General features: G+C 47.8%; 1 protein-coding gene across 3 annotated transcripts; it reads left to right on the top strand.

The window, feature by feature from the left end:
- The first annotated feature begins 19,302 nt into the window (after positions 1-19,302).
- Positions 19,303-69,061, top strand: PODXL (podocalyxin like). 3 transcript variants are annotated; one of them, XM_065049319.1, is made up of 9 exons: positions 19,303-19,458; positions 51,057-51,908; positions 54,126-54,280; positions 55,258-55,323; positions 61,134-61,290; positions 62,623-62,684; positions 62,785-62,949; positions 64,360-64,416; positions 65,704-69,061. In XM_065049319.1, exons 1-9 carry the CDS (start codon positions 19,422-19,424, stop codon positions 65,893-65,895), a joined length of 1,743 nt encoding a protein of 580 aa, XP_064905391.1. In that variant the 5' UTR covers positions 19,303-19,421; the 3' UTR covers positions 65,896-69,061. The 3 variants fall into 3 exon arrangements, with proteins under 3 accessions (XP_064905391.1, XP_064905389.1, XP_064905390.1); XM_065049317.1 differs by lacking the exon at positions 64,360-64,416 and having other exon boundaries at positions 65,701-69,061; XM_065049318.1 differs by lacking the exon at positions 64,360-64,416 and having other exon boundaries at positions 19,304-19,458.
- The last annotated feature ends 2,122 nt before the right edge of the window (positions 69,062-71,183 follow it).

Genomic DNA, 71,183 nt, shown 5'->3' with positions numbered 1-71,183 from the left:
ATAGTGTTTTCCATTCCAGTAGCACGTCCCTTTGGAGTCACTGTCCAGCCTCAAAGTGTAGTTACCATAGCAAGAGTCATCCCATCCACCAGCAGCAGGCTGCCTGCAGACTCCTAACACTGCTCATCATAGCAGGCTCTGCAGATGACCTCTCTCATGGGGGACTTGGAGAAAGTGAGCAAAAAAGATGGTGTCTACCTGCCAGCCCTTTGTCTTCCACTGGCCAAGATTACTCTTGCAGGGAACAGTGATGGTTTGCAAAGGATGATTCCCCATCCCGCTGTCCTCACCATCACCCAACAAGTCGTGGTTGCCTCTTCTCCTTTCCCAGCCTCCAGCTCAAGCCATCTCCTCCATCCACAGCCTTGTCTCATCAAAGGGCTCTGTGTTGTGTCTTCAGCCCCTATTGAGGTCAGAGCTACAAATTATCCTTTCATTCTTGCTGTCATCCCCTCGGCACAACACAGCAGTCCCTATCCCCTCTACGCACTCCCAAGTTCAACACTGAAAAATATAACGTTTTTCCCCGAGAAAAACAGTCCACCTGCTCTGACTTTCTTCTCCGTCCCCTTTTCTGCCCTTCCTTGGTGTTTTGCCTGTTCTTAGAGGAAAACATTCACAATGAAAGAGATCGGTGGTGGTGGGGAGGGTAACACAGGAGCCAGCATCCCTCCAGACAGCTGCTCCTGCTCCACAAGTGACCAATAAAGATTTTGTGTTCCCCTCTCCCTTCACATGCTAATCACCCAGCAGCCATTGAAGTTGCAGCTTGATTCCAAGGGAAAGAAACAGAGGCAAGGGACTGAGAGGAATATTTTCAGTGCCAAGTGGCAAGGGTTGGGGGGGGAGAAACTGGGGAAGGAAAAAAGCAAAAACAAAACAAAACCAAAAACAAACAAAACAAAGCAGCAAAAACAAGAAACACAAGGATTTGAAGAAGCCTCATTCCTTATGGTTGGTCACGTCCATCCCTTTCAGCATTCAATCTCAAAGTGATCAGGCAAGGGGCCTATTAAAAAACTCTGTTTTCTTATTAGTATTCCTCCTTCCCAGCAGGAGGAGGTGGCGAAGGGGGGGAAAGTGAGATTGGAGCAGGTTTGGGGAGGGTGCTGGGAAATTCCTGGCATTTTTCTGCCTTTGTGTCTGGGGGCTGAACTGAAAGGGAGGGATGCAGATCTGCATTAAGCCTCCTGCCCCCTCCAGCAGCAAAGGGATTGTGCTGGCAGAACTGAGAGCCTTTTTATACCCTTCCCTAGTCAGCTTCCAAGAACAGAAAAAAAACCCAAATCACTAGACATTTGGTGTTTTTTTGAGGGAGACACAGCTGTCAAGGGAACTCTGAGGTCTCCCCGCCATCTCCCTTGATAACACTGATTCCTATTGATCCCCAAGGGGGATCAAAACTCTGATTCCTATTGATCCCCTGTTCACATCTTCTCCCTACATCCCTGAGGGCTCAATCCTTTTGGGTTTTAGTCTGGTTCCATTGTATAATTGACTTCTGATGGGGCTCCCCTGGCTCCTCTTTTGACGTGATGTTACACTGCCTCATTTCACTGTCAGATCTCAGCTACTGTCACATTCCCCAGGACATGACAACAACCACTGTGAGTCTGAGCAAAGCCTGGCCTAAGCCATCACCTTGTACCCATACTAATTGGACATGGATAAAGAGGGAGAGCAGGCAGGGAGCCATATTTCTAGGGAGAGGTATGAGAAACGCAGCAACAAGTGACCTCCCCAGGAGCTCTGGCATGAGAGTATCTGTCCAGAGCATTCGTATCTACTGGTAGACCTGTCCTTCACAAATTTTTCTAATAATTTGAAACTATATTATAGAATCATAGAATCGTTTGGGTTGGAAGGGACATTCAAAGCTCATATAGTCCAAGCCCCCTACAATGAGCAGGGACGACTTCAACTAAATCATGTTGCTCGGAGCCCCATCCAGCCTGGCTTTGAATGCTTCCAAGGATGGGGTGTATTCAAGCTTCTGGTCTCCAAAACATCCTGAGTCAGAAAGAGCCACACCTGAGTTCTGCCCATTTTTTTTTGGTTGAGGGATGCCACCCAGCTGCCAGAGTTATGGGAAAGAGCAAAAGCTCCTACCTCCTCCTCCTTGCCACCATATCACTGCAGATGTTGTGACCCAGGGGTTGTTCTCCTGCTTGGCTTTCTCTTCTGCAGACAATGGAGTCCCAGTCTATTCCCTCGGTAGTGCTTACACAGAAGTCATTCAGGTCCTACAATTGTTCCTGGTGCTTTTACCTTTTCCACTCCTATTGTATTGCATTAAGGTGGGGGATCAGCATTGTATACACCATGCAAGAGGTCAATGCCCCAGAGATTTACTCAATGCCATGGGTGGGTTTCTTTAAAACATTATTCCTTTCTTAAAAACTCGCAGCTTCTATTTGACCTTTTTGACTCTGGCTGAGTGCAGTGATGACATTTCACTCAGCTCTTTCCAGGGGCACAAAAGTGTCACCCTGGGAATGGCTAATTTGGGGCCCATGTATGGTTAGGCTGTTTTTTTTTTACATGTGCAGTCTTTTACACTTTTCAACATCAAATATGGACTGTCCCTTTTCCAGCTCACTTCCTGCAGACTAGAAAATCCTTCTGCACTTTTTCATGCTGAGCTTTCAGTTGCATAAATCTCTATTGGTTTTGTTATTCACCCTCCTTTGCCAGATTACCCCTGAAAAGTCTGAGCAGAACAAGACCAGAAGAGGCTGGGATCTACTAGCATCACTGGGAAAATCAACCATAAATTGCTGCTCTTTGTTCCCCTGCTTTAAACATTTAATTAATCCACTGCAGCTTGTGAATAATGATAGGATAGTCTTCCCAATAATTGTATCAGTACAGCCAAATTGGATCTGACCCACGTAGCATCTCACCCATATTTTTGAAAGATCCCGGTAAAAGAGGTCAGAAAGCCCACGGTGGCAGGATTGCCTCATTCTTGATATTCAGCCTCCGTCTTTCTGGTGTCCATGAGGAATCACTCCCCCAAGAGGCCTTCCTGTAATCCACATGATCCCATGAGAAGATGAATGTGCCTAACGGCATACGATCTGAACATTGAGGTCACAGAATCATGGAATCATGGAACATTCTGAGTTGGAAGGGATCAACAACGATCATCAAGTCCAACTCTTGTCCCTGCGTGGGACAACCCCAAAATTCATACACAGAATCACTGAATCACAGAATCAATCACAAAATCACAGAATGTCAGGGATTAGAAGGGACCTCAAAAGATCATCTAGTCCAACCCTCCTGTCAGAGCAGGAACACCCAGATGAGGTTACACGGGAAACCCATGTGTCTGAGGGTGTTGTCCAATTGATTCTTCAATACTGCCAGGCTTGGGGCTGTGACACCTCCCTGGGGAGCCTGTTCCAGTGCTCCAGCATGCTCTGGGTGAAGAACTTTTTCCTAATGTCCAACCTAAACCTTCCCTAGTGCATTTTCCTGCCATTCCCTTGAATCCTATCTATCATTGGTCATTAGAGAGAAGAAGTCAGCACCCTGAGCTCTCCCCACATTAATTCTCCTTGATGGAGTCATCTCACCTTATCCCACTCAACCTATGTGAAGGACACAGCTCCCAGTCCTTCTCCCCTCCTTCATCCACCTGGCACCAAAAGGGAAAAATATGCAGGGTTTTGCATCATGGAGAGCTATAAACTGTTTCCAAATCTGTCACATGGAAAGAATAACGATGAGCCGCCACATCCACACGCCATCTGATAGCTAAAAATAGGGAGCATCCATCTGAAATCACCAAGCCCCACCTCGGCACGCCCATGAAGCGCCTGGCAGGACATGTGTTTCCAGCAACACAATGGAAAACGGTGAATGCTAAATATAGGGAGAGCTGCTCTTAAGCACGGGTAGGTGGGGTGGGATATGTGCTGTGCCAATAGGTCAGCTTTTGGCTAGTAAATAAGAGATGACAACAACCAAGGATCTGAGGCAGGAAGAACTTCATTTATCCCTGAATATTTGCCATCTTGTGCTTTTCTCTCCTGCCAAGAGTATTCTCAAGGAAACAGGATGCTCCTCACCACCTCCTGCACCTCTCCTGCCCTAATATTCTTTTTGCTTTTGACTGGTTTGCAAGGGCCAGCTGGCTCTTCTGTTGTCCATGCTGAGAAGTTGGGCAAGCATTGTGAGATCCACAGAAAATGTCTCTCATTCACTGGCAAATTAATGTTTCATATCAAAATCAGAGCTTACTGGAGAGGAAAAATTCTCTGGGGCTAATGCAGAAGCTTCAGGCTTCCATTTTCTTCCTCAGTATTTCCTGTGATTATGCCTTGTGCAATTTGATGTGGAATGGTTGGTTCTACCCTGTCTGGCACTGTAGAAGCCATAGAAGTAGATGATTTGGACCCAGCGATGTCACATTGAAATAGGTAAAGAGAGATCTCTGCTTGGTCTAGTCTTCGTGATGGCTTGGTTATCTGGTTCTCACTCATCTGAGGTTAATCACTCAGAAAAGAAAACTAAGTTGGGAACCCACTTGTCTAAGTTTGAGGCTGAGTTCAGGCCTCTCATATTTTGTTTCGCCATCTGTAGAAAGCAGTTAATAATGTTTCCTAGTCTGTTTTCCTCACTTGCCTTCCAGGACTACATGCACTCTGGGCACTTTGCAGGACTAAATGCTGTTCTGCAATGCCATCACATGCAGACATGTCAAAGACAAAGAAAGCAGAGTTTGAAGAGGGCAAACAGATTCTTTTCCATGATAACAGAGGAAACAGCTTTCTTTGATGCAGCATGAGGACTATAAAGATACAGCATCAACCTCTTCTTTCATCTGGCATCTTGAAATGTGAGATTAAGAATCAACCTTGAGCTTTGTCATCTACCCTGTGACTGTACTTTCTATGAAAGAACTGAGGCTCTTCCTTCAGGGAAGATTCTTGCAAGACAGTAGTTGTTTTCACATTGCTTGTTTCTGAGAGGTATTTCCCCATTATACAGCAGGCAGCTTGCATTGATCCAAACGAAGTTTTATATCAGGGTTGTCAAACTTATTTTCACCAGAGGCCACATCAGCCTCATGGTTGCCTTCAGAGGCCCAAATGTAATTTTAGGACTGTATAAATGTAACTACTCCTACGTTTATACAGTCCAAAAATTACAGCGGGGACTTGGTAGGCAACCACGAGGCTGATGTGGCCCCTGGTGAAAATTAGTTTGACTCTCCTGCTTTATGTATTAACTTAAGATGATCCTGGAGTCTAGGTAGGAATTCATTTTGTTCTCAGGACCTTCAAGCCAAAAGGGATGCAAGTTCTTGCAACGTTACCTGACTCTTCCCAGTGCTGCAGCGCACTTCCCACCTTTGTGAACCCATTCTGCGCTTCCCACCCTTTCTACCAGGTGCTTGAGAGTATCAATATCATCAGCATGGACAGTACACATGGATGGACAGCCCTGTCTACACCAAAGTGATTATCTGATTCTTTCAGTGCTTGAGTCCATTGCCCAGGGGCTTAGAAATACAGAAATAGAGCAGACTTCTATTTTTTGTTGACTTAGGATCCCAAATAACTCCAAATACCAAGAGGGTTAGTATGCCAGTACCTTCTGGATCATAAGAGGAGAACTATGTCTCATTTAACATCAGCCACAGAAAAAAATAAACATCCATGTTAATATCTCTCTGTTCATTCTACACAGGGCAATGTAGACTTTAAAGTCTGGTAGTGTGAGTCATTTACAGAGGAGCCTCTTCACCTCCACTAACTGGAGAGACCCTGAATGGGGGTTGGACTAGATGACCTTTGAAGGTCCCTTCCAACCCAAACTGTTCTATGATTCTATTAATGGAGAGACCCATTTGAAAAAGGCCAGCTGCTGGTGAACTAAGACCTATATGGACTTTCCAGTGGGACACACAGCACTTTCAAGTTGGGTGTTGACCCAACTTGTCTTTCTTTGATTGAGGCCAAAAGAGTGCAATAGAGTTTGCAGCTTCACTCTGCTTTTGGCAAGATCGGATTTTAGTTCAAATTATGGAGCAGGTCAATCAGGCAAAGCACAGAAAGCACCCCCTTTTTCTCTCCTGCTGCCTGATTTGCCAAACCCATAAACTTGAGCAATCATCAGAGCCATGGGATCTCTCCAGCATAGCCACTGCTGGTGGTGGGTTTAGCTCTGGTTGTTTGCAAGCCTGTTGGGAAGGAATTGCAGGTATTTGAGTGGATTTGTCATTTGTTAGCAGGGGAATCAATCATGCTTGACCAGCTAAAGAGTGGCCAAGGTCTTGCATGTCCTCTTGCACTTTTTGCAGATGTTCTCTTAAGTGGACTGTAGCTCACTGACATACAGGATGTAGCGACATAATGAGAACTTCCTTTGGTCCCAGAAATTTCAGCAAAGTGCTCCCCACGACAGGGGCATTCCCACCATGTTTGTTACAGAGCTAGCAAACATGCTGGAGCAGGTCCAGCCCAGCCCCCTGTTCTTCCCGGAATTTCCTTTTATTGTTAATCTCAACAGTGTGAAACATATAGACCTCAGCTGGAGTGTTCTTTTGGACACTCAGCTTTCTAACCAGCAACCATTTTTCCTGATGTTTATTCCATTCCCTGGAAGGAGAGTTTCAAACTGCCTCCTTGGCTAACTGTTATTTTATTATAACTGACTCAGGGAAAATAACTCTGCTTTGCTATGCCCTACTTGCACTTGGCAAAAAGCTGAATCCTGCAAAACCTTCTGTATCTCTCTGCAGTGCCTTCATGTCTTCTGCCCTTCTCCATGCATGCACAGGTTGCTCTGTGTAAATATACCTCTCAAAAGCAGAAATACCAAAAAAGCAGCCACATCTTTTACCTCCAGGAAAATGGGATGTCTTTTTGGTCCCTTCAAAAAACAGAGTGCCCATTTGGGATGTCCTAGAGAATCCCCCATGGCTGCTGCAAAAGGACACGTCTCCTCTGTTTACTGGGGGACATCTGCCACTGTGGGTGGATGTCCAGAAAAACTAGTGACTTGAATCGCACTCCACTTGTAAATTCTGCCCCAGAAGCAGTTGAATTTCCAGAGGACAAAGTGCAGGTGGTGTTGGATGTGATGTGTCCCTTTCCAGGCTACTGGATCCAGCCTGTAATCCTTATGCAACTGCAAGGACTCTGCTGCAAGTGGACAACACGTTCTCTCCCAGAGAGAAGAGGTCGGGCCACATGTCACAGATTATTGGACATTTGTTGCCTTATTTGTTCGTTTTCTTATTTTTCTCTCCACCCTGGCTGTTAACTCTCCTCTTATTTTCTTACCACAGCTGTGGTTCATTGCACTGCAGAGTAGTTGGCTGTGGTTGGTACAAGTGTAGGGGTGCATTTGCAGAGCTCCCTCCTTCAGGCTTCTCAACCTCAGAGGAAAAACTGACATTTTTAGGACAAAGCAATTCCCATGACACCTCAGCCTGCATCTGTGAGCTCAGTCCTTCCTCTTGCAGGCAGCAGAGAGCTTAGAGGTACCTGCTGTAAAAAACAGGGTTGTATCTGATGTGAAATACTGAGGTGAAGTACTGTGAATGCTGCTGATTCTCATTTGCAGGGCCTGTGAACAAGCACAAAATGCCAGCTCCCCAGGTACCTAATTAGAATCTTTAACCCAGCCAAGAGGATGTGGCTTAATCCTGTGTTAGGACAGGGATACTCTCCAATGCTTGTTTGCACAGCATCTAGCAAAAGGCAGCTTTGAATTCATTTGAGCTCTCTTAGATCAATCCAAAACACAAGTATGAATAGTAATACCCCTTAGCTTTAATATGTCCAATTTCATTGCCAATGTCCCAGTCTGAAACAAGAATTTCTTTTCACTGGTACAAGGTTGTAGGCGGACTCCCTCCGGGTTGGCTTGATTCTCAAGTAGGTGAACTGTTTGCACAAGGTTTTGTGGCAATAATTTCACAGTGTCTGGGTGGTAAATTTGGAAGTGGCTTAAGCTGAATCCTGCCTAATCTGTCCTAGACCTGAGCACCAGAGAGAAAGTTAAGCCCAACACAGGTTGCCAGCACCCATCTGCAGCAGAGAAACATATCATAAACACTTTCCAGGGTGCACCCACGTCAGCCCTTCGCTGGGTGTCCGGGCACTGTGCAGAGGAGACATGATGATGATGGGGTCTCACATCCTCAAGTTCTTTTCTTTCCCAGCTGCTTGGAAGGCTCTGAGATGTCTTTCATTTGCAAACACCATGCAAAAGTGTCACCCTGGAATTGGGCTGATGTTGCTGGTACGTTCTGTGCTGGAGGTGGCCACCTGCACAGAGCCGGAGGGTAAGGGACTGGCTGGACTGAGATTTCCCCTGTTGTCCTCACCCCGTTTTTCCTTTTCCCCACCACACACCTTCTTGCAAATGCACTTGGCAAAGTACGCAGCTGCCCGGCTCTGTGCAGGGCAACCATTAGAGGTGAGGGTAGGGAAGTGAGGCTGTACTGCCTGTAGTTCCGCTCTGCCCCTATTTGTCACCAGCAGAGGGAAAGGGACACAGAGAGGTACAGAATAATTGAATCCTAGAATAATTTGGGCTGGAAGGGACCTTCAAATCTCATCTAGTCCAACTCCCTGCCATGAGCAGGGACATCTTCACCAGCTCAGGTTGCTCAGAGCCCCATCCAGCCTGGCCTGGGATGTCTCCAGGGATGGTTCATCCACCACCTCTCTGGGCAACCTGGGCCAGGCTCTCACCACCCTCAGTGTAAAAAATGTCTTCTTTGTGTCTACAGTTACACTGAGTTGTACTACAATGAAGAAGTGAAGGAGAACAAGCCAAAAATCTCACGGTTAACTCTGTTAGTCTTCCTTGGCAGCCCCTGGGAGTGGTGCTGGGCACATGGATGGTGAGTGGTGGCATGGGTCTGGAGGACAGTACACCTGAAGAAGATGCTCCCAAAAGGTGATGCCTGGGTGCGAGTAGTCTTCAAAGGATTTGCACGTCACACAGTCTGGTCTCAGCAGAAGAAATCCTGATTACACCAGTATCAAGGTATAATTAGTCCCTATTTTCTACATTTCATAGAATCATATAATGTCCTGAGTTGGAAGGGACCCACAAGACTCATCGAGTCCAGCTCCTGTCCATGCATATGACAACTCCAAAATGCACACCATGTGCCTGAGGTCTTTGCAGAAGCAGCCTAAATTCAATGAACCTCTGGCTGTTTATCATAGTGGCGCCTGTTGCAACCAATACACATGCTAGAGAGCATCAGCTCTCTTCTACCACAGAGCTAAGTATTGTGGCCATATGTTGTGCGAACAGGAGATTTCCTGTCTCCTCTGCACCTGTCCAGCAGGAAAATACAGGACTTGTATCTCCACTATTATTAACATTTTGGTGATACTGTTTGGATCTAAGACAGACTTAATTTCTTCTCCTGTCTCTCTGCCCCAGCCAGGAGTCACCAGCTACTGTTAAAATCCATGCCAAGGAGTGAGCCAGTATGTCTGACTGATGCAGTTTAGATTTGTTGTCCATTAAATATGCCAAATAAACTGAAACATGTTGTGATTTGTACTTTTCTTTCTCAGGCTGCAGGGATTTAAGGGGGTTCTTTGTGCAACCAATGTCCTTCTGTAATTCCCATTACTGCTGATGAGAATGACGCATTTCCACTAACTGGATGAGTGTCCTTTAAATTAATCTTCACTATAACATGGGAGTAGGGAAATAAAAGGGAGGCAGTGTTTCAATTAGTTTCCAGGTTTTTTTTCTTTTCCCCAAATACAGGAGAGCTCCTGTATATTAAAAGAAAAAGAAAAGAAACACTATTAAGCAAGCAGAAGAGCAAATGAGATTATCTGTAAAACATTTCAGTTCCTGGAAATAATAATATTTATTGTAACTACTGCATGTTCTTTCTGTAGGTCTCAAAACCTTTCAAAGAGCAAAGCCACTATTGTCTTGTTAATGTTGTTGAGGTGCAGGGTGCAATTTACAGCTTGCATTGGGAAAGTGAGGCAATGGAAGAGAAATATGCATGTTAAAAACTGAACTGACATCAGTATTAGAAATGAGACTTGGGATTCACCTCATCTGGCTGCAATAAGTGACTCATCTGGCCTAGCTTGGGTTGCCACTGAAGAAGTTAATTCCACTTACAAAAACATGTTTCTTCCCTTAGTTTGCTGCAAGGAAAGGTCAGTGTAAAGATGGGATGTTCTGGGGGATGAAGGATTTACACCAGCTCTGCCACATTTTTGTTCCAGAGAGGAGGTTTTGGGGAAAAAGGAAGTAAACTGTGGCCATTCATATCTCAGCAACCTGCAGTTTATAGCTGGCATAAGGGGAACTGCTCAGAAGATGAGCTGGGAACATCATCCCATAGTCAACGTTGGAGCATGAGATTTTTCATGACACTGAAAGGAAGTGGATGGGTTAACAATTATTCTGGGACATGAGGTTTCCATTTGACTCCCTCTTTAGTCTTTATTTTTCCATCACATCTAAAAAAGCACAAGGGAAGCAGGTGGACATGCCCTAAAATGCTTACAATCAAGGGCAGGACCAGAGAGGGGAGCAAATAGGACTTGCCCAAGGCTACTTACTTACTACCCGACCATTAACCCTCCCATCCTGAGTCCCAGCTCACTGCAACACTCAACATCCTTCACTGTCCACCATGCACCCCCACAAAGCCCTAACCACATCCTAAATCATAGAATCATAGAATCATTTTAGTTGGAAAAGACCCTCAAGATCATGGAGCCCAACTGTTAACCCAACACTGCCACTAAACCATGTCCCTAAGAACCTCGTCTACACATCTTTTAAACCCCTCCAGGGGTGGTGACTCCACCACTGCCCTGGGAAGCCTGTTTCAATGCCTGACATCCCTTTCTGTGAAGAATTTTTTCCTAATATCCAACATGCTACAGGAGGGGAGCCCACAAAGAAAAATCACGTATAACCAGTTCTCCCCCATCCCTTTCCTCTCTCCAGGCTTCAAACCATTTGCCTCATCTCTAATAATTCAATGAGCTTTGTTATGACAGGATGATGCATTTAATGGAGAGTGAAACTGAAGAAGAATGTGTGGAAGTTGCAGCTTTTATCTCTAAAACAAATAGTGAATTCCTTGGGTCTGCTGCAGCCCCAAACAACGATCCAGGCTGCCGGACCTTTGCAGGTTGCCCTGGTAACTTCCAGGCTGTTTTTGGGGCAAATCCTTGTCAAAGAGGGAAGAGAGGGAGGCAAAGCCTATGGGAAGAGATGTGGAGTTGGTGCTTGGAGAAGAGCATGTACCCAAGTGGGAGGCCTGGGAAATATTTGGGTTGGAGGGACACGCTGCATCCAACACCAAGGCCCAAAGGATCACCTTGGGAAATTCTCACCCAATCCAGGAGACTGGGACCCCAAAGACTTCCCCTGCTCCATCTGGAAGGAAATAATGCTGGTTCATTTACCAGCAAAAGAGAGAAATCCATGCCAAATCCAGCTTAGAGGTCTCCTACCGGTCCTTTAAAGCCTACAGACCTCTGCAGGAGTTTGTGAGGAGGATGAACAGAAGGGAGTTTGGGACAGGAGTGATATCACTCTGGGCTTGAAAAAAGAGATGTCTATTTAGCTGGAGACATATAGAATGACGTGTTTCCACCAGTGCCTATTTCTAGCAGCAGAAATTGCATCTATCTGCTTGCCTATGCCTCCTAGAGGGCTTTGTTTCCCTTTCCTGCATCCCTTCTCCTTCCCTTTAAATACAAACCATTAGGTGAGCTCTGTGTAAAGTACAATGCAAGACAGAAGAAATATGAACCCTCCAGATGTATCTATGAACGTTCCTTAGCCCCAGTGAGGAGAGCTTTCCCTCTCCACATTGTCCTTTCCAATGTGCCTGCCATACAACAGCCATTAGTATTCAATATTGAAGCTCCACGCCACCTCTCTGGCAACATGCTTCATGCCATGAAGACATCTCCACTTGCCATGAAGACATCTCCAGTGCCTGAGATGCGTCTAGGCACCTATGTCTACTCCATCCCAAGTGCACCACGTCAACAGTTGAACTAGGGCTGAATTGTTTGTAAAGTATTCAAGGAGGAGGCACTAAGCCAATGCTGTTACGTGATCTGGTGTGCAACATGGGCTTCTGTTGAGATTACATTGGTTGTTGAGCAATCTAAAAGCAATGCTTCCCCGTGTACTGTATGTAGAGCTCAGTCACAAATTCAGGTGCCTGATAAAGCCTTCTGCAGCCACCTGAGGTGCCCTAGGTTGTCCAAGACATCCTCCCAGGCCTGGCAGTTGTGAAAAGGGACATGTGAGATAACTATGCATCCCTGGATTGGCAGGTGAAGGCTTGGTAGGACCCTCTACCAAGCAAAATATCTCTTTTTATGCAATTGAATTGAACCCCAAGTCAATGCAATGAGTAGGGTTTAGATAGTGATTGAGACCACTTGATGTCTTTGTGTCCTTCAGGCTGGTAATTTCTCTCCAGGCTCTTCAGAGCAGGGACAGGATTTGGTTGCTTAGGCAGAGGCTGTGTGATGTGATTTTGCCCACTGTGGTGTGATGCCAGCTGGACCAAAACTGCTGCCCCATAGGGCTTGGGATTCACAGAAGTCTTGTGCATCCACATGAAGATATCTCCAGCACCTCAGATGCCTCCAGGCACTGATGTTTAAGCAACGGCACTGTCTTCTCCTTTTCCAGTGATGATAATGGCAGCTCCAACACCCCCGCAAATGGAGACAGAATCATAGAATACCAGGTTGGAAGGGACCACAAAGATTATCTGGTCCAACCTGGACTCAATGATCTTTGTAGGTGACTTCCAACTTGATACATTCTATGAACCTTTCTTGGCAAAAGCACAGTGTAGACAAGCTGGCCCGACACCCTGTCCAGCTGAATCTGGGGGAGATTATTCCAATGGCTGATTGTCCTCATGGTGAAAAACTTCCCTCTTGTGTCCAAGATACCTACAGCTACCCTGGACACATGGATGCTCTAATGTAGGTGCCTTGATCCAGACCTGAATCCACTCACAGATGGGTACGTGTGTGCATCTGTGTGTGGCTGAGATGGTGAGCAGCCTCCTGGAGCATGTGAATTGCAGGCGGGTTGGCAACCTGCCAAAAATGAGGTTTCTCACTTCTCTTAAAAAATTAAACCCAAGAGAATCAGCAATTATACCTGCCTGAGCGGCCAAGTCTAAAGCAAAGGGGAGGAACAGATGTGCTTCAAAACAGGATCATAGTTGAGATCAGGAGCTTATTTCAGAGCTGAAGGCTGAAGCCAGATTTTAGAAGTCTTTGTCTGATATCTCAGTTCCAAAAGGATTTTTGCCTCTTCACTGGCAGGAGATTGGGAAACTGCAGCTGCATTGTGAGCTGCATCCCAGACTGTTCTTAGCTTTCTCGAGACAATTCCTGCCCCTGGGGCAAGCTGCATTTCAATTCCTCCTGCTGGGTCAGGTGCAAGGCTAAGAAATAGACCCCCACATGACATTTTGGATGCCCCATCTTCTGAAATACATGGAAATTGCCTCCATTCCCCATCCCATGCACACCACAGGCTTTCTCCCTCTTCTCACGAGCAGTCTTTTTGCTTTGCATCTAGCTGCAAGTTTCTCTCCATCCGTGGTCCCATTTCCTATCTATCAGGAAGGCGGACATCAGACCATGGGTATTTTTGTCTCTTGCTGAAGGAAGGGTAGTTTGTGTTTGCTTTTTGGTTTTGTTTTGGTTGGCTGGTTGGTTTCTTTTTTTAATTTCCTTACTGAAACAGCCACTTATGATCATGACCCCAGGAGCCCATGTGCTGTTGTTCATGCTGGAGGTATCAGCTCTGTGAGCTGCCATTCATCTTCCCACCCTAACCCCTAATCTGAATTCCAAGCACTATGACTTTGTGCCCCATTGCACAAGGAAGATAGCTGATGACTTTCAATAAAATCGGATTACTGGCAAGTTAAATGATCCCAAGCTGGATCTCAGCCCGAGGATTTTCATACTGCATAGGCTTTTCTCGGTCATTTTTCTGTGAAAAGAGGTAAATATTGCAAGGATGCCTGGAGATGTCAGTCAAATGTTATGATGGATCTGAACACAGCTAAGAAGGTATTACATAGCATAGAAAATAAAAAGTTTTCTTTGGGAATTTATCCCAGCGCTGTGAAGTACAAGAGCATCTCATACTTTATGTTTGCTTCTCCTTCATCTAGTTTACTTTAAAATTGCAGAATAAATGGGGTTTCCGTAGCCTTTGGGGCAACCATGAAAGCATCTTAGTATTTCCCCAACAAAGAACTCTTGTTTCATGTGAATTCTTCCTCCTCCTGAGACAGTTTCGTCCCAGCTGACTTACATACCTTAAAACCACAGGCTCCCTGTCCTGCTCTTTCACAATCTTAAGTAAATATTCAACTGAGACATAAGGAACCAGGTGTGTGTGAATCTGTGCACATTATCACACCAATATAGGTTAAAAAGTCATCTGACTGACTGAAGCCCATGAGATCTTTAATAATAATAAAGTTAATAATAAATTTTACTGTAAATTCTTTTATTTTTGTTTCTGTTTTTCAGGCAGATGTGCAGACCAATCTCCAAAGGGTTTCTCTACACCTCTAAGTCATTCCTTTTCACGTTTGGAGTTAAAAGCTGAAGTCTTTACATAATTTCCTGACCCCAAGGTGCTGGTATTTAGGAAAACCTGCAGAGCTGGGACACTTGTGATAAAGCTCCCAGATACATACGCTGAATGTTTTGGGGTATAAAAGACTGTTTACCAGTTACTATGGAATGCCAATGCCTGTTTGACAGCCCAAGAAGTGCACGGTTTCCCAAGTTTGGGCTTTTTCTGACTTTTTCCCCCAGCTGATGGTTAGGCATCGGAGCAGGATATGCTTTACAGACAACCAGTTTTTGAAGCAGTCACGCTAAATGTCCCTTTCTTTCTACCTTCAGCTGCTCATGATTCATAGTCTCTATCTGACACCCTCTTAGTAATTATCCCCTTTGTGGCAGAGACGCGAGGCAGATTTGGAGTTGATGCAAGTGGGCAGGAGCCTGCACCCTGCAAAGCAGCAGAAATAGTGTGAGTCCTTTCTGCTTCCCCCTTGGAAAATGAAGTTTAACAGCATGTTTCTGGATGAATCGTTTTTCCCAATAAGTGGAGGCTGTGCTGTTATTTTAGCCACCATGGCAATCACCAGCACCCAGGATTGCATCAATGGAGGAGCTGCATGGCCATACAGTGGGAGAGGGGGTTGGACACCCTCTGGAGATATCCCTGCTGAGTGCGAAGCAATAACCAGCACAGATGGCAGAGCTGTTATCATTTGAGTATCCACTGTTAACAACAAAAACCCCAAAGAAAGATTTCTGCACAGCATCCGTCCTCCCCTTGAGGTGGCTGCACTTTTCTCCTTGTCTCTTAAGGCAAAAGGAGGTTCACCAGGCACACTAAGAGATGACAAAACTCCCTGTAAGTGGCAGCGTGCCTGTTCTGATAATTTAAAGAAAGTCCTACAGCCTAGATCAGCAATCTAAGCATCAAGTGCCCATGGGGTGAGGTTTCCTCTTCCCTACACAAGGCCAAAGGAGCACGGCCCAGATCTCTTGATGAGACCAACCAGATGAATTTGTTCTCCTCCTAAATCTCAGTGCAATAATTGCAGAGGAAACCCAATGGCTATTGAAGCCCACCTGATTTCTAAGTGGGTTTCATGCCATTCTGTTTTCCTTAGGTCTATTTTTTGGCCTCAGCACAAGACACATGGACACACATGGACCTGTTGGAGAGAGGCCAGAGGAGCCACAGAAATGATCCAAGGCTGGAACAGCTCTGCTGGGTGTACAGGCTGAGAGAGTTGGGCTGTTCAGCTGGAGACTAGAAGCTCCAGGGAGACCCTAGTGCAGCCTTTCTGGACTTAAAATGGGCCAATAAGAAAGATGGGGACAGACTTTTGAGCAGGGCCCGTTGCGATAAGACAAGGGGTGATGGTTTTAAACTAAAGGAGGAGAGATTCAGGCCAGACATGAGGAAGAAATTGCTGCCCCTGAAGGTGGTGAGAGCCTGGCCCAGGTTGCCCAGAGAGGTGGTGGATGAACCATCCCTGGAGACATCCCAGGCCAGGCTGGATGGGGCTCTGAGCAACCTGAGCTGGTGAAGATGTCCCTGCTCATGGCAGGGGTGGCACTGGATGAGCTTTGAAGGTCCCTTGTAACACAAAATATTCTGTGCTTCTATGATTCTGTGATTTTAGTTTCTGCCAAGGCATCTCTGCTCTTGTCTATTCTCCCCACAGCCTTTGCCCAGCATGGAGACTCAACACACTTTGGGGAGCCCCAGTCTCTGAGACACTGTTACCCCAAGTGCTGCCAGTTATTTTTGCAGTGTATTACAGTTGCTGGTGCGGTAAACAGAGAGATCAAGGAGCTCAGCACCACTCCCCTCCTCTCCATCCCAGGGACACCATTATACTGGTGCATTTTAGGTTTTTCCCTAAGCTATCTTGACTTGGTAGTTAATACCAAAATATGCTGATTGGGGGAGCTGGGGGGAAAAATATGATCTGTTATTAAAAATATTCTTCAGAGAGAGAAGTAACTATAATACTGGCACAATTAATAATGTGCATCAACACATACAATCATTTATTGCAACTCAAGTTTCAATGGCTTTTAGGTACAGCATAATGCAGAGTTGCAGCAAGAGGAGGTGAGGCTGGGCTGAGGGACATGGAAAGTCTTGCTGTGCTGACCCAGAAGCTAAAATCAGGACAAGAAGCCTTTTCTGGGGACAACATGCAAAGCAGGAAGGGAGGACTGAGCAATCTAACCCAAGCATCTCCTCAAGTCTTCTCAAGGTGACCTTGCAACAAGAACAAAGTCCACTTTTAACTGCAGGCATCAAGAAAACCAAATTTGAAGAGTCATTTTTGGAGTGAAGGTTATTTTTACCACCTCTGGGTCCAGGCTGGGAAGGTTCATGGATCAGCTGGATCTGCCAGTGCAAGGGGGAGGATTCGGTGCAAAGCTGTGAGCTTATTTTTAGTCTCCTCCTAACTGCAGCAAACGCTCCTTGCCTGAACGCTAGATAAAAAACTTTCAACACCCTTCCCGCTCGCCATAAAAGATGTTAAGATTTGACAAAAATTTTGTCCTAGGTACTTTGGGCATGTTGCTTCCTTTGAGTTGTTCTCAAACTGGTGCAAACCTTTCTCAGCAAATATTTTATTCAAATGTATATTATTTTATTTAATTACTATTTGAAAGTGCAGCTTAGTTTTGGAGAGGGTGCTGGGACAACGTGTGGGTCTGAAGCTTGGATGTAAGCATCAAGTCCAGTCTCTAGATCTAGGAGTGACCACAGCTGTCCCCCCAGCAAACCCCCCACTTTGCATCCCCTGGGCCTTCACCATCTCCTGCTCCAGGGATTTCTCATGTCACTAAGGAGGAAGAGGAGGGACCTGAGGAATTTTGTACCATCAGAGCATAGCCAGTGCAGAGAGAAATCTCAGATTAGACCCACCTGCAGATAAGAACAGCAAATCCACCCCCAGCCATGGTGAGAATCCCAAATAAAACCCTATCTAGATTAAAATCTCCAAGTAACCCCCACCCAGGTGGGAGTCCAAAACAATACCCCAAATCCCCAGCCAGATGAAAATCACAAATCCACACCTGATAAAAATCTCAGCTTTTCCCCATGCAGGTGGGAATCCCAAACTGATCCTCAAGACCCTATCCAGATGAAAATCCTAAATCCTTAATCATGTGGGTGGGAATCCAAAATCAATCTACAAACCCCCATCCAGATGAAAACTCCCAATTGTCCCACCCTCATAAACACCCCAAATCTCCCTACATGCGGTGGGAAGCCCAACCACCCCCAATGAAAACCCCAAATCCCTGCCCAAACCCAACAAAACATCCAGATCTCCCCATGCAGGTGAGAGCCCCAACTGCTCCCCAAACCCCTTGCCAGCAAAAACCCCAAATCTTCCCCAATGTCTTAACTCCAATGAAACACCCAACTCCCTCCTTACATAGGTGGGAACCCTCAAACCCCCCCAACCCTCCCACCCTAGCAAAAACCCCAAATACCCCCATAGAGGCAGGTGTCCCAAATCCCCCCCAAGCCCCCATCCCAACAAAACCCTCAAATCCTTCCCACCTCCCTAATTCCAATGAAGCCCCCTAATCCCCCCATGTTGCTAGGAACCTCAAGTCCCACCCATGTTGCTGGAGACACAAATCTCCACCAAACCTCTCAACCTGGCAAAAACCCCAAATCCTCTTCATGCAGATGGAAACTCCAACACTCTGCAAGCTCCCATCTCAACAAAACCCTCAAATCCTCCCCACCTCCCTAATTCCAAAGAAACACCCTCATCCTCCCCATGTAGGTTCAAACCCCACATTCCCCCTAACCTCCCACCCTGGCAAATACCTCAAATCCCCCCCAATGCAGATGGAAACCCCAAACTACCCCCCAAGCCCCAATTCCCAACAAAACCCTCAAATTTTCCCCACCTTGCCAACTCCAATGAAACCCCCAAATCCCCTGCATGTATGTTGAAACCCCAAATCCCTTCCAATCCTCCCACCTTGGCAAAAACCCCAAATTCCCTCATGCAGGCAGGTGTCCCAAATCCCCCCCAAACTCCCATCTCAACAAGACCCTCAAATCCTCCTCACCTCCCTAATTCCAATGAAGTCCCCTAATTCCCCCCATGTAGGTTCAAACCTCACATTCCCCCTAACCTCTTGCCCTGGCAAAAACCTCAAATCCCCCCCAATGCAGATGTGAACCTCAAACCCCTATCCCAACAAAACCCCCATCCCAACAAAACCCCCAAATCCTCCCCACCTTCTCAATTCCAATTAATCTCCCAAATCCTATCCCCATGTAGGTTTGAACCCCAAATTCCCCCCAAACCTCCCATGCTGATGAAAACCCCAAATTCTCCCCCATGCAGATGGAAACCCCAACCCCCCCCCAAGCCCCCATCCTAACAATAACCCCAAATCCTCCCAACCTCCCTAATTCCAATGAAACCCCCAAATCCCCGCCACGTAGTTTCAAACCCCAAATTCCCCCTAACCTCTCACCCTGGCAAAATCTCCAAATCCCCCCCAATGCAGATGCGAACCCCAAACCCACATCCCAACCAAACCCCAAATCTTCCCACTTAATTCCCCCCCTCCGCAACCACCTTGCAGCCACCCTCCATCCCCAGCCCTCCCCGCGGGTCTCTCCCCTCCGAGACGGGGGGCGGAGGAGGGGGCGGGCCGGGGCCTCCATGCACCTCCCCCGGCAGCCGGAGGAGCGCGGGGGGGGTCGGACCGGGGCCGGGGCCGGGGGAGGGCAGCGCCCGCCCGCCCGCCCCGCCGGGGAGAGCGCCGGGAGCCGCGCCGGGGACGGCAGCGCTGGGGACCATGCGGGCACCGCTGCTGCTGCCGCTGCTGCTGCTCGGTAAGTGCCACCTCTCCGAGTCTCCCCCCAACTCATCTCCCCCCTCATCTTCCCCTCTTTCCATCCCCCACTTGCTTTTTTCCCCCCGCTCCTTGCTTTTTTTTCCCCCACCGTTCAAGCATCCCTCTCCTTTTCGCCTCCCCCCGCTTTTTGCCTTTACTTTGAAGCAAATGGGGCAGAAAGGCGGAAAATAAACTGGAGGATGCTTAGTGCCCCCCTCCCGCTTTTTAAATCCAGGCTTATTAACCCTCTTATTTAGAAACTAAGCACATCAAACCGTCCGCGGCGGCTCAACTTGGGGCGCCAAGAGCCGCAGTGCTTGTTTCTTTATCTTTATGAGCCGAACGCGCCGCTTCACTCATCCAGCTTCACAAAGCCGCTGGTCGAGGGTTTGGGCTCTTGTGAGACCGATATGGAAAGCGCTGAGCCTCACAACCCACTTTTGGGGTCCCATTGAGCAAAGCGAGGGGGGAAATTTGGCCTTGAGATGGTCCAACGCGCAAGGTGCTGCACGTATTGAATGTGAGCCCTCGTCCCTGGTTCGTGGAGGTGCTGTGGGCAAGGAGGGGGAAAAATCTCGTGGGAAACAGCAATTTCCTAATGGAAGTTGATGATGGAGTTGGAGGAAGGGATAAACTTCTGGAGACCCTTTGCTGGGGAGCAGCTGTGTATCTATGCGGGATGGAGTGGGCTGCATCCCACTGGGGAGGTTTGGGAGTGGGAGTGGAAATCGTGTCTCGGGTCCTGCAATAGTGCTGGGATTAAGGGTGCTGTGGAGATGGCTGTGGGTGATACAGAGGGAGGTCTGGCTCTTCAGGGGGGTGTTTTGTCAGAGGGATGGCCATAAACTGCATTGAAAAGTGACGGGGAGAGGAAGCGCACTGATTATTTTTAAAGAGAATAAAGGCAAGGAGAGGGGGGTATTTCTACCCTGTGTTCAGGGAAGAGGAGGAAGAAGGGAAATAAAAAAATAAAATAAAATAAATAAAATAAAATAAATAAAATAAAATAAAATAAAATAGGTGAAATCTTGCTCTGGGTCGTATCCCCCAGCAGAGCCTCCGCTGAGCTGAATGTGCTTTTATTCAAGGTAACAAAAGCTGGAGGATGCTCCGGAGGTAAAAGCACAAGTGGAGGCAGGGCCCCGGGGGTTTAAATACGGGGTGAATTCATGGAGGTCTGGCTGAAATCTCAGCCTTGCTGGGGTTTTTTCTGCTCCTCTTGGTGCTCACCGTGTTGGAACTTGGTGAGCAAGAAGGTGTGAAGCCCCCATCTACCCCTGACACCGATGTGGGCTTTAAAACCGGAGATTCCTCTTTCCATTAAAACTCAAGAAGTGTCAGCCTCATTAATATTGGCATAAAGCAAGAACCGTTAATGCAATTTTTCTTGTGCCAGCCAGAATTTAGCTGAGTTTAGCTGACTTTGATGTCTCAGAAGGTTTTGTTCTGTTTTTCAAAACAGAGTGATAAATAAGCTGGGATTGGTACAAAACAGGCATTTAGCGGTAGGATGGTGGGGGGAACCTGTTTCTATAGCACTCTCAAGTGATCCTATTACATTTTTCTGGGAAATTATTTGATTAAATCCTTCAAAACAGTGTTTTCCACCATTCGTTACTGCGCCTAAGTTTTAAAATAAGCTTCTTAGAGGTGCTTTTATGTTGCTCCCTGGGTATTGGCACCAGGATTTTCTTCCTTAGGAGCCAAAACAGGCATCCCTCCTTGATGGGTGTTTGGGTTTGGGGTCTTAACTCTAAGTCTGGTATCTGCTGCAGTCATCTGAGTTAGTCCAAGACTAAAATTCATCTTTCCCTTCCCTTCCCTAAAAATGGGAAGAAGTTGAATTTTTAAGCAAAACTGTAAGATTTTTGGTATCTTAAAAATCAGGATGGAACCCGCATGATTTGCTCTGTTTAAATTGGATGTGAAATTGGGATTTTGGAGCGTGGTTTTGGGTGTTGTGGGGAAGATGGTGACAACATTGTGCGTGAGACAGAGCAGAATCAAGCCCAAGGTTGCTGAAGTTTTTAAAAGCAGCTATTTGCGGTATGACTCTTTTGCTAGAAATACTGGCTTCTGGGTTCGTATCATCCCAGCCCCCTAATTCTGTAGATTCCCCCTTATTTTCTCTGCTGTAAATCAGAATAAAATCATCCCCAGACAAGGCACAGCCGTTCTGTGCAAGAAATGCAGCGAATGTGACATCGGGCAAATAACATCTCGAAATTCAACCAGCCTGCAAGAGGCTCAGAGTTACCCATTACCGTGTGTTCACAGGACATTTTACTTTATTTATGCTTTCCCCATATTAGATCTTCTGTCCCACAGGGGGTACGATAACGAAATTTAATCAGGAAGAGAAAAATGATACTTCTTATCCTCACAGGTTTAAAAAGAGCCACAGCTCAAACCTGCCCTAGGGGCAAAAAAGTCAGGAAAGGGTTTTACTGGAGATCAACCCTTTGCCCAGCTGAAAGCAAACTGCAGATTGATGGGTTTTAAATCCTTGTTGCCAAAACACCCCTTTTCATACCCAAAGCTGTGCTGGCTCACTGGTACAGGGAGTTCGTGTTTGTCCAAGACGGGCTGTCAAAGATGTGTCTTTTTTAACAATCCGTTTGATCTATTGAATACTAATCTTGACACAGGCAGGATCAGGCAATTTGGGCCATGCCTACGGCAGGAGGAAAAAATTGTTAACCAAAGAGTTTTAAAATCAACATTGGAGCGGAGTGTGTCTTATACATTTGCTGTTGGAGGAACTTCGATAAGGTTTTTACAGCTTTTTTGCAAGCCATTTCAGCAGTGCAATGCCTTTGACTCCCCAGTGGCAAAGCAGATAAAGTAATGATACCCCATGGGTCTGTTTAGGAGGCTTAATTAAAGAATTGTTTGTACAACACTTGAAAGATCCTTGGATGAAAGGAGCTGGAACCACGCAATACACTGATTTAATTCCAGAGAGCTGCTGTAAAGGCTTATGACGAGGAGACTGGTGATCATTCATGTTGGTGCTGATGTGAGACTGGCTGGAAATATCTGCTCTCAGCATTTGCAGAGAGGCTGGGGTTGCACTTTGCTTATTATTTGACCTATAAATCATGCATTTTCTTTCCCCATCTGCACTTTCTAAAAGACTTAAGCCTGACGACACGAGCTCTGGGTTATTTTGGGGCCCAAGCCATGGGGACTGATGGAGGTTAATTACAGCCAGCAAGGATCCCTCAAGCTGTGCAGTAGCCCCCGTATTATTCTGGGTGTTATACCGCTATACGAGAGCAGAGATGAGCTGTTGGGGTTTAGGTGCAGGACCACATCCATCCCACCTGCTCGCACCTGCCCTGAATTTTGCTCCTGTCTCCACAATGCTGGACTGGGTGGCCCCTTTGCCCTGTTCCCAAGGACCCAACGCAGCAGCCAGAGCCCCTTGTTGCTCTGTGGGGCCGGGGAGGATGGGGTGAGTGGGGCGTCATCCTTACAGAGTGATGCTCTGGGGGGGGACATCCTGTCAAAACATCCAGCTGAGCTGCTCTGTGCTGTGGGGGCTCAAGCCCCAAGCCCAGGTGCCCTCAGTAGCTACATCTTCAGGTGGTCCCAGCAGTAGCAGGACCAAGCACATAGCAAACAACCCACCCATGGGTGCGTAGAAATTCCTCCCTTTCCCAGCCTGACAGCACGCTTATGTCACAGCCAGTCACCTTCAGCTCTGCCAAGAGCCGAACGTCACGGGAGGGTTTGAAGTTCGCAGGAATCCGGGTGGCCCGGTTTGGTCCATTCCCTGTGTGCAGGCATGTGAAATCTTGCAGACTCTCTGCAGCGTTTTCACATGCTTCTGCCAACTTCCTCATCAAAAGCCTGTTTACGTGCACAGCTTCTTCCACAACTGGCCAATCTCCACCTAAGGATGTTGTTTCTGAATTCTTGCAATGCCTGCCCTTCCCTTCACATAGAGCTCCTGACCAAAACCTGCTTTCTTTTTTTTTAATCTAAACGATGCACACAGTCATCTGGCATTTGTTGTTCTCCACCTACCTGAGCTCAGTTCTCTGCAATCCCCAGGGCTCTGACGAATAGTCCACATTGCAGAGAGCAGTGCCTTTGGTCTTAGGATTACCCAGCAAATCCACTGAGTCTTTCTCTTGCAGCGTATGAGACAACAAGGCTTGAGCTTGGTTCTCCATGGGGACTCCCACTGCATGGTGGGGTTTGGGAATGCACCACCCATCTCCTCCAAAATCTTTTACATGTGCCACTGGGTCTTAACCAAAAAAAAAACCCTGTCTTTTCCCCTAAATTATTTTTTGTGATGGTGTCCCACACCCCAGGGTGAGGAGCTTTCTCCCATTGCTTCTTTGTTATTTGGGAGGGATGGGGACAGCTCGTCTGAGCTTTGTCAGCTTTTAATGTCTCTAATATCTGTCTGTTGTAGCGCTGGGCTGAGGCGTCATGTTGTTTTGCTCTGAGGAATATGTAGATCCACTTAAAACTGAGTGGCAGGATCACAGCACCAGCCTTGATCACAGCACCAGTTTCAAGGTGCCTAAACATCAGGACTAGCCTATACCCTAATAAATGTTTCTTTTGAGCTAAACAGCCCTGTCCAAGTAGGTAGGCAGAGCTGGGGAGGAAAAGATGATCTTCCATGTTATTGTGCAAAAATCATATATAATAAGCAATTAACTGAAAAGCTGAAAGGTTGCTTAAAGGACTGGTTGTGCCACAGCTTCTCTCTGTTTTGCAAGTGTCTGCTTAAACTATGTGGAAAGACCACGCAGTAAGTGTTCAGGGATGGGGAGATGCCCTCACTTGGGGTCTCCAGGGCTGCTGCAGTACAAATGGCATCAATGAGGACCCCGTGAGGAGGGGGCTGCAATGCAACAGCAGCTTTCCATGGCCAGAAGCAATCTCACGATGCTGCAAGGGGAGGAGTCAATAATCACATTTAGAGGACTTTTATGACACCCAGTAAATTTGGAGCTCAACCCTGTGCTGTGATTCAGGAGGAGTTGCTGATTTTGTATTGCTCATTTCTACCCCCCTCTTTACAATGTGATCACCCGAACCCTTGCTCATGGAGGGGTATTTTTCTTCTAGCTAAAATTCCAGCTGATGGGTATTGGTGTCCTTGTCTCCTTCCACAGGCAAGGGAGACAGATAGGTTCCTTCGAGGATGACTCGGCCTGCTTCAGGGTAGCTGCTGGCTTTGAATTGCAGATAGTGCTAGAAATAGTGAATGCCTGGAGGAGTCTTGGAAAATGCCAATATTATTGTTACTGCCTTCCGGGAGTGCAGAGTTCTGGGGTGAGTTATTTTACAGAATCACGGGATGGTTGGGGTTGGAAGGGACCTCTGGAAACCATCCAGTCCAACCCACCTGCTAACGCAGGGTCACCAGAGCAGATCACACAGGAATGTGTCCAGGTGGGTTTGAATGTCTCCAGAGGAGACTCCACAACCTCTCTGGGCAGCCTGGGCCAGGCTCTGGCACTTCAAAGGAAACAAGTTTCTCCTCATGTTCAGATGGACCGTCCTGTGCTTCAGTCTGTGCCCGTTGCCCCTCATCCTGTCATTGGGCACCACTGAACAGAGTCTGGTCCATCCTCTGACACCCACCCTGGAGACATCTATCAACATTGAGATCCCCTCTCAGCTTCTCTTCTCCAGCTGAACAGCCCCAGCTCTCTCAACCTCTCCTCATAACAAATATGCTCCAGACACCAGTTTAGGGTGACCTTCTTGGGAGTTACATGCACATATTCACTTGACTTGAGCGATAGTGTCTCAGAGTCAGCCTTTGGTATCAAATATTGCTGAAAGCCACTGGGAACCAGCAAATGTCAGAATGTCCCATCAATCCTAAAGAGAAAAAGAAACAACAACTCTGTCTTTCAAGACACGTAGTCAAATTGCTCCAAATCCCAAAGACATCAATATCCTCCATTGACCATTTACTTATTGGGACCCAGGTCTTCTCGCTAAAGTTTTTTTCATCATGAAATGTGTCTGCTTTGCAAATCTTTGCATCTCTGCAGCACACGCTGTTCTGCATGTTGCAGGCACCTTTTCTGCCCCATAAATAACACAGGTGTCACGGCTTGCTTGGCCGCAGGCCAGGAGCACTCGGCAGACACCGGTGACACTTTGGTGACAAAGTATTGCAAGGAGACAGGGAGAATGCAAATGACTTATTAAAATTAACTCAGTATAAAACCTCAACACCCAGCATAGAGCAGAAGACATAAAGGAAGGGGAATGAGCCTTTATTTTTGGCGACGGGAATTCAGTGCTGCTGAAGCACCTGCTTGTAGATCTGCATCTGCAGTAAACCAGCTGTGGGAAGGCAAAATGCCAGGTTGAGATTGGGCTTTCAGCATGGCTCAACTTGTGTGTAAGGTTCAAATTCCCACACCTCGGTGTAGTGCTGGAGCTGGGTGGCAGCAAAAGGGAAAAGGGCCCTGTTTTGGGCAAACTGGATGAGCTGCCTGTGGAGGAAGGGAAAATTGGGAGTCCTGGTGTTGTCAGGTCTTCTGTAGCTGTTGGCAAGTTGGTTTTTCCTTCCACTAGAGGACTCAAGATAATGGCATGTAGGTTCAGATACTTAACCAAGGTGTTTAAGGTTGGAGCTGAGTTTATAGAATCATAAAACGGTTTGGGTTGGAAAGGACCTTCAAAGCTCATCCAGTCCAACCACCGTGCCATGTGCAGGGACATCTTCACCAGAACAGGTTGCTCAGATCCCTGTGCAGCCTGGCCTGGGATGTCTCCAGGGATGGTTCATCCACCACCTCTCTGGCCAACCTGGGCCAGTGTTTCACCACCCTCAGTGTAACAAATTTCTTCCTCATGTTATTGTCTGTGAATCCAACTGATGATGGTGTCTCCAGGGAAAAGCATCTTCCGAAGATAACTCCGATGAGTCTTGGGAAGACTTGACCCTTATAGATGTTTGTCTTCGTACACACTCTCCAACAAGGTCTGATGTTAGACCGAGAATATCCAGGATCTGCTCCTGGAAACCCTTACGTTGCATAACAGTATCTGTATTTGCTTAAAAAACATCCAAAATATGTGGGTTTCAGGATTTGGAAGAACTCTTTAGTGGTGGGTCAGGAGTACACCTTAAAGGCTGCAAAATGGAAAGGCGGATAAGAAGAACATGGTCTTTGGGTTTAAAAGCCAGGTCTGTCTTTGGAGCCAGTTGCAGGACAGATGCCTTAGAAATCGGCAGACGGGATCTGCATTGAAACCTCTTCCAAAATGGAAAAGGTAATTTTTTACTTCTGAGTTAGCAGCATTTTAGATGTTACTTTGAGGTCTTGCTCATATTCTTAGTGTGCTTAATAAGAACTGGATTAATCCTGTGGCTTCTTTGTCTTACAAGCTCTGTGTGTGAGGGGCTTTGGTCTTGGGCCACATGGCTCATGAGACTGGTGAACGGGAGGAGGAAGGTCATTTTGCAATGGAAGAATAGTGACAGAGGCTGAAATTTTCTCTCTCAGCCTTAACTGATTTTAGTAAATTTAACTGGAAGATGAGGTAGAAATTGGCTTAGAGCTATTAAGCTGTAGTACTTAAAGACATATTAAAACTGTTGTAGAGAAATGAGGAGACAACCTTGTCAGACATTTATTCTAAGTGGCTTCTGCTAGATACAGGCAAAGAGAAAATGCCAGATTTCTAACTTTAGCAAGGGGGACTTGAAAGGCCCTGCAGAAAGGTTTGGAGAAGCTGTGTTTGAGAAAGTCCTTCTTTGAAACCTAAGAGCAAAGTCTACTTTGTTTCTGTCCTCCCTGGAGTCTGAAGGCAGGAGGGTGAGATAAGACATTCCACCATGTACACAAATGAGGAGAAAGAAAATGGAAACGTTTAAATGATACTGCTGCAGTCTGCGGGAAATGGATAGCTCTCAGGGTGACTGTTACAGGCTGCTTATCAAGATACTGTATGCCTTGACTATGAGAAAAAGCAGAGTAGTTAAAGCGATGCACTGTGCTCCCCAGCACAGACCCAGTTAGCAGTAGTTGTACTGGAACAGCATCAAGGAACCAAGGTCCTGGATATACATATAGCATATATAAAAATATAATTTTAGATATAGAAATATATGTATATTAAATAAGCAATTAAAGTTGCCCTTTTGGGACGTTTCTCATGTATTAAGCAACAGAAGAAATATTTAAAGCACAGGTAAGAGAAGCAAGATTTCCACCAGGTCCTAGGTCAGCTAATAAGGAGAACCCTCAAACCTGGTTGTGATTGCACGACCCCAAAACCAGCATTTTTATTCAAGCATTTTTTCAGCCATCTTGCCCACTCTCTGGCTGCTGGTGACCTGATTCAGTTTTGGAGCCAAAACAAATAAGAAATTAAAAAATAAAAATTCATTCCCGTGGGTGTCTCTTGGAAAAGCGGACAATACACAGTAAATGCACGAAAAGACCACTTCTTGTTTTCTTTTTCTTTTTCTTTTTCTTTTTCTTTTTCTTTTTCTTTTTCTTTTTCTTTTTCTTTTTCTTTTTCTTTTTCTTTTTTCTTTTTCTTTTTCCCACCTCAGTAGCTCTCGAGATTATCGCTTCCACACCTGCCCAAGCCCTGGGGTAATTCACACACCAAAAGAGCAGTGACCTCTTTGGCACGAGTGATAACTTTTCCTGTCCTGAATGGTCATATTGCAGAAAAGTTTTGAGCTTATTATAATACCCTAATATAGAAAATTATTTTGCTTCCCTCAGATTTTCCCAGACAGCCAAAGAAAACCCCCTCAAGGCTCAGTGTATGCAATTCTGAAGGCCTCAGATAGTTTCTACCCATGATAAATCCCCATTAACTGCATTCAACAGGAGAACATCCTTTTTTTTTCTCATTAAATCCTCACAAAGAGTTCAAAACCTCATCTTATGGCAGGGTGCTTTATTTAAATTGATGTGGCTTAAATTATGAATTTTAATCACGATTTAAAGTAAGGAAGAAGAAAGTCTTAATTTGAATGATGTGATTTTAATCATGTTTTTCATTTACAATTCATAGCTATATCCCTTAAGCAGGGCTTATTCTCCTTGGGTGCTCATTGTAAAATTTTGAGATTTACAGCCAACTCTTGCCTTCCAGCTGTGTTTTTTTCAGGTAGAAACACTATGAACATATTTGTTTAAGCAGTTATATAGCCTGCCACCGCTCCATTTTGGTTTTCGATTTATGCATCTTTTAAGTCTTCCTAGGTAATGATGAATAATGCTAATTTTGGTCTTATTGGTGGCAATCGCTCTTTGCTTGTAGAGGAAATTTCTGTTAAACTGACAGATGCAAAATAGCATTTACAATTATTTTAAAATACATCAGGTAATCAATGGCCTGGATACTTGGCGCATAAACTTTCCAACATATGTTCGAGTTTAACACTAAGCAATTCATTGAGCAAATCTCAAGCATCAATCTTTGGTAGAGTTTGTAAATGAAATGAATTGTTTCATGTCCCTGGAGGGTTTTGAATAAACAGAAGACATTTTCTTAAAACTCACTTTTAGTCTTTAAAATGGGAGAGGATGCAATTTTGTTTTTAACTTGCCAGTTTGCAGTAGTTTTCTCAGCTTAGACTGTTGATGGAGCAGCTGAATATGTTTCTTCTTGATCTGCAGAGAGAATTTAAATAGCTAGTCGAGATTTATATATGTAACTTGTGATTGTCTAACTGAAGGCAGAAGAAGCCCATGCTTAGTGTCTGGATACCCTGGATATCTGCCCATAGTGTGAGCAGACAGTGATTAAAGGAAGGAAAAGCAAGAATTCATCAGCCTTCCTTTACTTGCCTGCCCAGTTTTTGTCTCACATCCACATCCAGTCCCATTTAGTGTTGGAAAATCCAAGTTCCCCAAGTGCCATGAGTGTCCTGGTTGGGTTTAGTCCTGCTGCGATGTATTTGGTCTTCACTTTGGTGCTGGATGACAAAATTTGGCCTTTCACAAATTAGGAGGGGATTGGGACTTGACGGATTGTGGCCCATGGCAGCACACACACCCTTTCCCAATGGGACAAGGCTGGCTTGGAACAATCCTTCTTGTGTCCAGGAAAACAATGTAGCCTAAGAGAACCTGGTGGATCTCCATCCCTCCACATTGCATGCCTGTCATGGGCATCTGGGGAGGATGGGAGTGATAAACTCAATTTCCTCTCTTCTTTCTAAAGTAAAACACTGTAACAGACAGTTATGCAAAGCCTGGTGGAGCCTGGAGCCGCACATACAGCTTACCTAGATGCACCTCTTTAGTCTTGACAACTGATACATCCCTGGTGCAGTGTCTGGAGCTGCTCAGCATAGGAAGACCTTTTCAAAGGACATCTTTGTTAGGCAGGAAGCTGCAAGAACAATTATTGACACCTAGATGATTGCAAATGCTACTCTTGCCACCACTGCTCTGCACGTAGCTATTGGGGTATCACCTCCACAGTGTGGATGCATCTGCTTCTTCTACAACATGTCATTTAAGTTGTTTGATATGCTGCAGTTAGGCCCAGCTCAAGGTGGAGGATGCTCTAACATCAACCAGACTCTGGGTTGGATCCAGCAGCCCCCACTCAGCATTTCATTAGGCCAAGTCCCTCCCAGCCTGTTGGGAGGAGAGATATCCCATGATGGTCATGATCCAGAGAAGCTCTGCCATGGTGAATGGTTCTCAAAGTCTGGTGTATAATTTAGCATCTCACCTAAACCTCTGTTGTCTGAGGGATTTTCCAACAAGGAGAAGGTCGACAGCAGATGTGCTGGTGTTAAGGAATTACTAATGGGGGCAAGGGTAGCCAGTACAACCACCACCATGGGCTGCACAACCGAGCAGAAAGACTGTCGCCCATCACTGTCCATGCTCCCCATGTTCGTGTTCCTCCAAATTGTAGCTTCACCTACTGGGGAATGATTTGGGGAAGATGAGTTGGCGAAAAAAACAAACAAACAAACAAACAAAAGCAGTCCTTCTTTTGGCAAAGGAAGTGGCACAACAGGAAGAAGGGCAGAGTGGTGGGAGAGGGGTAGTGAAAATGGGCACGTAAGGTTGGGTTGGCAGCAAGAGAAGTAGGAGACCTCATGGTCAGCATATACTTTGTACGGTCCTTTATGAACGCCCTTTATGAAGGGTTGGGGAGGGAAATGTGGAAGTCCAAACTGATGTGTTGATAAAGGAAAGAGCTGGAATTCTTCTTAATAAAAAATCCATCTTTTTTTGTGCTCCTATTACGAAGTCTGGCCATGGGTCTGGTCTGTGCAGGGTGAAGTTCTGAGGGTTATAAAGGGGTTTTTGGTGGCACAGCTTCTGAGGGAGCAAGGTTCTCCTACCTCTGATCACATTAGAAATGGAGATCACAGTATCTCATCAGCATCTCTGATGAAGGCAAAATGACTCAGCCCCACCAGAAGCTCCTGCCGGACCCTCTGCTCATACTTCGCAGACAGCCCAGAAACTCCCATCATCTCAGGTCATGATATGGACAACTGGATAGACATTGGGATGGGTGCAGAGCCCCAGCATGGTGCTTACTGGTGGGAAAGTGAGGGGGAACCATGCTAGTGCATTTTGGACAAGACCCAATGCCAAGCTCTGGTGGTTGCTGAGGTCCCACTGCATATGACTCTGTGTATCTCAGCCTTAGAAGCATAGAATAGTTTGCGTTGGAAGGGACCGTCAAAGCTCATCTAGTGCCACCCCTGCCACGAGCAGGGACATCCTCACCAGCTCAGGTTGCTCAGAGCCCCGTCCAGCCTGGCCTGGGATGTCTCCAGGGATGGTTCATCCACCACCTCTCTGGCCAACCTGGGCCAGGCTCTCACCGCTCTCAGGGGCAAAAATTTCTTCCTTGTGTGTAGCCTGAATCTCCCCTCCTTTAGATTAAAACCATCACCCCTTGTCCTATCATAATCCCTCTAACAGTCCTGATAAAAACCTGCAAAAACCCCTCAGAAAAAAATATCAGGAAACCACCAAAATAAGCTGCTGCATGTGCCTGGCTGATTTGATGAGAAATGCCTGGGGGAGAGCCATGCCAAAGGAATGCCGGCTATTTCGGGGCTGTATTTGTGTTTGAGCTGGCAGATGAGGGTTGCAGCTCTCTGCTTTGTCTTCCCTGAGAGCGTTTGGTGCGTCTGGCGGGATCACTCCAATCTGATTAGGAAGGGGCTCTCCTGGGGGGCTGCAGGGATGCAGGGATGGATGTAAGCTGCTTGCGCAGAGGGCTGCCCCAAGCCGGTGAACACAGCCCAGCTGGCCTTTTAGGGATGGTTTCCTTATAATCCAGCTCAGAAGCAGTTTTGGGGTCGAGGTTTATCTTTTTCTTGGCTGGGTAAACTGATATCCTGAGGCGCTGGAAGGAGGAGGCTGAAGGCTGACGCTCATCACAGCAAAAGGTTTGGGGAAAGAAAGGGTAAGAAAAATGCAGCCCGTGGGCTCTTTCTGCAAGGATTTTGGCTCAATCTGAGCACAGATACACATCCCATCAAGGGACAGAAGAGGGCAAAGGGTAATAAAATTCTGTCTCTGCCCAAATCTGACAAGAGCAGATGCTCACATCCTGCATCTGAAGTAGGTAAAGGTTTTCCTGATGCAGGAATTTATTTTACAGAGGCAGAGAAAGATGCTCAGATCTCTCAGGTCCTGTTTTAAGCAACAAGGCTGCTCTTCACTGAGATGGATGGATGTGTGTGAGGTGCCTGTGGGCATATTTCCCATATTTCTCCCCTGAAGCACAGGGAGAGGTTTGTTACAGCAACTTGGTGCCACCTGGACCTCACAGGACTTCCCAAAGTCCCAGCAAATTGTCCCAGCCTGTTCAGTCTATGGCTGTTACCACAAAAACACCAAGAATGGGGAAAAGAGGAGACCTCTCCTTGATAATATAAATTCAGAATAACGCATTGGTTTTGCAGCAATAAATACCAGGGTTTGGATTTGGTTAGATCGGTATTTGAGCCAGTTTCCCAGGGTGAGACCCCATGTGTGTGTGTAGCAGCACGGTGCCAAACATCCTGCTGCTGTAAACTCATCTCCATCCCAGGTATGTTCAGCCCAACATCCGCTTGGGCTGTGTGCAAGATGGGGATTTTCTCCACTTCTTGCTTTTCTTCAACATGGTCCTGCTCACATTTCAGAGACCTGGTTCAAATCCTGCAGCTGCAAAGGACTTGGCCATCTGCTGCGTCCAATGGTCTCAAAATGCAATGCCTGGTTTCCTGCATGCGTGTCCTATTTTTTTGGCTGATGTGCTGTGCAGAAGCTTGCTGGGCAAAGGACCTGGCTCTGTTGTTTTGCGTCATTGGAGCATTTCAGCCTCTCATCTGTGACATTGTGGCCCACATAGAGAGGTCTGGGTACTGGAGGGAAGTGGTGATGGACAAGCAGAGGAGTTCATGTGCTAAGCATCCCCACCGAACAGGGGTCAGGAGCACACTTGAAGCAGAAAGCAGTGTCTGGAGTAGATAGGCTTGATAGTTATTAATTATTGAAAGCAATAATACAACAATTCATTACTGAGAGTTATCAATAAACAATGCTAAAAGCCACCATTCGCTTTTGATGCCTCAGCTCTTTCTTGCCTCCATGGTCAGGAGGCTCAGGGCTTGGTTTCTGCCAACTATCCTGATCTGAGTGAAGGAGCATTTTGTGCAGATAATCATTTCCAGAGATGTCTGGATGACGTCAGGCTCAGGTAAACAGGAGGGTTTTTTACACATCTGATGGTGCTTCTCCAAATGTGGCACTAAAGTCTGTGTGGGGACTTTCCAGCTGCCTCTTCAGCCTTTCTATGATTGAGGATGCTGGTTTCCTTGAATCTCACAAAATAGGGTGCTTTTTGCAGCAAAGCCATGGTTTGATGTGGCAGTGATCACCTGCAAACATGACAAGGCTGTTTGCCTAACTGCAGCCTTCACAGGTGTAGCACATCCCCAATGTGGAGCTGCATTTGCACTCCCTCGCTGCCCGGTATTAACCCCCCAGCTGCAGGGTTACAACCAGCAGCACCCACTGAATCCCAGTTCAGTGGTCTCTCCCTCACTCTCCTTTGCTCTGCTGATGGCTTTCCGTGGGTCCCATCATGGACCCAACCTGCAGCCCTTGCTCTCTCCTCTGTCTCCAACTCCACCAGAACTCCAGCTTGGTTTTCTAAAGGAAACGTGCAAGCTGATGTATCAGAGTTTCACAGCTGAACCAAATGCAGGATCCAGTCTCTGACATCCCAGAAATAAAATATATTTGGATATAATCATGAAAACCAGCTCCACAACCCCTACCTGTGCCCAGAGCTTCTGGTCATCTCTCCAGGTCCCATTCAAGGTGGGAGCCCAGTGTGGTGTTTGCAGGGCTGCCGGCCTCTCTTAGGAGAAAGAGGAGGATGATTAACAGCAGGGAGGGGATGCAGCTCCTTCTTCCTTCCTGCTTCCTTTGCTCCCTTCCCATGCCCTGCCATGGCCTGCCCTGCAGCACGGCTGCCAGACACTGTCCTGGAGAGAAGGGTTTTGGTGGCAGAGAGATGGCAGTGAAGCCCTGAGCTCAAAAGGTGCTGGAGCGAGTTGAGAGAAGGGAACGGAGCTGGTGAGGGGCTGGAGCACAAGTGTGATGGGAGCGGCTGAGGGACCTGGGGGGTTCAGCTGGAGAACAGGAGCTGAGGGGAGACCTTCTGATCTCTGAACTGCCTGAAAGGAGCTTGGAGCCAGGGGGGGTCGGGCTCTGCTCCCCAGGAACAAGTGATAGGACAACAGGAAATGCCCTCAATTTGTGCCAGGGGAGGTTTACATTGGATATTAGGAAAAACTTCTTCCCGGAAAGGGTTGTTGGGCATTGGAACAGGCTGCCCAGGACAGTGGTGGAGTCACCATCTCTGGAGGGGTTCAAAAGACATGTAGATAAGTTTCTCAGGGACATGGTTTAGTTCCAGAGTTAGGTTAATGGTTGGACTCGACAGTCTTGAGGATCTTTTTCAACCAAAACTATTCTATGATTCTACAAGTTGACATGGACAGGGGTATTTTCCATCCAGACCACTCCAGGTGTAAGTGCTGCAAGCTTTTCCTTTCCTTTCCTTTTTCCTTTCCTTTCCTTTCCTTTCCTTTCCTTTCCTTTCCTTTCCTTTCCTTTCCTTTCCTTTCCTTTCCTTTCCTTTCCTTTCCTTTCCTTTCCTTTCCTTTCCTTTCCTTTCCTCTCCCTCTCCCTCTCCCTCTCCCTCTCCCTCTCCCTCTCCCTCTCCCTCTCCCTCTCCCTCTCCCTTTCCCTTTCATCTAGATACCATTTAGGATTTTCCTCCCTAACAAGCAAACCTCATCACTAGCTGGACCTGCCTGTCCAGGGAGTTTTTTTGGGGAGCTGAATATGACCAATAATGCATGCTATATTTGTATTGTATCTTTTGTTTTTTTTCCTGGAACTTTTTAGCACGCAACCATGCCATTAAAACCTACCGCAGCCTGCTTGTGCTGAGTGCGGAGCACTGCATCGCCAGCCCAGTGACATCCCACAACTTCCCATACTCTTCTGCTCAGCTGTAACCGTGCAGGAATCCCACTCCTTGCTGGGCTGCTGGGTGGACAACATTGTTCCCCTGTTGAGTCATAGCAATGAGGTCGTTGGGCTGGAAGGACAATGTCATTCAGCAGCCAAGAACCCAGCTGGCTGGTCCTGGTTGTGTCTCATCTCCTATGACAAAGCCACATTTAATTGACTAATTAAAACCGTTACAGGCTCCATCTTGGAAGGGGTGACTGAAATGTGCATTGTTCTTTGTCAGCATTAAGTCAGGCCAGTTGGACAATACTGAGACCCTTCTTCCTTCTCCACTTTACTACTTGTCACATAGGCCTAAATTTCTAGTCCTAGCAATGGAAAAACCATCTTGGAGGTGTGCCACCATATGTTTCAGGGCAAGCTAATGGCTTGAATGAGGATCCAAGGACCTAAAGAGACCCCACTCTATGCCAACACAATCCAGCTCAAGCCACTTTGGGATGGCGTCTTTGCATTACCATCCTACCTTTTGTCGGACACTCAATATTTTGGGTTCCCAGCTCCCATAGGAGTCTGATATTGCACCTAAACCTACAGCATTGGGGTGCTCCTGTACCCTGTATACCCTATGAGGACAATTTTCTTGCCTCACACATACAGTCGATGGGTCAGCTTCAGCCCAGGACTCACTGTGGACCAGGAGCATTTTTCTTCCCATTTATGGGTCATCTGGCCCTTTTTATACCTTTGGGGTACCTGAAGTGTAAGCAGAAAGCAAGGAAATGTCCAAGCACTGGCAAGCTATGCATCTACGGTAAATAGAAGGTTCCATCTGAATCTGAGAAACTTCTTTACTTTGAGGTGACAGAGCCCTGGACCAGGCTGCCCAGAGAGGTTGTGGAGTCTCCTTCTCTGGAGACATTCAAACCCACCTGGACACCTTCCTGTGTGATCTGCTCTGGTGAACCTGCTTTAGCAGGTGGGTTGGACTGGGTGATCTCCAGAGGTCCCTTCCAACTCCATCCAGTGTGTGACTCTGTGAAATCTCTGCTTCCCTCAAGTGAGTGCTCCTGTACTGTTGGGACCTTGACTGCTCTCTGAAGGAAGATGTTTTGAGCCCTGAGACCAGTGGACACTTCCGCTCTTGACATTTCTTGCTCTTCTTGCCGTTCTGAATAAGATCATCCCGTAAATAGTGAATAAACGTGCCCTAAGGGACTTCTCAGGATAAATGCTATTTAGTGCTGCTAGGTTGCCATTTCCATTAAACCCTCAATATTTTTCCTGCCCACAATGTGATTGTCTTAGATCAGATTTATCTTCTTTTTGCTGCCCAGGCCCAGCTGAGCAGGAACGCTGGGTGTATGTTTACCGCGGCTGGTGTCCCACCCCTAAAGCACAGCAGCCGCTTCTTTTGAAGAACATACAAAGCAAGGAAGAGGAGCAATTGTTTGGGAGGAAGTTGAACCATAATGTAATAGACTCCCATGGGGATTACTATTAGTTATTATTTGTGTTGCTCTGGCATCTAACCAAGGTTGGAGCCCCGGTTAGAAGGGTGCTAGACCAGCCCGTAAATGAAGACAGCTCCTCTATCCAAAATCTATGCACTCTTGCATATAGAGACAGGTTACAAAATGTAACCAGGGTTGTTTCAGAGGCTTGTGGCTGAGCAAGGATTGGAGCCAGGACATAGTGCTTACAAGAGCATTCTTCCTCTTTGGGGTGAAATGGTGAAGGCTCCTCTACTTGTGCTGCTTGTGGATACATATAAGAGGCCACTGGGTAATAAATATACTGTGCTGGAGAATCCTGCACTAGGACAGCACTGGAAAAGGTCATCTCTCCCTGTTTGCACCTTTCATCAGTGATTCCTGTGATTATGTGTATTATTTTAAGGAGAGGAAGAGCAGAAGTTGTTGAAGAACAGAAGTTCTTCAAATGGAAACCAAGTCTCAGTGCTCTTGAAAAACAAAATAAAATAAACAAACAAACAAAAAAAAGAGTTAAATCGGATATTCTTTTCCTGTAAAACCAACTGTTTCGGGAGAGTTAAATAATGAGGCAATTATGAATTTGCCAACAATAGAAGTTGATCAGATTACACAGCCTGTAAAGCCAGATCGTCACTGGGGCCATTTGGTGGGAAAGAAACTCTGCGCCAGACAGTCTTTAAATAGTTTTGAATAGGAGGGAGGGTTAGCTGTGTCCTTCCCTTCCTAGGCTCTCCCCACCTAAAGAATTGCACCAAGCCTCCTGCCAAGTCCACTGCATCCACTCAGTGCCCAAAGGCTCAGCTCTCATGCACAACTATGTAAATATATGTAGGTGCACGCTTATATGCATGTATATATATAGAGCTCTGAATTATCCAGGAAGACTCCATCCTGAAGGAGGTGTGGGTGGAGACCTGAAAAAAAAAAAAAGGTGGGGCCCGAAATAGCATCGGCACACAAAGGATCCCAAGGAAATGTGGAGCCCTCCTTGAGACATGAACAGGAAATCTCCAGGCTGCTGGCTTGGTAACCCCGGCTAGCCAAGGTCATGGGCGACTGATCGTGGTGGAGAGACAGATCCTGCCATCCAGCTTGGCTCTTCTGCAGAAACATGAGGTGAGGGGTGTGTGGTGGCAGCTTTTATTTCATAGAATCACAGATTGGTTGGGGTTGGAAGGGACCTCTGGAGATCATCCAGTCCAACCCACCTCCTAAAGCAGGGATGATCCAGAGCAGATCACACAGGAATGTGTCCAGGTGGGTTTGAATGTCTCCAGAGAAGGAGACTCCACAACCTCTCTGGGCAGCCTGGGCCAGGCTCTGGCACCCTCGAAGTAGTTTCTCCTCATATTTGGATGAAACCTGCTATATTTCAGTCTGTACCCATTGCCCCTCAACCAATTGCTGGGCACCACTGAAAAGAGTCTGGTCCATCTTCTTGACACCCACCCTTATGTTGGTGAAGTTTTTCAGGTGTCCCAGACATGTCTGTAGAGTAACCTGTTCCCAGCATAGTGCAAATGAGCAGCAAAGCAGATGGCACTGGGGAGTGAGTATTTAACTAGGAATCACCCAAATCTTACCTAGAGATCTAGAGAGGCTGGGATGCTTGAAGGGGACCACCAGTGTCTCTTGGAGATGTCTGCTAACTCACTTGGCATCACTTGTGTGTTTAGCCACTTCGCATCACAGAACTTTTGAGTTTCGATGGAACAAAGATCATAAAATTCTAGAGTATCTCAAGTTGGAAGGGACCCATAAGGATCATCGAGCCCAAGACACGTTCAGCTTGTCATCTTTGGGTCCATCCTGGCTCAGTGTTGGGCAATGGGCTGGGGAAGGCAACGTGACTCTCAGCCCCGAAAAGGTTAAAATTAAAGTTGCTGGCTGGAGTGTTTAAATTTGGGTTGATCCGTCAAAGGCGCTGGGTACACAAGGCAGGGTGAGGCTTCAGCTCTTATCGCCTCTTTGCCATCGCTTTTCTGCTGTCCGATGACCAATGACCATTCTGCCCTGGAGTGGACAAGCATCCTTGAAAGCCTCAGGGGAGGGAACAGGCAGAGACAGGCAGGAGAGCGATTCCTGCTGTAAATCTTCTGGAGAAGAGGGGAGGAAAGGGAGGTGCAAGAAGTGCAGGACAACACTTTGCAGTACCATGTGCCAGCACAAACTGACCTTCCAGTCACCCATCTCTGTTTTATTTCCCCTTTCACCAGAGCTGCCTGTGACCAGGCTGAGGTCTCCTTATTCCTTTAGGTTTGGAGTGTCTCCTCTAAAGGTTGTAGCTTGGACCTTTTCCATGCTGGTCCTCCAGCAAATGTCCATCTCCAGTGGAGGTTGCCATCCTCAATCTTGGTGGCATAAGTTTGGGCATTTGATCGCTGCTGCCAATGCCACCTTTAATGCCCCTTCATGATCTGACTTGGTTGGGCTGTGAGGTCTCAAAGAAGCAAAAGGTCCCTATTTGGGCCTGGGGTTGACTCTTTCCCTTTAGGAAGAGCCCCCACCACAAGATTTGCTTCTCTCTCTTTCCTCATTGCAAGAGTTACTGTTTTCCTCATGAAAAGTGGGGGGATTGCTGCAAAATGTACCCACAGGAAATCATAGAACAGTTTGGGTTGAAGGGACCTTCAAAGCTCATCCAGTTCAACTCCTGCCATGAGCAGGGACATCTTCACCAGCTCAGGTTGCTCAGAGCCCCGTCCAGCCTGGCCTGGGATGTCTCCAGGTATGGTTCATCCACCACCTCTCTGGCCAACCTGGGCCAGAGTCTCACCACCCTCATTGTAAAAAAATTCTTCCTCATGTCTGGCCTGAATTTCCCCTCTTTCAGTTTAAAACCATCACCCCTTGTCCTATCGCAACAGGCCCTGCTAAAAAGCCTGTCCCAATCTTTCTTTTAGGTCCCTTTTAAGTACTGAAAGGTACTGAGATCTGCACATTTGTTGCTTTGTGAGACCCCTGTGGCTCTTGTCTCTCATGGATAGTCTAGACACATCGCTGATGCACCGGCGCCTAACTTGAGTGACATTAGATGTGACAACTTTTCCCTGGTGCTGGCCAGCTGGCAGAGGTTCAGACAGCAGGATGAGTAGCTCAAGGCCAACTCCTTCCCCGCATTGCTGAACATGAACCAAAACATGTACCCAACTGGCCGGAGAGGAGGGCAAGGTGATGAATTCAGTCTCCTGTGCCACCCAGAGAAGCTGCTTCTCACTGTGGATAAGCAAGCCCACCTTACCCTCTGTGCACTTGCCTATTACATAGAATATACTCTCCTAGAGCCACAAAGTTGGTAAAGGGTTTGGAGGGGAAGCCATATGAGGAGCAGATAAAGTCACTGGGTTTGCTCAGCCTGGAGGAGCCTGAGGGCAGAGCTCATGGGGCTGCAGCTTCATCACAAGGGGAGCAGGAGGGGCAGGGCTGAGCTCTTCTCTGTGGTGACCAGTGACAGAACCCAGGGAATGGCAGAAGATGTGCCAGGGGAGGGTCAGTTGGACATGAGGAAAAGGTTCTTCACCCAGAGGGTGCTGGACACTGTAACAGGCTCCACAGGGAGGTGTCACAGCCCCAAGCCTGACAGTGTTCAAGAAGAGACTGGACAATGTCCTCAGACACATGGTGTGAAGTGTGGGGTTGTCCTGTGCAGGGACAGCAGTTATACTCAACGATCCCTGTGTGTCCCTTCCAATTCAGGACATTCTGCAATTCTATGATTCTTAGAAGACAGCAGATGGACCCCACTACACTGTGTGACCACTCCCCAGTCCTGCAGTGGGGTCTGTCCCTTGTCTTCTCATAGTCTTGCCTTTCTCCACGTCAAAAACTGAGAAATTGGCAAGAGCTGACTATGTGACATCAAATCTGATTTCAATCAGAGTTTTCCACATCCAGGAAGCAGGAAAGACCAACCTTAGCTCGGGAGGCAGGCGTGCCCCATCCTCAATGTCTGGTGAGTGTAAGTGACATTTGGGGGCTTGTTTGTGTGAGGGCCATCACCAGAATTCTCCTGAATTAAGTTTCTTAGACTGCATCAGCTCCCCCTTGTCAGCTTTCAGAGCTAAGGAGACTTTAATTTGATTTAACCTACTTCATTTTGGCTATAATTAAACGAGGGCTGATTTAAAGCTGAACAAGAGTGGCCACCTGGTGGGTTGTGTGCACTTTAACTAATCCACTCTGAAATCATACCTTCTTTTAATTTTAGATTAATTTGCTTGAGTACTTCTGTGTAGACAAGCCATCAGGCTGAATAAGAATCATTCCTGTCTCCGGGGATCATGTCCTCACTCCTTCTCAAGTTTTCTGGAGTGGTCCTCCAGGAAAAGCCAGTAAGGGATGATTCATCTTTCTGGGGTGAAAAACATGAGGAGGAACTTCTGCTGTGCTTTCTTGAATAAATCTGTTCCCTCAGATGTCCCCATGCACCGAAAAGCAGCTCTGGGCTGGATAAAGGAGGTCAGATCTCCAGGAGTGGTTGCTGTGATGTGACAGTCCAGCCCTCCAGAGCAAACTGGTGGCTTTGGCCAAGTAGCTCTGGGCATTGGCTTCTCTAAAGGTCTCCTTCTCACCATCTTCCCAAGGCGTATGGAGCTCCTTACTGCTGAAGTCAACTTGTGGGCCAGCCTTCAACTCTCGCTGGAGGGAGGTGGTGGAGCTGGGTGGGCTCCTCATGGAGTCAAGGTGGCATTGCCAATCCAGTAGTCTTAGTCTTTTGGCCATTCTTGTGGACCTGAGATCCCTCTCCAAATCCAGACAAATCTAGTCTTTTCATCTATTCACTTTAAAAAAAAAAAAAAAAAAAAAAAAAAAAAAAAAAAAAAGTAAGAGTTTTAGCATTCAAGTTCACTAACAAAAGCCTGAAATTGCATCTTAAAGACTTACAACATGGAAGTTATACAAGAAAACCCCAAAATATTCTGTCTATAATAAAGTCATGGAGTCTTATGACATTCTTGTGATTTTTCAGTGTCATTTTGATTCATGGTCACTGTTTAGGGCCAGAAGTAGCTGGGCTTTACCTTGCTGCAGAGCGACTTTTGTGGCCCATTACTCAGTGTAAACCTTGAGTTTCTTCCAAAGTCCCTGGGTGACTTTTGCAGAAATAGAGGGGTCTCAGTGCTAAAATGTGGCAGACATCATGTCCTTCAGCCGATAAGTGATTGATACAGGGTTAGGCTGTACTGCCACAAATCTTGTTTCGAAGCAGCAAGGTCATCAGGGGGATAACTCCATGCTAACAGTGTAAAGGAGGCAGGGGAAGGGCAGGACCGTGGCTATGCTTCGTGCTTTGCAGAGTCTGGTTGGGCTGGGATGTGCAGATTTTTTGGCTCGTCCTCCCTGTGTTTCCGCTCCAGCAGCTCTGCTACCGTTTCCTGCATAATGGGGCATTTCTCTTCAGGCTGCAAAGAGTCCCTGGTTCATTTTGGAGCCTGGGAAAGGTGCGGGGCTGGAGCAGAGTCCCTTACAAATCCCGTCAACCCCTGATGGAAAGAGGATGTTTCCAGGCTCAGTTTTGAAAAATGTCTGTGGGTGGTGTGGATAGAGATGTGCACATGTGTCTGTGTTTGTTTGCCTCCTTGACAACCCCGTGTGGAGGATTTTGGAACCTTCATTTTCCACGTTGGTCTTCCTGTCTCCCGTTGATTATTTGTGCTTTTTTCCCTTCAGTTCTTAGATAGCTACAGACTTTCCATGGGGAGAGACATGGAGACAGTCCTAAATAGGATGTCCTATGTTTACCCCTAAGAGAGGCTGGATTGCTCCCACCACTGGCATCCCTGACCTCTGGCTGGAACTGGACATACATACTAATGGCACCACCTGGGATGGACCAGCTGAGTCCATTTGGGTGAAAATTGCCTCTGCTCACAGTTTTCTGGCAATAACCAGTCTTGTAGGAGAAATTCAGTGGAAGTCCAAACGTGGCATGAAAGTTAATTCAATGATGACGTTCTTGAGAAGATGGGAGTGAGGAGTGCTGAGATACTTTTGCTTCCTCAAATCCACTGGCTGGTCCTCTGGTTTTAAACTAAAGGAGGAAAGATTCAAGGGAAGAAATTGTTGACATTGAGGGTGGTGAGACCCTGGCCCAGGTTGGCCAGAGAGGTGGTGGATGCCCCATCCCTGGAGACATCCCAGGCCAGGCTGGACAGGGCTCTGAGCAACCTGAGCTGGTGAAGATGTCCCTGCTCATGGCAGGGGTGGCACTGGATGAGCTTTGAAGGTCCCTTCCAACCCAAACTGTTCTATGATTAGTAGAGCAAATGAACCCATTTCTACATACCCAAACTTGGTGTTCAGAAGGACCATAGAAAAGCAACATCAGGGCTGCAGGAGAAGAGGAGTGTGTCCAAACGGGGAGATGTGCCTTGGGATGATTATTTTTAATATTTGTCACACTTCCAAATGAAACAGCAGATGAGCTGAGCTGGCTCAAATACTTGCAGAAAGAGCTGATGGGGAATTTGTTAATGAAGCAGGTTTCTTGTCACGAAATGCCAGTTCATCAGAACCTGGATTTTGGAGATGCATTGCAGTCCTGGCAGAAAAGGCATCTCAGACTGCAGGTGGGTTTCTTGGTTGAAAACAAGCAGGTTTAAAGGATATTGTGTGAATAAAACAAAGTGAGGCAGATCTAACAGGAGGGATGAAGCAACCAAAGCCCACATGAGGTTTGGTTCAAGTGCTCCTCTCTGAGCTTCAGGATTACTTCTACTGGGTAAAATAGGGAGAACTTAAAATTTTCCCAAGTCTGAATTAAAGCAGAGAAGATTTTGGCTACTGTAGGGATGTGAGTGACTGCAAAATCCTGCAGACTGATTAGAGTCCTCAGGATGATGCTACAGGGACATGCCCCAAATCTCCAGCTGAGGGGTATCTCCAGGTTGGTAATGCAGCCATGCAGGAGGAAGCCCTGGATGTTCCTCTCAATCTGGAGATGGAGAAAAAACCCTGAGGTCTTGAAGCACATCCATTTCTATCCCTGTGTCTAGCCACAAAGGGCTTATTGGGTAAATCCTTCAGGATAGGATCTGTGGCTGTGGGTTCATTTCATCTGACAGCAGAGGACACTTGTCAGTATTACTGCCTTGATTTTGCCATCATTTTGCAAGATCTAAGCAACACTGATCTGAAGGGTCTTTCTAATAAACTCTGGTCATAGCAGGGTAAAGGAGGTTCCCTGCTAAAAACAAGCCTGGTAGCTTTAAATCAAAGTGCAGACATACTCATTTCCTTCCCAACTGATGCTATAACACTAATTAGATCCAGCCGTTAGGCTTAATCTTTAATATTTTGCAGTGCAATTCTATCAAGACCATTCTGCAGACGTTTTTCTTGTGGTAGGCTTTTGGAGAGGACAGACATCCTTGCACTGGATAATTGGACTAATGGATTAGAGTTTGAAAATGCTCTTAGACCTTTCCCCATCTTCTCACCCAGGAAGCCAAGTTGGTCTTTGGCCGGGATGAAACCATTGCATAATGTTGATGGTGAGACTGGCAGCAAAGGGGTTGGGTGATGCCAGTTTGGAATCGTATTTTCTGGCATGGAGAATGTCTTTTTACAAGGGCAAAGGGTGGTGTGCATGCTAACAGCATCCTCACACCACATCCCTCCCTGAAACCTCAGCAGATAGCTGGGGAGGATGGTGCTGCTTGGAGCCCATCTTTCCCTAAGCAGATGGGAGAGACCCTCTACACAGGCAAAATGTTTAAAAACCTATGAGGTAACTATTCGGTAGCCAAGCTTAATTCCAGGACAAATAACACCGTTCTGTGATATTCTGCCAATCTGATCGCTCTCACAGTTTTAAAAGGAGGTGACAAATTTCCTGTCCTGTGCAGCAATGGATCTCTGCTCCAGCTCGGACACGGCTGCATTGCGGCGGGTGGATAAAACCCTTCTTTTGCCTGGGAGCCTCTTGTGATGCAAAGAGACCAGGAGCCTCCTCACTCACTTTGGCACACGCTTTCCCCCAGCAAAGGCCACCCCTGAACCCTCAGCCCACGCTTTCCCTTTGATAAACACAACCCGTGTCCCCTAGTTAATCAGGAAAAGCTGCAAAAAAGGGGAGGAAAATAGGAACTTCCTCAGTCCTGGCTCACATCCCTTCCCCTTCCCTGGGTTGCTCAGGCTCCTGAGGTTTCTCATCCCGCCTTGGGAGGAGCAGGAGCCGGCTGGCGTAAGACTTCGAGCCGGGCTTAGCCTGCCAGCATGGGGTGTGTCACCCACCATTTCCTAAGTTATTCTTTTGGGTTTCCTTTTCTCACTATTAATAGATTTTCAGCCAATCTGAGCTGTTTCAACAAGGTGGATGGGGGGGGCGCTGGGGGAGGAGGCGTTACCAAAATAGGAAGCGGGAAGCTGTTGGGCAGGGAATTAATCAGAGGAGATGCATGGAGAGGTGGTGGCTTCGGGGGGGCTGATGGGAGGAGGGACGGGACATGTCCTTTCGCTTTGCGTTTTGCGTGAGTTTGCTTCTCCTTTTGTGCTCCAAGTCATGACCTGAGCATCTTCCTCAGCCTGCAAAACACAATGCATCTATTGTAGAATCATAGAATCATTTTGGTTGGAAAAGACCCTCAAGATCATTGAGTCCAAACATTACCTAACACTGGCATCAAACCACATTCCTAAGAACCTCATCTACGTATGTTTTAAACTCCTCCAGGGATGGTGACTCCACCGCTGCCCTGGGCAGCCTGTTCCAATGTCCGACAGCCCTTTCCAGGAAAAAAATTGTCCTAATATCCAATCTAAACTTCCCCTGGTGCAACTTGAGGCCGTTTCCTCTGGTCCTGGCCCTTGTTCCTTGGGAGCAGAGCCCAACCCCCCCTGGCTCCAAGCTCCTTTCAGGCAGTTCAGAGATCAGAAGGTCTCCCCTCAGCTCCTGTTCTGCATCTGAACCCCCCAGGTCCCTCAGCCGCTCCCATCACACTTGTGCTCCAGCCCCTTCCCCAGCTTCGTTTCCCTTCTCTCAACTCGCTCGAGCACCTCAAGGCCTTTCTTGGTGTGAGGGGCCCAAAACTGATGCCAAGATTTGAGGTTTAGCCTCACCAGTGGGAAATAAGATAACAACCATATCACTTCATGGAATGGCTGGTGGTGGTGCACAGCAGCTGAAAATTGTGGACCTCAACAGATATTGGAAGGAACTAAATTGGCACAAACCAGAACACCTTCCCTTTTACATTCTGGGTGGCTTTACACATCCCAGCAGCTCCTGACCAAAGCATTCCTTGTCCAGAAGGTCCCACAGCAGCAAGAACCGACAGTGGCACTTGCAGCCTCCCAAATATTGCTCACGGCGGGGCTGAACAAGCCCATCTTGATAGCCAGCAACAAGGGAAAGTTCTTTCCGCTCCGGGGCTGTCCCCATCGCAGAGACGCTGTATCACAGGCACAGTCATGGGATACACATATCCGGAAATTAAATCATGTTTTTGCAGCGGACTCATTTCCCCCGGGTTGTTTGGCCGCCATGCACACGGATGCATGTGTGGAGGGCTTGCACCTTCCTCCTGTGGGCTACCCCACGCCCAACACAGAATTGGAAGGATTTGGGGCCTGCTTATACGTTCAAGAGGAGAGTTGCAGACCAAAGCATTAGATTCACTGCAACCAGTGCTGTCAAAATACACCAGTAGCTGCTGCGTTACTCTCATTTTCCTTAAAATAAGGAATTGATGACGGTCCAAAAAGTGAAATCAAATGAGTGGCCTTGCCCTGCCAAAACACACCTAGAAGGGTGAGGGGCGGGTAGTTTATTCTGCCTTATGTAAAACAGGGTGAGGGACTCTGGTTGAAATTCAAATGAACTTTCTTTTGGAAAAAAAAAACACTCCCCCATTAAGGGAGTGATAGCTTAGAGGACCTTTCCTCCATCCTCCTTCTCTTCCATAGCATGCATTAAATCCTTTTATCTCCAGAGCTTACAGCGTGAAAGGATCATTTGTTTCCTGCAAAAGGACGTACGGTATCTTTTGTGAGCAATTTTCATGCTAAAGGGGCACCAAACATAATCCTGTCCTGGATGTTATTACCATCAGTCTATGGTTACAGGGGTTTTTTTCCTCCTTCAACCAGATCCTTCTTGTTTCTTCTGTTGAGGACAGTCGCCAGGCAATACTGGCTACCAGCCCAGGCAAACAGGGGCTCATTACCAGCTATTACCCCTGGGTCCGCTGCCGAGATTTGGCATCGCTGGTTGGTTGGGGAGGAAGAGATAAATAATAGTTCTCTGGCATTTGAAAGAGATACAGCACGTGTGGAAAGAAAACGGAGAGTCCTTGCAGTGCTCTCGCTGCTTGTTCTGTGTTTGTTTCTGCTTTGGAATTAAGCATTTGCAAGGCTTCTGAAAATGAGAGCGATGAGTTTTCATAACTCAGGACTTCTGCAGGCAGTGAACCTGCAAGACACCAAAAAATGCAATTTGTTTTTCTTCAGGATAAACAAAATAGATTTTTTCCCCAATGCTGCAATGAGACAGAGTCCCTGGACAAACAACTCATATTAAGCCCAGAGCAATAAAACTGCAGAAAGGTGTGCAGCCCCATGAGTGCAGTAGCATCTGGCTCCTTGTGCAACAGCAGTGAGAAGAACAGTTTAATTTAATGCAACTGGAGAGCGAAGGTAAATTTTGCTGACAAATGGGTGCCCAAAAATCTCTGGGATGGGTGTTGGGATGGATAGGGGTGCCGATCCTCCATGGAAGAAGGATGTCACTCAGATGTAGACATGGATGCTGTGGGTCCAGCCCATCATGGTGCACGCTGTCTCGAAGAGTGGCAGGTTTGCAACCTGCCTGGATTTCCTTTTCCCATGACCATCTGCATGGCTGCTGTTCACCACAGCCATTGCAATTCAGCCAGCAACAATGATTCTTTGAAACAGTCTGATTTGAGGCAAGCAAACTGTGGAAGATGAAAGAGAGAAAGGGAAAATTTAGTAGCATCTCAGCTGAGCTGGAGTGGAGGTTATTAAAAAATGTCACCTTCAGAACAAGTTTGAGAAGGGAGATCTTTTGCAAAAGGCTTCCCAGTAGTTCCATCCAGCCTGATACATCAGGAGTGGGATCTTAAGGAGGGAATGGTGTGATGGAGTGTTTTCTGGTTCATATATCATTTGTGTTGCCACTTGCCAAAGGGATGCAGGTCATTACTCACCAAAGGAGAGTGATTTCTATCTCTGTGGAATTTAGCATAGCTTGACCTCATTCAGGCCCATGTAGTAGGATGGATGGCATCGTACCTGCCAGCGTGGTCAGCACTCATTGAATGCATCTATCCATCCATCCATCCATCCATTCATCCATCTATCCATCCATCCATCCATCCACCCATCCATCCATCCACCCACCCATCCATCCCCCTGCATGATGGTTCACCACTTCCAAGCAGGAGTGTGCTGTCTCCTCAAGTTACTTTGAGCCCACTTAAATCATTGGTCCTGGCTTAATGAGGAAGAATAAATTGATCTTTTAACATCTCTTGACCTTAGCAGGAGAGGAGCACTAGAAGTGAATACAGAGAAATGGAAAGAAAAAATGCCAGTAAGCTTTGTGGGCATCAGCTTGAGTCTTGCTTTTTTTTCCCAGTTTCTTTTTTGGACTGTATCACCCTGTGTCCCTTGAAAGAGACCCCACTACCACCCCAGCCAGGGCAAGTCTGAAAGATCACACCAGATTTCTCCATCAGCAGAACAACCCCTTGCTTTGTGTTTTTTCCCCCCATTTTTTTCTAGAAGTGGTAAAAAGGTATCTGCAGCTCCCCAAGGTGGGATGGGGAAGTGCTGGGGCATGGACATTGGTTCTTGGTTCACAGGGTCCTGGCTGACCACCGAGGCTGGTCCTGATCCAAAGACGGACCTGCCACTTTCTCTTTTGGACTGAGCTGGATTTAATTGTCTTTTCTACCTCTCCTTTTGTGCATGTTTGCCTCCTGCTTCTCTGTGATGGGCCTGGGGCATAAAAAGAAAGTGAGAGCAGTGGGGGATTGTCTTCACCTTCCTTCCAAACCTTTCTTTATTTACATCTCCCTTATATAATTTCTGGTTTTAGGATATTTTTTTTTTCCTCCTTTGTCAAAATCACTGTCAAACTCTTACAGCCCTGTTTAAGGGATAGACCCATTTTGTGGCTAACTGGATGCCTGGTCTCTAGCTTGGTGCAACCATCACTGAAGATTTAAGCCAGGCAAGTTGATAATACAGCTAAGGAGGTGGCTAGATAAAAATTCCCTCCAGTCTTTTGCACTTGGGTTTCCTCTGCTAGGTGCCTATGTTTTGCTTCCTTACCTCTTCTAATGCAGACAGCGGTCATCTATAGGAAATATGACTTAGAATCACAGAATAGTTTGGGTTGGAAGGGACCTTCACAGCTCACCCAGTTCCCGCCCTGCCATGAGCAGGGACATCTTCACCAGCTCAGGTTGCTCAGAGCCCTGTCCAGCCTGGTCTGGCACGTCTCCAGGGATGGGGCATCCAACACTGCTCTGGGAAACTTGGGCCAGTGTTCTAGCACATTTATTGTGAAAAATTGCCTCCCCAAATTTCTCTCTACAAACACTCTTTTCCCACAGATGTAGTAGGGATAGTTTATCTCAAGTCCAGGGTTTCCTAAGATAATTCATGTTGCTAGTTCCAATTAAACTCACATGTTAATGGTGCTTTCAGATTTGGCAGCTGGTGGAGAAACAGGAATAAGAACAGTGTTTCAGGAGGGGGTCTGCACATCTTTTCTCCTGGGTCTACCTTTCCTTGTTGAGATCCCTATGCAGAACCCAACTGTAGACCTCCTCCAAACCCATCCTGTCCCCAGGCAGCTCCCATGGGACCCCAACCTGCTGCAGGATCACAAACCTCACTCTCCAGGTCTCAGAAACTCAGTCTCTGAAGCACAAACAGAGCTAGTGAACAGCTTCTGTGAGAGAAAATGTTTTGCCGGTATGCCAGCATAGAGGAACAAACCAGGTTTCTGGAGAGTAGCAGTAGGATACAGCTAAAAATCAAAGTATGGAAGTGTGACTCCTGTTTTGGAAGGCTGGAAATAATACACGAATGCCTCATGGGGCAAAGATATAGCCTTCTTCCGCATAGTCATCAAATGAAAGAACCTCCCTCTCAAAAAGAGGAAAAAATTCAGGTTGCTTTCTTGACTCCAGACGGATTCACTGGTGAAGCGGCTCAGTGCAGCCCATGGTTCCTGAAAGGTGAAAAATTGGTTGTACCTTTCCTGGGGTGAATCTGAGAATGTGCCAAGGGCTCGAGATTACCATATGCATTGGAGGGAAAACTATGTCAGTGGTAATTGGTGAAACTCCTGCAGTGATTACAAACAGAAAAATGGGCCCAAGGTTTTATATCCAGTCTAGTAGTGAATATACCAGGTTTTAGCATTACGGAACATTGTGATCTTTTGTCTGGCAAACTGTTCTTCAGCTGTATCCCTCACTGAGAAACAACTTAATAATCTGAACATTTAAAGTATTCTTCAGAAACCAACTGCAGATCGCCTTATGTATGATAATGTGGGATGATAACTGAGCAATGGACAACTCTCTTTTATTCAAGACCAAGCTTTTCCCCACTTAGATAATATCGTCTCTTGGTAAAATACTTCACGGATTTCCTCAAAAACAAATAAGCCATCTTAAAGTAGAATTTCTATGTGGTGTACAAATGCAGGGTAAAGACCATGTAAAAACACATGGGAATTTGATGGTTCAGAGGGTGGCACTAGGGATTTGCATGGCACATACAGATGAAGCCCTTCATTTTCCTGGCTTCCTTCCTTTTCCTAAATGCATTTTTTTCTTCTTCTTCTTCTTTTATTTTTTAAGACTACCCTTTGAAAGTGAACATTGACTTTAAACATCTTTGTGTGACCTTCTCAGAATAGTAAAATAATCAGCTAAACAAGCACGTGATTGTAGATAGGTGATAATATTTGCAATGGTAGCTGAACTGAACATCCTTAAAATTAAAATCACGCAGCTCCAAGTAGATGCTTTTTGTATTTATTGGCAAACTCTGCCCAGTGGTGACCCATTCTTTCAGAGCAAGTATAAGAAATACTGTTTCCACACTTCATCCAACTGGGAATTTCAGTCTGTACAAAGTTTCGTAGAATGAGATTAATGTCTTGGGTTGGAAGGGACCGTTGAAGATCATCTAGTCCAACCCCTTGCCATGGGCAGGGACATCTTCCCCCAGATCAGGTTGCTCAGAGCCCTTTGTTTCGGGCATGATTTGCAGCACTTTGCACAAGAGCTGGTGCTCCTCCATTCTGAGGGAGACCAGCCTTCCGGGAACCATCAGGTCCTGCCCTCCTGCTCACCCTCCAACCCCTGAAGTCCTGTGAGTTTGAGTACATTTGTCATGAAGGTTTCTCAGGCTTCCTCTGCCTTCTTCTCTTCCTCCTCCTCTGCTCTCCTTTCTGCTGGACATGGTGATACCAGAACGTGGCATTTGCTATGAGCTTGGAGAGCATGAGACAAGCTCTGAGTGAATGACTAATTGTTTCTGGTGAGCATTTATTTCTACAAATACCTGTTCAGGGTGGAAACCAAGGGTAGTTTCTTTAGTTTAAAGTTTATCTTGGCGTTTTTACTTTTCCCTAGGTGTCAGCTCTCAAGATGTTACAGATGCCCCAGGAGGACAGGGGCAGAAACTCACAACTACAGACACCAGCAAGACACAACAGACCACCCCTACAAACAAGGCAGAAAACCCACCATCCAAACCTACGGTGCCACCTTTCATAGTTCAAGGGATCACTTCTACAAGCAAGCCAGGAAATCCACCACCCAACTCTGTGATATCACCCACCACTGTTCAAAGGACAACCCCTACAAGCAACCCACCATCCACTCATCCAGCGTCACCTGCTGCAACTCAAGGGACCACCTCTACAAGCAAGCCGGGAAATCCACCACCCAGCCCCTCAACATCATCACCCCACCTGTCTCAGAAGGTGGGATCTTCACCCAGCTCTGAACCCTCAACAACCACCACTGCTGCAGCCTCCGTTGTGGCCCAGCAGCAGACCAGCCCTACAGCCAGGTTGGGAAGCTCAGCAACCACCACTACTGCAAGTCCCATCCCCACAAATGGGAGCAGCCCTCCAGCCACCTCAAGAGATCCAGGGACTGTGGTCGCACCCCCTCCCAGTGGGAAACCTCAGGGAGGACAGCCTTCAAACCAGTTGAGCAGCACCACTGTGAGCACCAGTGTCACAACAAGCAGCCCTCACCCTGGGCTCAAGAACTATAGTGTCCCTCCTCCCACATTAGTCATCAAGCAGCCTTCCTCTTCTCCTAGTTCTCCAGTCTCTTCCACCAGACCTGGGAGCACCCACACTTCTGGTACCTCTGGTGATGGATCTGTCTCTACTAGTAAAGCGTCTCTGACTTTACCACCTGGCAGCATCAACAATGTCTCTGAGGCAGTCACCACGCCGACTGTTGGAGCAGGTACCAGAAGACAAGAACCTTGATTTCTTGGGTTGGGAAGCCCTTCTGTAATCTTTTCCTTTGGCTACTCTAAATATCTCCTGTCATTAGGGGGTGTCATTATGTCATCACCTTGTCCCATTTTAGGACTTTCCAGCATAGTTACCTCCATAACAAATGGGTGTTTTGGTCCCTGCTGTCATCAGTGGAGGTCGAGTCAATGCAGTTAGTGAAATTGGAGGTAAACATGAATCAACTGTCAAAGCATAGATATTGGCTTTTGGATGGACCAAACTGTGCCCAAAGCACCATCAAGGGCAATGACTCGATCTTTAGTGACTGCAAGAGGGACCCAGCAGCAATGAGTTTGGAGGTGGAGTGTGACATTTTACAATGTCAGTGAATGAGATGGACAGCACCTCAAATGCTGACTCTAGAAGATCCCTCATATGGCTGACAGCTTAGTGAAGGCTGTCTGGGCTGTCATAGAAAATAAGCTTTAGATGACTAAGGAGATTTTGTGGCTAAACTCAGTCTACAACCTCTAAAGGGTCTAAGCAGTTGGGTAGGATATTCATCATTGCTGTGGGCTTTTGGCTGCTGACTTTTGTTTGAGCAGCATTACGAGCATCCACGTGGTGTTTAGGATCTTGCTGAACACCGTTAACATGTTTCCTCTAGACTTCTAGAGCTTTCTAGAGCCATGCTGGTTCATAACTGTCGTGGTGAGGCACAGTCTCTGGTCCCCACTGGCATTTTGTCTGGTAGCATTTACAGAGAAGCAATCACACTGTGGGGCTGTGAGGGCTCCCTGGAACCTTCCAGATTTGGATGGGGTTGTGGGTTCAGCTCACATCCGGCTCTGAATAAAAGCTGTGATGACACTGAACTCCTTCATTATCATTGTCTGGAGAAGGTTGTACTTGACCCAATTTCCAGCTACCTGCCATACAGAAGCTACTCAAAAAACCATCTCCTTCCCTCCTCAGCCTTACAGGTCCTCCTTGCTATCAGCACCATGAAATGAGCCAAGGTCTTAATGCAAGATCATCTTCACTGGCTTCATCAAAGCCATGTTTTGAGCTTGACAGCAGATATAGATATATATATATATACATATAGGTGAAATGGGTGTCTTCATGAAGGATGTTTCTTTACCCTCCTGCTCCACAGGACTGTTGTCCATTAAAGGATGATATATGAAATCATGTTCATTCAAGTTTGGCATCAAGCACTGAGCTTGAATAGGTTTTGAAAAACCCTTTATATTTAATAAAAAGGTGACATAATGCAAAAGAAACAGATGGCTTTGAAATTAATTCTCTTCTGGAGCCTTCAGAACATGCCTGGGAGAGAAATATCCCTCATATTTTCTGTGGAAGAGGCAGCAGTCCCAAAACAGGCTGAGAACAGGATGTGGTGTTTCAGTTCTCCTTAACGCCATTTAAGGATCAGTTAGGAACCCAGGGGTGGAGATCCAGTCCTTCAAAAGGACTTGGGGAGGCAAGAGGTTCCTATGCTCCTTGCACTACTCCCATTGCACAAGAAACTCTAAGATACTACAGACCTTAACAAAGGCCTCTGAGATGATCTCAGGTATCTGAGACACCTGCATGGAACTGGTAGATGTGGGGCATGTGGGCTTCTGGAGCAGCAGGCAGGCAGGACACCTCAGGCTGTCTCCCATAGTACCATAAACTGCTCCTAAGCCTGTCACCATGGGCTTCTTCCATAGCTGATGGAGTCAACCAAAGTTATGGTGTTTCATCCCCTCCTAACAGAGGCGACTGCAGTTGTCAGTGGGATTGCACAATGAATTCCACTCGCTGGGAGATCCTGGTTAGTCAGCCAGACCTCTGTTGTAAAAACCTCCATGGAAGACACCCCAGATAAAGTGAAATGAGGGCCATCTCATTTACCCAGCAATATTCCTTTGTTAAGTGATTACCCAGCTACAAATACACAGCTATCATAACTTTCAGGTTTTTCTCTCCAAAACAGTCTGATGGGTTTCAGCACCAGAAAATAGAGTCTGCAATATTTTTTTCATATCACAGTTAATTAACATTTTTAAAAAGGAAAAAGAAAAACCCCCAAACCTCTCCAAGCTTTGACACGGTGAGCTTCAAAGCAGGGCTAGAGCTGAAAGCTTACTTTCACCTGCTCATTAACAGACCTGTCAGCTGTATTCTCTATACTGTATCAGTGTCTGTCTGCTTGTTTTTTGCTGGGACCCAGACCAGAGAAGCCAAGATGTCAAATCTGTGTCAACCAAACCTACAAGTGCTGACCAGAGCCCTGCCAGCGCACAGCCATCAACCCCAGCCCCGGGGGACCAGCCGGCGAGCAGCAGTCCTGGCCACCAGCATCCTAGTACTTCTTTCCAAAATGAGGTAATGATGCTACGGGGAGGTGGGCACTTCGTAGTGGTGTCTGTTAATATTTATCTGGCATCTCATGTACACACAGAGCCTGCAGCCCTTCTTGCTTTGCAGGGCTGTGTCAGAGAGATCTGCCTCAGGAGAACACAAGGCAGCAGCGTAATTCTAGATTGTAGAATCAGAGAACAGTGTGGGTTGGAAGGGACCTTCAAAGCTCATCCAGTCCCACCTCTGCCATGAGCAGGGACATCTTCACCAGCTCAGGTTGCTCAGAGACCCATTCAGCCTGGTCTGGGATGTCTCCAGGGATGGTTCATCCACCACCACTCTGGCCAACCTGGGCCAGTGTTTTACCACCCCTTTCTCCCATAGCTTTCCACTGAAGTGAAATGGAAGAAGGAGTTGAAGGGGTTTAATGTTTGGGTGCTGAACAGGGAAGAAGTGAAGTCTGGGGAGAGAGAGGGAAGAATTATGGAGTGCAGAAGCTGCCTTGAGACAGACTTGGGCATGATGAGAGGGCAAAGACCACAATTCAGCATCAACCGTTCAAGGGTGATATTGGCAGAAAATGGTTTGGGAGTGTAGAGACATCTCAAAACACAAGCCAGGATAATTGAAGTGCTGGGAAGGAGGGAAAGGGATGTTGTTTCTAGATGCTCATCTTTTGCAGGGCAGTACGGCATACTTGGCCCACCGGCATGGATCTTCTACTGACAAAGACATTCCTGCTTCATCCCATACTGCAAATCCTAAGCCAGGTTTAGGAAGGGCATTAGCAAATATCCCACAGATAACCACGTCAGTTATCTGTGAAAACCCTTTCCACTTATAAAGTGTTGAGTAAAGGGCTCCCTGTCTTGTTTCCTTAAAACAGATCAGAGCTTTGGTTGGGATGTCTCCTGGTTTGGGGCAGTCTATTTTATCAGTGACCAACTGTCTTTGCAACCTCTGTCAACCATTTGAGAGTTGCTTTTCTTCTGTCTTTCCAGGTCATCTGTAAAGACCAAGTGCAAAATAATCGGCCCACCATCTATCTGAAAGAAGCTAAAACCTGTGTAAGTACCACCCTTTTGGACTTCTATGAAGGATTGTTGCTGTTGGAGGTCAACTTTTGAGCTGTGGTGCTCCGGGCATGTGAGCCTAATTTCGTCAATGAGAGTAATTTCATCAAAAGAAGATGCAACCACTTTTAGAGTGTAAAATGGTAAATGCAAACCCACACTCAGCAGTATCACCTGGTGGGCGATATGAGAGGCAAAGAGGCTCATGTGGTCTTCTTCAAGTAGAAGGACCAGCTGAACCCGCCCAGGTCTCAGAAAAAGAGTAATGTGAGATTTTAGAGGGTGAAACTTTCCCTTTGCGGAGGCTAATGAGAAAACTTTTTGCCTTAGCAGAAAGGCAAGGAGTTCATCACAAAATCCAAGCAAAAAATGTGGAGTTCATCTGTTTGTTGTGTACTTGGTGAGGTCTTGCAACCTCACAGCTGGGGTAGGGTGGGATCTGACTGCAGAGCAGCTGGGAAGCACAGCATACTGGAGTTTGGGACTCACTGTGCTCCTTGATGTATATCACCCTAAATCGAGAGCAAAAAACTCCATTTCATTTGTTTCAGACCCTTTACAAGACCAGGGAGTAATAAAATGTAATGCCAAGGTTGGGGAAAGGCAAGCCCAACACAAGACTATACACCAAGACTCCTTTTGGTGGGTGGCTATTGTCTGCTGGCTTTTCTGGGGGATACCCACATTCAAAATGATTCTTGAGGAAACCATGAGATTCCTACAATAGGGAAGAAGCAATATATTGATCATTTTTAAATAGGTTGAAGTTTTAAGTTTATAACAATGAGGAAGAGACAATGTCACATGGCTGGTGAGATCTTAACAAAGTGATCGTGTCTGAACTGTGAGTAGAGCTCAGAGGTGGTTTTTGGTATTATAATGCTCTGGTTTTTGGATCTCAGCACTGCCACAACAGCATAAGCATCAGGAAATTGGCACTTCATGGACCTTCTCACAGCTTATGCTGTACAGCATCAGAAATAGCTGCTCAGGTTCATGAACCTCTACTTTCCCATGTGTAAAATGGACTGACTCTTGACTGCACGGTGGTGAGACCCAAAGGGAAGCCACACTGTGTTCATAAAACCCCCTGAGATACACACTGAGATGAGTACAATCACTCCTACTGACCACAGTGGCTCTCGAAATTCCTCGTGTCTCGGTGGTGGCCCTGCCTGGCAGTCCTGGAGAGGGCTTGGACCTCACGATAGCACCCACCATGCTCTTGGGAGGAGGGGAAATGCTTGTCTGCTGCCATCTCATGGTCATCCCCTTCCTACTTTGGCTGCTGCTGGGTGTAAATGTTCCTTGACTGGACATCTACAGAAATTATCTTCTTAGTCGTGCTGCCCTTAACACTGAGGATGACCTCCCCCAATAGCAAGTGATAGGACAAGAGGAAATGGCCTCAAGTTGCATCAGGGGAGGTTTAGATTGGATATTGGGTAAAATTTCTTCCCAGAAAGGGCTGTCAGGCATTGGAGCAGGCTGCCCAGGGCAGTGGTGGAGTCACCATCCCTGGAGGGGTTTAAAAGATGTGTAGATGAGGCTCTTAGGTATGTGGTTTAGTGCCAGTGCTGGGTTAACAATTGGACTCAATTGTCTTGAGGATCTCTCACAACCAAAATGATTCTATCAATCTACTCCAGGGAGGGACCTTATTACCGCGATGCCCATGGCCCAGATGCCTCAGCAGGACAACCCCTCCTGAGAGCATCCCTGCTTTGTGCAATGTCTGAACCTTCTCATCAGATTTTATATTGAATACATGAAGTATTTCATCAGATTAACAAAAAATCTCACTTTGGAGCCTAAAGCACCTGGGCAACTTACAACCATGCTGGTGTTTAATGATTCCCACCTTCTGGGTGCAGTTGTAGAATCATAGAATCATTTTGGTCGGAAGAGACCCTGAAGATCATGGAGCCCAACCGCATGTTCTGCACGGAGCTGCTGTCTTCCCTGTGGCTTTACTGGAGCTATGCTGGGAGAATCTTTCAGAAATTGGGATTGTAAGGCTGCAAAATGCTCGGGGTGGGTGAACACCATGGTTTGGCATCATCCATCGCTCCTTTCTGCCCGCTCTGCTGGAGCTGGCGAGCTGGCGAGTCTGCCGCCCTGTTTCCCTTAAATTCCCCTGGGCATAATAACGAGACGAAGCATTGTTAGTACAAAATGCCAATTACGCCTCAAAACAGCTGCAGAAAAACTGCCAGGGTGCATCCTCCCATAGCATCGCTCTCCTTGGCTGCCGAAACACCTCCCGCCCGCTCACCGTTAACTTTTCCACGCGGTGTATTCCTGAAAATTGCAGCAAATTTTATGCCTCCCAAGCCGAGCAGATAACAGAGAAATGGCACTATCTGGTTTCCCTGCTTTGTAGGCCCGATAAACAAGTCTCTAGCCAAATCTTGACAGCAAACTGAAAAAAAAATAATCCCTTGCATTTTGCAACCCGTGGGAAAACAGGAAAGTGCGTGCTATAAGGAAAAATGTTCCAGAAATGGCTCCGGCCCTGGTGCGCAAGAACCAGGCAGAGTCAGGCAGAATTGTGCTCACAGCTCCAAAGAAAAGCTGGGGGACCATCAAAGGTAATATGGGGAATCAGTGGTGGGGGACATGTCCCAATCACACATGGCAGGGGAGGGGGTGATGCCAGCTACCCCTCCAGTGCATATCTGGGCTCATGGGGCAACGCTGGCAATGCAGAGACCTCAGCAAAACAGTTGGGAATTGCACCCCACTGCACCTCAGTTTCTCCAGCTGCCATAAATTTTAAAATAAAAAAGTTAAACCTGAACATCTTAAAAAAGAAGAGCCAAAGACATGGTTGGTACCACTTCGTGGACCAAAGATACTTTATAGGCTGGTTGGTTCCCACCATCCTCCCTCTTCGGTTGATGCTTTTAACCAGCGCTGAAGTTTGATCCATGTTCCCCCACCCTCCCTTTTGCCCCTTCTCCTTCCTTTGATTACACCACGATCTTAACAAGTTTCTTAATGAGGCTTATTAGCTTGATGCCTTGCATGACATAGGATGGCTTTCCCAACATCTGGTTCACAAGTCTTTCTTCAGTTGGGTTTTGTTAGCTGCTTGGCGTGCTCCAGCCTTTGGAGTGATGGATGAACCTGCTTTAGCAGGTGGGTTGGGACTAGATGATCGCCACAGGTCCCTTCCAACCCCAACCATTCTGTGATTCTGTGATGAATGGATGGATGAGTGGATGGCTGCTCTGTTCCACATCCTAACCCCAAAATGCTTTAGATGAAGCAAGAGGTGACCATATCAGAGGTGGCTGGTGTCCCCCAAGCTCTGGTTGAGCCACACAACCCTGTGGCCACCTCCCAGGGTGCCAGGGTGACTCCTCCATCATGTCCCCAGCTGGGATTCAAATGTGACGAGTGAGGCAAGCTGGAGGACACTGGAGAGGAACATGCTCCAGACAGGGGATGCAAAAGCAACAGCCGGACCAGGACCACCCAAACCTTCATCCAAGCACCCAAGGGAATTTGCTGTGTGACACCCACCTTACTGGGGACAGCAGGATGGTTCCCCAGAGCAGGTGGAGGGACCCCCTCACCGAGCAGGGCCACGGTCCCCCTTGCCCCATCCAGCTGGCGGGGATGGATGTTGACTCAAGTGCCGTTACCTCATTTGGGGATGTTAGTTTTAGGTCCCCGCCAGTGTGGGAACCGGATTCGAGCTGCTCGGCAAGCGCCTGTCAACTCCAGCCAAAGAATGCGAGCGGCTCCGGTGGCGGGAGGGGAGAGATGCCGGGGCTGTGGCATTGTCGCCGGGGCATCCCTGACGGCTGCTGTGGGCTTTACCGTGTCCCCCTCCAGCCCTGGAAAGGGTAAATCCCTCCAGCTCAGCCTCATAAGGGGTTTAGGCACCGCTCACCATCCAGCAACAAAGCACTTCGGTGCTCAGATGGATTTTAGACTTGCATCTGATTTCCTTTCCCACCCAAAAGAAAAAAGCATTGTAAAGGTCTTCTTTTTTAACTATTTTAACCCTATGGAGTGGTAGGAGAACTGAGTTATTAAGGGCCGAGGGAACGCAAAGCTGAGGCAAAACCTGGGGAAGGAGGAGACAGCAGAGTGGCTTTTCATGCCCCTGCCGAGCGAAAAACACCGCACAGGCAGGGACTGATTAACTGCAGGACATTTAAAGCGTAGGAGCACAACCCAGCGTCCGAAAATGATAAAAACACCCTCCCTAGCAATCTGTAACCCTCTCCTCCCCATCCTGCTGGCAATGAGCTTTCTGGGAGATGCTGCCTTGCCAAGGTCTCGTCTCGCTGCCCTGGCACAGAGCTGGGGCAGGTTTCTCATCCCTTTTCCCAGGGATGCAGCCAGGATGCTGCAGGCTTGAGGAGGGACCTGGGGGAAGTTTCTACCCATGGAAAGCGAAAGGACAAGCAAGGGCCAGCAGCGGTTCCCAGGGACGGACGGGCCCCACAATGCTGAGCTTACCCCCATCCCGGCAAGCGCATCCTGTCTCCCAAATACTTAGATAAGATAGGGCGAGATTAGGTGCCTTCCTCAGCCAGGCAGCTCCCACCTTTACGGTGGAGCAAGCGGGACCTGGCAGGGATGGTGTTGCGGGGAGACAGGAAGGTTTAAGGTGTTGGAGCGGGCAGGGGCAGAGGTCTTTGCAGGCTGGGCAGGTTTTGCCTGGCAGCTCGTTTCGGTGTGCATGGAGGAGTTTTGCACACAATAACTGTGCAGGTGAGACCTTGTGCACGTGGCATCCGTGCATGAAGGGCTTGTGTTGGGGTTGTTCAGCCTGGAGAAGGCTCCAGGGAGACCTTATTGTGACCTTATATGGGACAGACGATTTAGCAAGGCCTGTTGTGACAGGAAAAGAGGTGATGGTTTCAAATGAAAAGAGGAGAGATTCAGGCTGGACATGAGGAAGAAATCCTTTACAAGGAAGGTGGTAGAACACTGGCCCAGGTTGGCCACAGAGGTGGTGGATGCCCCATCCCTGGAGACATCCCAGGCCAGGCTGGATGGGGCTCTGAGCAACCTGAGCTGGTGAAGATGTCCCTGCTCATGGCAGGGGTGGGACTGGTTGAGCTGTGAAGGTCCCATCCAACCCAAACTATTCCCTGATTCCATGTGCATGCATTACCTGTGCATTTATGAGCTGTACATACAGCATACTTACCTACAAGACCTGTGCACACAGCACCTGTGCAGGCAGGAGGGCAATCATCTCAACCTCAATGAGCTCACAACTTCTACAAAGCATTGAGCAGATGCAAAAAGCCTCAGAAACATCTCAGAGGGGACACCCGTCTACCATCCCTCCCATGCTGACCTCTCCAGGGATGCTCCAGCTTATCCAAAAGCAAAACACTTTCTCTTGCCTCTGTGCAGCCACAGAGCACGGTGAAGCCCTTGGGAGGACAGGGACGGGTGTTGGTGGGGGCAGAGGGTAGAAATGCAGGTGGTGGGGGGGTTGCAAAGCTTTGTCCTGTTCCCACTGTGTCCCCTTGGCCTCCCCCGCCCTCCCCATTCTGCTTCCCTTGGGGACCTGCTGTTCCTGTAACACCAAAAGCTGCAGCCTTCAGATAAGGCCGTCACAGGGCCCTGGTGAGGAACAGCAGCCAAAAGCTCGGCTTCTCGTAAAGAAACTACTTTTAAGCCTTTCCTGTTCCCCGGGAGGGCTGGCGGCGGTTAGGTGGTGCAAAGGGATGGTGGAGGATGGGGATGGACGATCCCTGGCGATGGGGTGGGATGCTCCTCGGCGTTCCCCAGTTTGGGAGGACACTGCTGAGCCCCTGCTGTCACCGCAGGCCGAGTGGAGGACCACCAGCACCAACGTCTCTTTCTTCGAGACGTTCTGCTCGACGAGCCAGCACGCTTTCAACGCCAGCAGGGAAACGTGCACAGTGATGCTGAGCTCCAGCGAGCCCCGCTCCCAGCACTGGGCAGTCACAGCGCTTGTGCACCGTGAGTATAGTCCCACCAGCCTGCCCTGAGGATGGTGGGATGGGAGCGGTGTTGGGCGCTTCAGCGTGGGGATGAAGCCTGAAGCTTGGGAGAGCCCTTGGGGTCTGTTAGAGCTCGGCTGAGGGGCTCCTTGCATTGGGTTGCTGTATCTCAGAGCATTGGGAGAGACAAAAGGACCCCAGAAATGAGCTTTGCTCTCCAATGAACGCACCAGATCCCTCTCCTGTCCATGCTAACACCTGTTGGAGAGTGGCCAGAGGAGGCCACCAAGATGATCAGAGGGATGGAACAGCTCTGCTGGGAGGACAGGCTGAGAGAGCAGGAGTGTTCAGCTGGAGAACAGAAGCTCCGGGGAGACCTTAGTGTGGCCTTTCTGTGCCTAAAGGGGACAATAAGAAAGATGGGGACAGACTTTTTAGCGGGACCTGTTGCAACAGGACAAGGGGTGATGATTTCAAACTAAAATCTGGGAGATTCAGGCCAGACATGAGGAAGAAATTTTTGATAATGAGGGTGGTGAGAGCCTGGCCCAGGTTGGCCAGAGAGGTGGTAGATGAACCATCCCTGGAGACATCCCAGGCCAGGCTGGACGGGGCTCTGAGCAACCTGAGCTGGTGAAGATGTCCCTGCTCATGGCAGGGGGGGCACTGGGCAAGCTGTGAAAGTACCTTCAACCCAAACTATTTTATCATTCTATAACACCAGTCTCCAGAAGGAAAAAAATCCCCAGAAGTGGTTGAAACCCAGTGCCCAGCTCAAATCCTTTCCCATGGGACTACCAAGGGAAGCTCCTTGCCCATGGCAGAGCCCTTTGGGGAAATCCCAGAGGTGGTCAAATGGTGCTTTAGCACCAGGGGACAAGGAGGATGGAGGCATCAAGCTGCCTTAATGCCAGGGGGAGGAAGGACTGAGCCGTATTGTCCTCCTCTTTGCCATCAGGATAGAGGTCCAGCCTCCAGCACCCAACCACAGGCAGAGCAGCCTGGCCCTGGGGACTGATCCTGCACCACTCCAGCATGGCCTGGAGTAGCCAGTTACAGCCCCTCACTGGTCCCAGTCACAAATCACCCATCAAAACAGAGACCCCAACCAAGGCGTGCATGGCCCAGGGCTAGGGGACAATGGGGAACTGGGGTCTCCAGGGCAGTCCCCCTGCCAGGAGATGATGTCCCAGCTCCTGGTCTAGCCATGGAGGAATCTGCAAGGGTTGGTTCCATGCCCACACATCTCCATCCACCTCCTCCAGAAAGGGAGTCATCCCATGGATCAGGAGGTGGTGGCACAACCTTCCCCTCCACTCTGTGCTCATTGCAACCTCTTTCTTCCCCCCAGTCCCTTTGGACCCTGAAAAGGTCCTCGAGGAGCTGAAGGAGAAAAAGGACAAGTTAGAGGAGGTAAGCACACCCATGGGCACAGCAGATTCCCTGCTGATGTCCCCCAAGGTGGGTGGCACGGGAAGCCCTCCTTGGGCCTGACCCATCCCTTCTGTGGCAGCTCGGCATTGCCAACATCACCTACGACAAAATGGAGAGGGAGATAATCAACGACGAGTTCAGCACGCCCTTGATCATCACCATTGTCACCCTGGCCGGCTCCCTGCTGCTGATCGCGGCCATCTACGGCTGCTGCCACCAGCGCTTCTCCCAAAAGAAGGACCAGGTAAGGTGGGAGAGGGGTGGGACAGGTACCCTGGGACCTTATTGTCCCAGAGGCATCTTCAGGAGATGAAGAGCATCAGCATTGCAACCTCCGCTGGTGAAAGCATCCTGGCTCACCCAGTGGGTACCACTCTTGGGTGTTGCTCAAGGGGTGCCCAAGTGCTGTGGGTGCTCTGGAGGTGCTGGAGCTCTCCTTTGGGGGTGTCAGGATGGGGGGGTGTCAACCAGGATGAAAAACAGGGAAACAAAGGGATGGTCATGGTGGTAGGATACAGCAACGAGCAGCATCCATCCCCGCTGCCACCCAGGGCAGCCGAGCAGCATCCTCAAATCATAATCTTGACAAGAAAAGCTTTCTCAACCCAACAACCCCCTCCAAACCCAGCCATTCCTCCCTAAAATAAATCTCAGAAATACCTTTATGAGCAGGTTTGGGTACCCAGCATCACCCCGGTGCCTTCCCAGGGGTTCACCTGCACTGGTGGGGAGAGTTCTACCATGGACCTGTGGTTTGCATTGGTCCCTTCTGCTGTTGCTGAGGATTTAGCTCTGGAGAAGAGACAGCAATAGAAAGGAAGGAAAACAATTGAGGCCAAGTGATACAACTAGAGTAAACCACTCTCCTGATGGAGAAGCAAACTCCTGGGTCCTACTTCAGGTTTTTTCTCACCCCCCAAACCAACTCATCCTTCCCAGGGGGTCCCAGCATCTACCCCACATGTCAGGAGCTGCATGAAGAAGGATAAGGCGACCTTCGCTTAAATGTTTGCCATCCAATGGAGGCAAACACAGGAGGCAGGGAAGAGCAAACCAATGCTGGAGTCAGGCTTGTTTTCACAATGTTTGATTTTTTCGGGAGGGAATGGGAGAGGGTACAAGACTTCAATAGACATTCGACCTCCGCTGTGCTGTGATCTCCTTGGAGCTTACGGGGTTTTGCAGATGGACTCTCCCTCGTCAGGGTGAAAAACACCCATGCAGGGACAGGTGGCAGCATGAAACTCTTGCCCCATATTGTTGAGAAAACAGGTAGAAATAAGGTATTTTTAGTAATGGGAAAGCGTGTCCCTGAAGGAAGACGGTGCAGAGAAGCAGGTACCAGACCCGGCTGGATGCTCGGGAGGTAAACATCCACCAGACACAGGGTAAGGTAGTGAAACCAAAGCAATGGATGTCAATTCCCAATACAGCTCTTGCTCGGAGCACCAGAGAAGATCTTTTCCCAAGCAGCTGCAATAGGTTTTTAGAAAAATCAAACGCATTTCACCTTTCTGGATTTGTTTTGGGTGGTTGCTTTTGTTTTCCTCCTACTTCTCTTCCAAAAATGACTTGAAAGTTTTTATTTTTCTCCAACCTCTCCTTTCCCCCTTCCTTTTAAACCTTGCTGTTGTTTTACCTTGGAAATACCCAGCACATCCACCCTGATCTCCCCGGGTTTGATGATGGACATGTGGCCCTGATCTTTAATGTGAGTTCCAACGCAGGGATCGGAGGGGCGGGCGCCGCATCCGTAACACGCCAGCTCTCACCCCCCCACACAGTGCTTGGTAGGGTTCGATAGCTTTTAACAGGACTAAAGCCTACTAAAGCCCAGCTTTACAGACCCCTTCCCCTTGCTGCACAGTGCTGCCTGAGCATCCATCCATCAAGGGGTTGTACCAGCATGGTACCCTATGGGGCAAAACAGCCCCTGCGAGCATCTCAGCCCAGCTCCAGCATCCTTGCCCGCATCCCCCCCACCATGTACAGCCCAAGGGCCCCCCCAGCAGCACCTTTGCAGCCCCCCTGCTAGCACCGAGCCCCGCAGTTTTGCTTCTCCATCCCTTTCCTTCTCTGTGGATTCCCTCCCACGCCTGTCTCCTGACATTTATTAGGAGCGCTGTAATAAATCAAGCTGGAAATCCAGGCGGATTTTCACAGGGGCGCATAGTGAGAGCCCCATGCTTCCTCCCCCCAAAAAAAAAGGGTTGACAAAGGAGTGCAGCTCCTCATCGTGTCCCTCCGAGGTGGGAGGGGATGAAGGAATCACTGTGGTGAATGCAAAATTAGGATGGGGGGGGTCTGCCAAGGGCTGAAGGACTGGGTCAGATCCTGAAGCACCACATACCGAGGGAGCAGGGTGATGCAGTGCCTGATTCATCCATGAATCAGCCAAAACAATGCACGGCCCAAGGGAAAGGAGCAGGAGGGGCTGTTCTTTCCCCACCTGATTTCCTTCGAAAGCTTCAGAATAGGACTCCGGGATGACGCTTATGGAAGGGAAAATGGGCCGGTAGCAACTGCGAGGTGGGAGCTGCCCCTGGGTCAAGGCGGAGAATAATGATAAAGCAACTAAAAAGAGACAGGGGAGCAGGAAAGGGAGGGGTGGAGTGAAGCTGGGGAGGTGGGGTTGGGATGCAGGGTGGGGGTACAGCAGTGATGCTCAGCCTCTTCCCGAGGTCCTGGGGGGACCTGGATAGAGCTGGCAGCTGCTCCTGGAGGTTTTCTGTGCATCTCTGGCTGCTCTTTCCTCCCTGCCACCATCAGCAGAGTCTATCTCTTGCCAGCTCCACGCTATCCCCTCGCTGCGCTGGCGCTGACTGCAGCCCCCAGCCTCAAACGCACTGTGAAAGTCTCTATATATAATATATACATCTATGCGGGGCAGTGGCCGTGGCTGGCTGGGAGGTGACAGCCCCAAGGTGGCACGTACAGCACGACCAAGCTGTTTTTTACCCGGGGGGGCGTGTTTCTGGGTTTTCTTTCTTCTCAGCAGCGCCTGACCGAGGAGCTGCAGACCATGGAGAATGGCTACCACGACAACCCCACGCTGGAGGTGATGGAGACCTCCTCCGAAATGCAGGAGAAGAAGGTGAACCTCAACGGTGAGCTGGGGGACAGCTGGATCGTTCCTCTCGACACGCTCATGAAGGAGGACCTGGAGGAAGAGGAGGACACGCATTTATAGGATACAGAACTCGATTAAGCAAAAAACGACCACCTCCCCTCGCCCCCAAAAAGAAAAACCCACACCATAATCCTTACACACATACAACTCCAAAACAAGGCAAAATTCCCAAGAGACCCTCCCAAAATTCCCTTAATGAACTAATCATGGTCCCTTGTGCCAACAAGTGGGGTGCAGGATGGAAGGAGGGACATGAGAAGACACCTCTGGGATGTTTTATCAACACAAGCCACTGTGGTGGCCGCATCTGGACGAGCATCCTCCATCACCCATGGGTGCTTAGCAGGACCTACCACACCAGACCTGTCCAGCTTCGGGTGAATGGGGTGTCTCCTGCCAACGTGTCCCCCCTCATTCTGTGTCCAACCGCAGCCTCCAGCTACTGAGCAACTCAAAAAATTAGAAAAATATAAACAAAGTAAATAGGATTAGAGAGGGAGCACAAGCACAACTCCCAATAGCAAACCGGCACCTGGCAATTAGAGCTAGAAAAATCCTCTAGCCCACGCGGTTTAGTCATCGCTCGGCCCTCCCCGACACGAACCGCCCAGGTATCGAGCAGGAAAAACTGGAACAGCCTGTTCCTTTTTAATCCCGTCTCCATCCTCTCCCCATAAAGTGCCGGCTAAAACGCACAAGAGCCCCCGCGTTGTGCCGCAGGCAAAGGAACGCGGCCGGACTCGGCCGGCCGGGGGGGATGCAGTGATGCCCAGGGATGCTCAGTCCGGGATCACTGCACCAAAAAGGGCCGTGGGATGTATCCTGCACCCAGTTGGAGTCCAGGAGAGGTGCAGAAGCTTCTTGTCTTGATGCAAAGCGGAGGGAAAGCAAAAGGAGACGTTCCTTGAGATCATCCCTCCTACGAAGGGTTTAATGAGACTGAGAGCGATGCCTGGTTGCCAACCCAGGCCTGAGGTTGGGGAGAAACTCCAGCACAGACCAGCTCTGCATTTCCCTGCAGAAGCGTTAATTGCCTTCCAGTGATTACGCAGCAGCATCTCATGGCCCACGTCCATCCTCCCGAGACCGTGGGTTACATGCCTTGTGATGGTTTGTGATTTTTGTGGTTATGTTTTCCCGCGTGAGCAGCAGAAGCGTGAGCCAGGTAGCTTGGTGGTATTCAGGGTTTTCCATCGGTACAGCCCTTGGTGTTTCCTCCTCCTGAGGTTTATAAGCTCAGTCTACATCCTCAAGCTTTTCTTCAAAAGCAGGTAGGACAGTAGAGGCCTGCAAAGAAAATTCCAGCTCAGCAGCAAAGCTGGGACCGAGCTTCACTCCACAGCCCTCAATCTCCTGTCCAGGTCTCACTTTGCCATAAATCTTCAGAGACAGGGGTGGGGGAAAACATGCAGGAGCAGAAAGTGGGTGGACTGAGGTCTTTTCTGATTTTCTACCCCCCATCATAAGGCTTAAACAGCTCTGAAAGGATGGGGAGAGTTTCAAAACCTTTGCTCCGGCTCTGGTGAAGCAGTTCAGCCCTGGTAGGTGGGGATCAGAGCAGGGTTGCATCCTCCAGCACGTGAAATAAGAGAAGAGGACTATAAGGTTGTTTGGGCAAGTGCATCTCCCAGCACATGGTGGTCCAGGTGAAGAACCCCAGGTTGAGTCGATCCACAGTATCACAAAGGAGAAGGGCAGGGTGGTTTCCAGAAGCTGGCAGATGTGTCTTCTCCAAGGGATTTGCTCTTGTCCCTTCTCTCCGGCACTGAAGGGCAGAGTTCGGAGCGTTCAGACCTATATATTTTTGTATATGTAAATATTCCTGCTATTCATTAGCGATGTATTCAGCACACTTCACTTACCTGTGCACTGCACTACGGGGAAGTCATTTTGGAGGGGGCGGGGGGTGGAATTAAAAATAGAGGGGAAAAAAAAAAGATAAAAGAAAGAAAAAGCTAAAGGCCGGTCTGGTAGGGGATCAAAACTCAACACCAAGATAACCCCGCGCCACAGATTTCTCCCCGCTCCGGCAGCATCGAGTTCAGCTCTTTGACACCGCAGCAAGGCTCGAAGAACCCGTCTCGGCGTTTGCAATTTGTTGCATGAGCACGTTTGCTTCCCAGCGATCCCAAGAGACAAACAGCGGGTCGGTGGCCTCGTGCTTCTGTCCTTGGCGGAAAATAAACGTGGCGAAGACACGGGGCAGTTTTGGTTGCCGTGAGGATGCCCCTGGCAGAGCATCTCCAGGCAGCCGGGTGTTCGGCACGTGCCTCAGATCCCCCTTCCCAGCGAAGAGATGCCAAAGTGCTTTAACAAACCAGGTCCAAAGACTTTCCAAGAGAACCCTGCGAAGGCTTGAGACCAAGAGACCTTAAACCTTCGCGAGCAGAGACCAGTGAAGATATCAACTGCTCGGCAAGTGCTTATAGCGATTTATATTTGAATAGGAATTGTACATTTATTTATTTTTCCAGACACCATATTTTTAAACCACTAATATTTTATAGTAGATTTTCCTTCCCCTATTTAAAGAACTATTTCCATGGAAAAAGAAAAAGAAAAAAAAAAGTACCTTTTTTTATGTTGAGAACATTCTTGTTGCAAAAAACAAAAATCCGGTAGGAAATGCAGTGATGAGCATCTTTGGCCTTAACCCTCCCCTTTGTAGACTGCAGCCATAATTAGACTAAAAATGATAATAATAAATGAAATTCTACCCAGGCATTTCCTCCCTCCCTGCTCCTCTTCCCTTCCCCGCGCTCCTCTTTTTCTCCCCCAAAACAGCTTTAACACACATTGTACAAAGAGATTATTGCTCTTACCTTTTGGGGAGAGTTTCACAAGCAGCTCAGACATCCTTGCAAGAGACTTTTCTATTCTCAGATTCGCGAGGAATGTGTAAATAATTACTTCAGGACCATTTATCTCCCGCTCACAGTGCCGTGACCCAGCTGATGAGGTTGATACTGCGACTGTTGCCTACAGAAAACGTACATAATCTATAAGGGACTGAAGGAGAACTTAATTTCCTATTTCCAACCCGTTGAACCTTGCACATATAGTAGAGCTCTTACGTACTGTATAGCAGCATCTCTCACAGGGACAGGAGTCTGATTTACACTGGAATTTACTGAGGAATTGGATTGTAGAGATTATTCTTGCATTTTCCTACAAATATATTTTGAAAGCATCATGTATTTCTGTCAATAAACATTCTTATGTAAAAGGCTTGTTTCTTGGCTGAGTGAAAAAGGGGTGGGGGGAAGCAGAGCTTGTGCTCAAGAGACACAACCATCCCTTATGTAGATGTTAATCTGGTTATCATAGAGTGGTTTGGGTTGGAAAGGACCTCCAAAGCTCATCCAATGCCACCCCTGCCATGAGCAGGGACATCTTCACCAGCTCAGGTTGCTCAGAGCCTCATCCAGCCTGGCCTGGGATGTCTCCAGGGATGGTTCATCCACCACCTCTCTGGGCAACCTGGGCCAGGGTCGCGCCACTCTCATCAAACCTCACACCCCAAAGTCAAACCACCCTGAGGAGAGGGGGCAGCCGCAAGGGCAGCAGCAGCGTGGACAGTTTGGCAGCTCTATTTGCCCTCAAGTGCCCAAAATAAACTATCTTGTTCCACGTTGTTTTTCCCCGCTTTCCATAAGTGGAAACTTAAACAAACGAACAAACACCACCCCCCACCCCCCCAACCTGAGACACCCACCAAAAACCATTTGGTTTGATTTCAATATTAGAAGTTAAAGAATCACAGGATGGCTGGGGTTGGAAAGGACCTCTGGAGATCATCCAGTCCAACCCACCTGCTAACACAGGGTCACCAGAGCAGATCACACAGGAAGGTGTCCAGGTGGGTTTGAATGTTTCCAGAGGAGACTCCACAACCTCTCTGGGCAGCCTGGGCCAGGCTCTGGCACCTCAGAGGAAAGAAGTTTCTCCTCATGTTCAGATGGACCGTCCTGTGCTTCAGTCTGTGCCCGTTGCCCCTCATCCTGTCATTGGGCACCACTGAACAGAGTCTGGTCCATCCTCTGACACCCACCCTGGAGATATTTATAACCATTGATGAGATCCTCTCTCAGCTTCTCTTCTCCAGCTGAACAGCCCCAGCTCTCTCAGTGTCTCCTCATCAGAAAGATGCTCCAGACCCCTCAGCATCTTATTAGGCACCAGTGGACTCCCTTCAGTAACTTCTTGTCCTTCTTAAACTTCTTAAAGTTGGCATTTTGCATTGATCTGTGTTCCTCCCCAGTAGAAGTTTTTGCTGCTGCTCAGCACACGCTGGATTTATGAGCCCAGCCTGTCACTGATTTTGGGGAGCAGGATATTTTCTCAGCTGTTCTGCAGAGCAGACACAACACACCAACATATCCACGGTTCCTGCACCACTGCTATGAGACCTGCACAGACGACCTTCCCATCCTCAGAAGCAAATAATGTTGGAATGAACAGACCTTAAATAGGCACTCTTGCTAGCATATACATTTTTATTAAGAAAAAAATGAACAAAATACATTCTCTCCTTATGTACATTACATACAGCATTTGTAGATATTCCTCATTTCACTCATTTATATACAGCATGGGGCTTACATATCAATCCAGAAATTATCAAAGATTATTTATGCCAAGGAAGAAAATTAACACTCCAGGCTGAACAAACATCATCCATTTATCTGTAAAGGAAAGGGCAGGATGTGGAAATAACCAGTGTCCAGGAGCGATGCCTGTGCCCACCATGGGTTCAACATAGGACTAGTCAACATTCAACTTGGTTATTAAAACACGTGTGATGTTCCCAGTGTTCATCACCCCCCAGACACTCATTCCAGCTCAGGACTGTCTGCACCTCTGGGTTCAGCTCTCCTGTGGTCGCGCATCCGAGACAACAACTGCAGGACAGACACCAAAGGGACTTCAGAGGGACACCAGAGTCTGTGGGGTTGCTGTAGAGATGCAAATGCTTCAAGCTGGATGCCCAAACAGAGAAAAAAAAGGGTCAAGTCCTGGACAGGGAGAGGACAGTCACAACTCCAGGCATACAAAGCTGTTTGGGGACCACATGAGGGTGTAGAGGACAAGATAATGAACATGGAAGGTCCAGACAAAGAAACCACCACACTGTGTAGTGCTAGGCTCAGAGTAGAGGCAACAGCTCGAAGAAACAGCTTGAAAAAGCATCCCTAACCAGGTGATGGTGTCCAGCCAGCCTGGCGCTGTTTAACCCCACATTATCAATGCATCGAGAGCAGTAAGCCTGTTTCAGCAGTTTCAAAGTACAACGGTCAAAGAGAAGATGTTCGCCAAGACTTGATCCTTCTAAAATGAGATGGGTTGCA

Source organism: Columba livia, chromosome 1 (genome assembly GCF_036013475.1).
Source record: "Columba livia isolate bColLiv1 breed racing homer chromosome 1, bColLiv1.pat.W.v2, whole genome shotgun sequence".
Taxonomy (NCBI): Eukaryota; Metazoa; Chordata; class Aves; order Columbiformes; family Columbidae; genus Columba; species Columba livia.
Note: the sequence above shows the minus strand (reverse complement) of the source record. Positions and strands in the feature narration are given on the sequence as shown.

What these genes read in the sequence shown, in the direction of transcription:
- PODXL (XM_065049319.1), top strand. Translation starts at nt 19,422, where the DNA reads ATGCGGGCACCGCTGCTGCTGCCGCTGCTGCTGCTCG. An exon ending in GTACTTCTTTCCAAAATGAG is followed by an intron (nt 54,281 to 55,257) that starts GTAATGATGCTA and finishes CTGTCTTTCCAG; the next exon opens with GTCATCTGTAAAGACCAAGT. An exon ending in TGAAAGAAGCTAAAACCTGT is followed by an intron (nt 55,324 to 61,133) that starts GTAAGTACCACC and finishes CTGTCACCGCAG; the next exon opens with GCCGAGTGGAGGACCACCAG.